The sequence below is a fragment of the Rhinoraja longicauda genome, chromosome 18 (assembly GCF_053455715.1).
Source record: "Rhinoraja longicauda isolate Sanriku21f chromosome 18, sRhiLon1.1, whole genome shotgun sequence".
Taxonomy (NCBI): domain Eukaryota; kingdom Metazoa; phylum Chordata; class Chondrichthyes; order Rajiformes; family Arhynchobatidae; genus Rhinoraja; species Rhinoraja longicauda.
In genome coordinates this window covers 544,389-615,416 of record NC_135970.1, presented here as the reverse complement: position 1 = coordinate 615,416, position 71,028 = coordinate 544,389, and the positions used below count along the sequence as shown (strand labels likewise).

The 71,028-nt window shown below is 48.8% G+C and overlaps 2 protein-coding genes across 4 annotated transcripts; both read left to right on the top strand.

Annotated features, from left to right (window-relative positions):
• The first annotated feature begins 7,011 nt into the window (after nucleotides 1-7,011).
• LOC144602038 (uncharacterized) lies at nucleotides 7,012-16,633 on the top strand. The gene is made up of 7 exons (XM_078414703.1): nucleotides 7,012-7,195; nucleotides 9,001-9,125; nucleotides 9,932-9,998; nucleotides 11,148-11,301; nucleotides 12,819-12,964; nucleotides 14,779-14,889; nucleotides 16,295-16,633. The coding sequence occupies exons 1-7, from the start codon at nucleotides 7,043-7,045 to the stop codon at nucleotides 16,484-16,486; spliced, it is 948 nt and encodes a 315-aa protein (XP_078270829.1). The 5' UTR covers nucleotides 7,012-7,042; the 3' UTR covers nucleotides 16,487-16,633.
• A 20,442-nt stretch (nucleotides 16,634-37,075) lies between these two features.
• Nucleotides 37,076-53,744, top strand: LOC144602037 (uncharacterized). 3 transcript variants are annotated; one of them, XM_078414699.1, is made up of 9 exons: nucleotides 37,076-37,186; nucleotides 37,559-37,708; nucleotides 45,030-45,216; nucleotides 46,175-46,299; nucleotides 46,711-46,777; nucleotides 47,449-47,602; nucleotides 48,320-48,465; nucleotides 50,759-50,869; nucleotides 53,394-53,744. In XM_078414699.1, the coding sequence occupies exons 3-9, from the start codon at nucleotides 45,064-45,066 to the stop codon at nucleotides 53,589-53,591; spliced, it is 954 nt and encodes a 317-aa protein (XP_078270825.1). In that variant the 5' UTR covers nucleotides 37,076-37,186; nucleotides 37,559-37,708; nucleotides 45,030-45,063; the 3' UTR covers nucleotides 53,592-53,744. The 3 variants fall into 3 exon arrangements, with proteins under 3 accessions (XP_078270825.1, XP_078270826.1, XP_078270827.1); XM_078414700.1 differs by having other exon boundaries at nucleotides 50,759-50,873; XM_078414701.1 differs by lacking the exon at nucleotides 50,759-50,869.
• Nucleotides 53,745-71,028: the final 17,284 nt, after the last annotated feature.

The window sequence follows — 71,028 nt, the reverse complement described above, 5'->3', positions numbered from 1 at the left end:
GTCCCTTGCAGTCGGAAACAGGTGAATTGATCATAGGGAACAAGGAGATGGCAGACCAATTGAACAACTACTTTGGTTCTGTCTTCACTAAGGAAGACATAAACAGTCTGCCGGAAATAGCGGGGGACCGGGGGTCTAAAGAGATGGAGGAACTGAGGGAAATCCAGGTTAGTCGGGAAGTGGTGTTAGGTAAATTAAATGGATTAAAGGCAGATAAATCCCCAGGGCCAGATAGGCTGCATCCCAGAGTGCTTAAGGAAGTAGCCTCAGAAATAGTGGATGCATTAGTGATAATTTTTCAAAACTCTTTAGATTCTGGAGTAATTCCTGAGGATTGGAGGGTAGCTAATGTAATCCCACTTTTTAAAAAGGGAGGGAGAGAGAAAACGGGGAATTATAGACCAGTTAGCCTAACATCGGTAGTGGGGAAAATGCTAGAGTCAGTTATTAAAGATGTGATAGCATTACATTTGGAAAGTGGAGAAATCATCGGACAAAGTCAGCATGGATTTACCAAAGGCAAATCATTTCTGACGAATCTTATAGAATTTTTCGAGGATGTAACTAGTAGAGTGGATAAGGGAGAACCAGTCGATGTGTTATATCTGGACTTTCAGAAGGCCTTCGACAAGGTCCCACATAGGAGATTGGTGTACAAACTTAAAGCACACGGTATTGAGGGTTCAGTGTTGAGGTGGATAGAAAATTGGTTGGCGGACAGGAAGCAAAGAGTAGGAATAAACGGGTCCTTTTCGGAATGGCAGGCAGTGACTAGTGGGGTACCGCAAGGCTCAGTGCTGGGACCCCAGTTATTTACAGTGTATATTAATGATTTGGACGAGGGAATTGAATGCAACATCTCTAAGTTTGCGGATGACACGAAGCTGGGTGGCAGTGTTAGCTGCGAGGAAGATGCTAGGAGGCTGCAGAGTGACTTGGGTAGATTAGGCGAGTGGGCAAATGCATGGCAGATGCAATATAATGTGGATAAATGTGAGGTTATCCACTTTGGCGGCAAGAACAGGAAAGCAGAGTATTACCTGAATGGTGACCGATTGGGAGAAGGGGAGATGCAACGTGACCTGGGTGTCATGGTGCACCAGTCCTTGAAAGCAAGCATGCAGGTGCAGCAGGCAGTGAAGAAAGCGAATGGTATGTTGGCATTCATAGCAAGAGGATTTGAGTTTAGGAGCAGGGAGGTTCTGCTGCAGTTGTACAGGGCCTTGGTGAGACCGCACCTGGAGTATTGTGTGCAGTTTTGGTCTCCTAACCTGAGGAAAGACGTTCTTGCCTTAGAGGGAGTACAGAGAAGGTTCACCAGATTGATCCCTGGGATGGCGGGACTTACATATGAGGAAAGACTAGATAGACTGGGCTTGTACTCGCTGGAATTTAGAAGACTGAGGGGGGATCTTATAGAAACATATAAAATTCTTAAGGGGTTGGAGAGGCTAGATGCGGGAAAATTGTTCCCGATGTTGGGGGAGTCCAGAACCAGGGGTCACAGCTTAAGGATAAGGGGGAAGTCTTTTAGGACCGAGATGTGAAAACATTTCTTCACACAGAGAGTGGTGAGTCTGTGGAATTCTCTGCCACAGAAGGTAGTTGAGGCCAGTTCATTGGCTATATTTAAGAGGGAGTTAGATGTGGCCCTTTTTGCTAAAGGGATCAGGGGGTATGGAGAGAAGGCAGGTACAGGCTACTGAGCTGAATGATCAGCCATGATCATATTGAATGGCGGTGCAGGCTCGAAGGGCCGAATGGCCTACTCCTGCACCTATTTTCTATGTTTCTATGTTTCTATGTTTCTATGGGTTCGATGTGGTGTATCATGCGTTTGTGCTGAATAAAGTTTTGAAAGAAAAAAGAAAAAAAAATTTAAATGAAAAAGAGAGAGAGAGAGAGAGAGAGAGAGAGAGAGAGAGAGAGAGAGAGAGAGAGAGAGAGAGAGAGAGAGAGAGAGAGAGAGAGAGAGCATTTCAGACATTGACTGGAGATAAGGTGCAGTGGATTGCACAAGAATGCATGGTTTTATTCTGAGATCAATGATGGACTGACGTGGCCTTTATCAGATGTTTCTGTTTGCAAAGTTGAGAAGTCTACACTAAGAAGCCAAATGACTGGTGGAATGTTGTGACCTTTGATACAAGGGATTACATATTAGACAAGTGAACAAGTAGTCCTGGGCTTTGGATATAAGAACATGATTCCAGGGTGGGATTCATCTGGTTGGAGAAGGCAGGCACGGGTTACTGATTGTGGATGATCAGCCATGATCACAATGAATGGCGGTGCTGGCTCGAAGGGCCGAATGGCCTCCTCCTGCACCTATTTTCTATGTTTCTATGTTTCTATTTGAGTGCAGGAGCGTGGAGGTCCTACTGCAGTTGTACAGGGCCCTGGTGAGACTGCACCTGGAGTACTGTGTGCAGCTGTACAGGGCCCTGGTGAGACTGTACCTGGAGTACTGTGAGCAGTTTTGGTCTCCTAATTTGCGGAAGGACATTCTTGCTATTGAGGGAGTGCAGTGTAGGTTCACAGGTTAATTCTGGAGATGGGGGGACCGACAAATAATGAACGAATGGGTCGACTGGATTTATAATCACTGGAATTGAGAAGGATGTGATGGGATCTTATTGAAACATATAAAATCCTTAAGGGATTCGACAGGCTAGATGCAGGAAAAATGTTCCCCATGTTGGAGGAGTCTAGAACCAGGGGTCACAGTTTAAGAATAAGGGGTAGGCCATTTAGGACTGAGATGAGGAAAAACTTTTTCAGCCAAAGAATTGTGAACCTGTGGAATTCTCTGCCACAGAAGGCAGTGGAGGCCAATTCACTGGATGAATGCAAGAGAGAGTTAGATATAGCTCTTCGGGCTAATGGAATCAAGGGATTGTGGAGAAAGCAAGAACAGGGTACTGATTCTGGATGATCAGCCATGATCATATTGAATGGCGGTGCAGGCTCGAAGGGCCGAATGGCCTTCTCCTGCACCTATTTTCTCTGTTTCTATGTTTCTATGAATGACTTTTAACTTAGTTTGGAGATACAGCGTGTAAACAGGCCCTTCGGCCCACTGAGTCCGCACAACCAGTGACCCCCTCACACTACAGCTATCCTACACACACTAGGAACAATTTCTTTTACATTTATACCAAGCCAATTAACCTACAAATCTGCATGTCTTTGGTGTGTGGGAGGAAACCAAAGCTCTTGGAAAAAAACAATGTAGGTCACGGGGAAAACGTACAAACTCCGTACAGACAGCACCTGTAGTCAGGATCGAACTCATGTCTCTGGCGCTGTAAGGCAGTAGCTCTACCGCTGTGCCACTGTGCCACCGTGACTCTATGATTCTATATTCTTATTTCCAATTCTTAAAGATCTGTGCTTCAAGTATGTCAAACTAAAACACAAAAAAATGAAAGCATTAGATAAAGCCATTTGTCAAGTGGAGGTAGGCATCATTAATGTGCAGGTAGACACAAAATGCTGGAGTAACTCAACGGGTCAGGCAGCATCTCTGAGATAGACACAAAATGCTGGAGTAACTCAGCAGGTCAGGCAGCATTCCTGGAGAGAAGGAATGGGTGACGTTTCGGGTCGGGACAGAGATAGAATATAGTCAGAGACAGGAAGACTAGTGGGAGAACTGGGAAGGGGGAGGGGAAAGAGAGGGAAAGCAAGGGCTATCTGAAGTTAGAGAAGTCAATGTTCATAGCGCTGGGGTGTAAACTACCCAAGGAAAATATGAGGTGCTGTTCCTCCAATTTGTGCTGGGCCTCACTCTGACAGAAAGGTCAGATTGGGAATGGGAGGGGGAGTTGAAGTGCTGAGCCACCGGGAGATCAGGTAGGTTAAGACAGACTGAGCAGAGGTGTTGAGCGAAACGATCGCCGAGCCTGCGCTTGGTCTCGCCGATGTACAGAAGCCGACGCCTGGAACGGCGGATCATTAATGTGGCTTTATTTGGCTTATTTTTGGCCTTATGTTTTGGTCTTATGTTTTGTTTAAGGAACAAGTGAATGATTCACCCTTCAATATGTTTACATGTGACTGGTGTTTCATTGTGACATGCATCACCTTATCACTACAAGATAAGCAGCTTTATAACAGAGAATCGGAGCGGTAAGTTCATTTTCAAGAGAAGTGCGAAGGAATAGTTTTGAGGACCAAGCGTGAGTATTATATATAAAACTTAATTGGTCAAATGTTTTGGAACTTTCTCATTAAAAAATTATTTGGCTTTGGAGTTTAATTGTTTCCAATGTGATTTATAGTTTATTGTTTTTACTTATTTAAAAATTCTCTCAATTAAAACGGAACTATCCAACAAAAAAGGATGGGCACTGAGGCCCTTTGCAAATCTTGGATGTTGTCGTAAAATAATTTTAATGATCTGAGATTTTATCATCAAATTAGAAGTATATGAATTTAGCAGTTGTAGCAATTGGAAAAGTAGGAAAAGCAATGGGCAGCATAATGGTGTCATGGTAGAGTTGCTGCCTTACAGTGCCAGAGAACAAGGTTTATGGGTGTTGGCTGTACGGAGTTTGTCCATTCTCCCTGTGACAGCGAGGGTTTCCTCCAGGTGCTCCGGTTCCCTCCCATATGCCAACGATGTACAGGTTTGTAGGTTAAGTTGTTTCTGTAAATTGTCTCTAGTGTGTAGGATAGAACTAGTGTATGGGTTGTTTGCTGGTTGGCGTGGACTCGGTGGGCTTCTTCTTCTTCTTGCGTTTGAGGCAGCAGAAGTTATGTAACGGCCTCCAGGCGCTGTAGCCAGTGCAATGTGCTGTTGTCGAGGGCCGTGAGGTCTACCCCTCCACCAGGGGGACGGAGGACAGTGCAGACGGACATGCTGCACTGTTTGCTGGTCTGCTCCACACACGCAGGCAGCTGATGGACGCAACCCCCAACGATGCACGTTGGCGTTGAACCGGCCGACCCCTGTGTGGAGCCGGTTCAGGGCGACCCACTCTTTGCGGGGCATGTCCGAGCCGGGTGGGGCTGTGGTGTTCGGTGCGACAGTGAATTGAGGAGGTGGTGTTCCCAGCTGGTTCTCCATGCTCCTAGTATGTTGAAACCGGAGCCACAGAGGCTGTTGAGGTCCCAGTTGCTGTGAATCCTGGGCAAGGTGGTGCAAAGGATGTTTAGTGTCCGATGGGGCCTTGCACACCAGCCCATGAGTGAAGAACTCTCTGCGAAACTTGGCGGGTGCGATACCTGCGAGCACCAGCAGGAGATCCGTCGGAGTTGGGCGTAGGCAGCCAGTGATGATCCGCATGGTGTCGTTGAGGGTGGCGTCTAGCTTGCTGGTATGAGCACTGCGGCACCGTGCTGGGGCGGCGTACTCAGCGGCGCTGTACACGAGCGCAAGAGCACTGGTTCGAAGAGTAGATGTCCTGGCGCCCCATGACGATCCGGCCAAGCAACGCAGGAGGTTGTTCCGTGCCGAGACTTTACCACGGAGAGCTACAAGGTGTTGCTTGCTACAAGGTGTCAGCTGCCGATCTAGTTTCACCCCGATGTATGTAGGAAATGGGTTGTAGGGTAGGGGTGACCCATTGAGGGTGACGGTTAGCTGGCGTTGAGCTAACTCGGTGGCCAAAGGGCCTGTTTCCATACTGTATCTCTAAGCTAAACTAAACAAGGCAAATATGACAATAGATTATAAGAGGCTGTTAGATTGGTACATGGATGGACAGGCAGTGGAGATTAGTTTAACTTGGCATTATGCTTGGCATAGACATTGTTGGCCAATGGACCTAGTTATCCCAAAGATGTGCTGAAAGGCTAATTTCAATGGTCAATTATTCTTATTGTAGGCATAACATGTACTAAGACATACAGTAGTAGAGCACAGAACAGGCCCTTCGGCCCACAATGTCCATACCGAACATGATACCAAGTTAAACTCATCTCCTCTGCCTGCATGTGACCCATATCCTTTCATTCCCATGTGCCTGTCTAAAAGCATTTTAAATACCACTATGGTATCTGCCTCCACCACCACCCCTAGCAGCACGTTCCAGGCACCCACCACCCTCTGTGTGTAAAAAATTATCTTCACAGTACCCTTTGAATTTGACCACATTGACCTCCAGAGGATCAATAAAGAGAACTGTTTTGAACATTGTTAGTGCCAGGTAGAAACAGGTTCAATAATTCAATTAAATCAACTGAATGAACTGTTGTTTCTCATTACCGTCCAGTAACAAATAATCTGTTGCTTTCTCCGGGTGTTCCGGTTTAATCCCGCACTCCAAAGACATGCGAGTTTGTAGGTTATAGAGTCATAGAGTTGTACAGTGTGGAAACATGCCCTTTGGACCAACTTGCCCACAACGCCCAACATGTCCCAGCTACACTAGTCCCACCTGACCTATGTCTGGTTCTCGATTCACCTTCTCTGGGCAAGAGACTATGTACATCTACCCAATCTATTCCTCTCATGGTTTTATACATCTCAATAAGATCACCCCTCAGCCTCCTGTGGCCTAAGGAATAGAGTCCCAGCCTACCAAACCTCTCCCTCGAGCTCAGACCCTCGAGTCCTGGCAACATCCTCGTAAATCTTCTCTGAACCATAGAAACATAGAAACATAGAAAATAGGTGCAGGAGAAGGCCATTCGGCCCTTCGACCCTTTCCAGCTTGACAACACCTTTCCTCTAACATGGTGCCCAGAACTGAACACAATGCTCTTAATGCGGCCTCACCAACGTCTTATACAACTGCAACATGACCTCCCAACTTCTATACTCAATACTCTGACTGATGAAGATTAATTGCCTTTGGTAAGTTGTGAATTGTTCCTAGTGTGCAGGATAGTGTTAGTGTACGGATGTTCACTGGTCGGTGCGGACACGGTGGGACGGAGGTCCTGTTTCCACGCTGTATCTCTAAAGTCTAAAAGTGTAAAGATAAATAGAGAGAACTGTCTTTGACTATGTTGGTGCCAGGTGGAATCAGGTTGAATAATTCACGCGGCCCTGATTTATAGGACGTCCTTACGAGGCCAGAATCGTTGGAAGAAGATGAGTGTGGCTGTGGTTGACTTTGGCTCATTTGCCTTGGGTGAAGCTGAACCTTCAGCCCATGAAATGAAACGATTATCCACAGAGATCGGACGGGCATTCAGTGAACTTGGATTTGTGTACCTCAAAAACACCGGCATCAAAGATGAGCAAGTAAGCATGCACTTTAATATCCCATTATATTGTGCCGTGCTACTGTGTAAGGAGGATGGTGGCAAAGTGTGGACACTCTGGTCTCAAAAGACAATCTATCATCATCTGATACGATCAATCTGCTCTTTCACATCTCTTTGTGAAGCTGGAGGAAGGAAGAAAAGGGGAGGAGAGAAATAGATGCATGTCCAGATGGGGCACATGGTGGGGGGGGGGGGGGGTGTGGGGGGAGAGGGGTTATTGTGAGGGAAGAAGGGAAAGGGGAGGTTTACGTAGTTACCTAAAGTGGGAAAATTCAATGTTCATACCGTTGGGGTGTAAAGTGTCCAAGCTGAATATGAGGTGCTGTTCCTCCAGTTTGTGTGTGAAACATAGAAACATAGAAAAGAGGTGCCTCTCTTCCTTCTAAATTCCAGCAAATACAAGCCCTGTCGACCCATTCTTTCATCATATATCAGTCCCGCCATCCCGGGAATTAACCAGGTGAACCTACGCTGCACTCCCTCAGTAGCAATACTCAGGAGGAGCCAGCGCTGCCGTCGCAGCTGCGGCTTGCCTGCAGTCCGTCTGTCTTTTGTGTTTGTTGTTGTTTTTGTATGAATTGTAGTTTTAATATGATGTAGTGTTTGTATGTTATGTGGGGGGGGGGAGGGAACGGGAACTGTAGAAATTCTCTCTCTCGAACGGAGACGCGACCTTTGTTTCTGTGTGGTGTCTCCGTTCCCGCTGCGGCCTACCACCGGCCATGCACCTGGGACCACCTGGGGCTCTGGTTCGCAGAGCCCGCGGCCCGGACTCACCACCTGCGGCGCTGGCTGCCTGCGGATGCTGCGGGAGCGGCTGTGACTCGTCTCCGGAGGCTTCGGCGCGGGCCGCGTGGATGTCGGAAGCCCGCAGGCCCCTGGGTGGGGGCCGACATCGGGACCTCCGGCAGCGGCAGCGTCTTCACCCGCCCCGAATCGCGAGGCTTGGGTCGGCCCGCCGCGGACCTTTCACCGTCCGGCGCGACCTTTCACCGCCCGGCGGGGGCTTCAATGTCGGGAGCCCCGACCGCCCCGACGTGGCAACTCCAACAGCCTGACCACGGGAGAAGATGGCAGGGAAGAGAAAAAGACTTTCTGGCCTTCCATCACAGTGAGGACGGACTGGAGGAGACTCACTGTGATGGATGTTTCTTTTTGTTTGGTGTTAGTTTATGATTGTATGTGTTATTGCATTTTTATTGATTATTCTTATTGGTCTTATTGTTGAACTGTGGGTAATGTTTCATTTCACTACACATTTATGTGTATGTGACAAATAAACGACTATTGACTATTGACTATTGACAATAATGCCCTTCCTCAGATTAGGAGACCAAAATTACACACAATACTCCAGATGCAGTCTCATCAGGGCCCTATACAACTGCAGTAGGATCTCATTGCTCCTAAACTCAAAATCCTCTCACAATGAAGGCCAACATGCCATTGGCTTTCTTCACCTGCTGTACCTGCATGTTTACTTTCAGTGACTGGTGTACAAGGACACCCAGGTCTTGTTACACCTCCCGTTCTCCTAATCTGACACCATGCAGAAAGGTCAGCGTGGGAATGGGGAGGTGAGTTTAAATAGTTAGCGACCAGGAGATCCAGCAGGCCTTGGTGTAGCGAGCGTAGAAATGTAGAAGTCAGTTGCATTTGGAAAGAGGAGATTTATTAATAATCTTCTGTCCCACCCTTTGACAATCGTGAACAATGAACATGAGCCTTAGTGTTCCTATTCCAGTCATACACCACACTTAATCTTGGACCATTGCTCCACAGGTGTTTGAAGCAATGGACATCTGCAGGAAGTTCTTTCTACTTCCCAAGGACATTAAACAGCAATATGCTCGTTCCAAGGACACAGATATTCCATGTCACGGCTGGATAGATTTTCAGACTGAGAGGTAAGGTTCCCCCGAGATTTCCCTTTCTTGCATCCATGCTGCAAAAAGGAAATATTCTGAAATATTATGAAGCACATAACAGGAAGATTATTTAGTGAATGCGGAAACTCTAAGATTTGACATCACGGCACGGTGGTGCAGTGGGTAGAGCTGCTGCCTTACAGCACCAGAGACCCGGGATCAATCCTGACTATGGGTGTTGTTTGTACGGAGTTTTTACGTTCTCGCCGCGACCTTGTGGGTTTCTTCTGGGCGCTCTGGTTTCCTCCCACATCCCAAAGACGTGCGGGTTTGCAGATTAATTGGCTTCTGTAAATTTGTTCTACATGTCTGTGGAAGTGTCTGGACAAATGACTGAGTAATATTTAAGCACGGATCTTTAAATCATATAGAAACTTACAAAATTCTTAAGGGTTGGACAGGCTAGATGCAGGAAGATTGTTCCCGATGTTGGGGAAGTCCAGAACAAGGGGTCACAGTTTAAGGATAAGGGGGAAGTCTTTTAGGACCAAGATGAGAACGTTTTTTTTTCACACAGAGAGTGGTGAATCTGTAGAATTCTCTGCCACAGAAGGTAGTTGAGGCCAGTTCATTGGCTATATTTAAGAGGGAGTTAGATGTGGCCCTTGTGGCTAAAGAGATCAGGGGGTATGGAGAGAAGGCAGGTACAGGATATTGAGTTGGATGATCAGTCATGATCATATTGAATGGCGGTGCAGGCTCGAAGGGCCGAATGGCCTACTCCTGCACCTATTTTCTATGTTTCTATGTTTCTAAATAAACTAGTGTAAATATTCTCTTCACAGCTTAAACCCAACGGAACTCAATGACCTGAAAGAAGCCTTTAACGTGACATCATTGTCTTCCACTGACGTAAGATCTCAGAATTCACACAGATTGGTTTGCAATCCATGTCATTGTCCACATGCCAGGAACGCAGCAGTCTGCCTGTTGTGTCACTGGGGAAATGTTACTCAAAAACACAGAACATGGAAGATAGTCAAAAAAAGCTGGAGTAACTCAACGGGACAGGCTGTATCTCTAGAGAGAAGGAATGGGTGATGTTTTGGGTCGACCCTTCTTCAGACTGAGAGTCAGGGGAGAGGGAGACACAGAGATATGGAAGGGTAAAGTGTGAAAACGAGTCATCAAAGGGGTTGTAGTTCAAGGAAAATGTAGAATAGATCATTGTTGGCTATGAGATGGTGATAACGAAGCATACATAGATAAAATGTAATCAGAAGGACAGTCAAACTGGTTGGAGAACTGGGATGGGGGAGGGATGGAGAGACTGGGAAGCAAGGGTTACTTGGTCTCCCCTGTCTCTCAGTCTGAGGAGGATCTTGACCTGAAACATCGCCCATTCCTTCTATCCAGAGATGTTGCCTGTCCTGCTGAGATACCCCAGCATTTTGTGTCCATCTTTGGTGTAAACCATCATCTGCAGTTCCTTCCTACACACAGAACATAGAACATAGAACAGCACAGTGCAGGAACAGGCCCTTTGGCCCACAATGTCCGTGCTGAGCTTGATGCTATTAAATAAATCTCCTCTCCCTGCACATGACCTATATCCCTCCATTTCCTGCATATCCATGTGCCCATCCAAAATCCATTTAAATGCCACTGTTGAATCTGCCTCCACCATCATCCCTGGCAGTGCGGAGTCTGTGTGGAGTTTGCATGTTCTCCCTGTGACCGCTTGTGTTTACTCCTGGTGCTCTGGTTTCCTCCCACATCCTCAACGTGCGGGATTGTTGGTTAATTGCCCCTCTGTAAATTTCCCCCAGTGTGTAAAGAAAGGATGAGGATTTGGGGAAACATAGAACTAGTGCGATGGTCGGTGTGGACTCGGTGGGCCGAAGCGCCCAGTTTCTAAACTCTAAACATCAGTTTTGACTTCAAAAATATTCTCCAGCTCCTCTTCTAATTTAGTGCATGTTTAGCATGTTTAGTTATTTTGCCTATTTCAGTACAAAAGTAAGAAAGAATTCAAAGTAATTTTATTTTCGTATGTATTAGACATGGCCTGTCAAAGAGCTACCTGAGTTTTCAAGTTGTGTGGAGTCATTCTTCAGAACATTTAAGGACCTGTCGATGCGGGTTATGAAAGTCATTGAACTGAGTCTGGGAGTTGAGACTGATTTCTTTGTCAGCAAGCATCAAAAGATCGGCAGTAAGTCTCCATTTCAATGTCATGAAACCTGCTGATTTGCGTCATTGTTGATTAACCTGCCCGTTGTCCATTACACATGTGTCCACATCACTCACCCATGATCCCATTGTTAGCTGGTATTTACAGAGCAAGGTCTAGAGAGGACAAACAGCGTGGGGAGATATAGGGAAGGGTAGAGAGGTGAAATGAATGAATATGGTCAGACCACAAAATGAGTACACAATTAGAAACTTCACCTATAACCAACAAAAATAAAACAGCTGGAGTTATTCTTAAGTCATAAGGAACTGCAGGTGCTGGAATCTTGAACAGAATACAAAGTATCTGGGCAACACGGTGGTGCAGCGGTAGAGTTGCTGCCTCACAGCGCCCGAGACCCGGGTTTGATCCTGACTACGGGTGCTGGCTTTATGTTCTCCCCGTGACCGCATGGGTTTTCTCCAGGTTCTCCAGTTTCCTCTCACGTTCGAAAAATGCACCAGTTTGTAGGTTACTGGCTTCGGTAAAAATTGTAAATTGTCCCTCGTGTGTAAAATAGTGGCAGTGTATCGGGGATCTTCTGGTCGGTGTGGACTCAGAGGGCCAAAGGGCCTGTTTCAATGCTGTATCTCTAAACTAATCTAAATGAAACTAAACTACAGTGCTGGAGGAACTCGGTGCGTCAGGCAGCATCTGTGGAGGGAATGGTCAGGTGACGTTTCAGGTCAGAGCCTTTCTTCAGACTGGAGGGGTGGGGAGGAAACTGGAAAATAGTGATGAGGTGTAACAAAGCCTAGCATGCGATAGGTTGATATGGGTGAGGGGGAATGGTTGGCAGCTGGGTGGAGCAAGTGACAATCGCTACAGGTGAAAGGGAGACAAAAGGTTGTCAGATAAGGAGACGAGGAGGAATGAAATGTAAAGCCAGAGGGAGGGATATGGGTGGGGGGGAGGGATATGGGTGGGGTGGGGGGAGGGATATGGGTGGGGGGGAGGGATATGGGTGGGTGGGAGGGATATGGGTGGGGTGGGGGGGGAGGGATATGGGTGGGGGGGAGGGATATGGGTGGGGTGGGGGGAGGGATATGGATGGGGTGGGGAGGGATATGGGTGGGGTGGGGGGGGGGAGGGATATGGGTGGGGGGGAGGGATATGGGTGGGGTGGGGAGGGAAATGGGTGGGGGGGAAGGGATATGGGTGGGGTGGGGGGAGGGATATGGGTGGGGTGGGGGGGAGGGATATGGGTGGGGTGGGGGAGGGATATGGGTGGGGGGAGGGATATGGGTGGGGTGGGGGGGGAGGGATATGGGTGGGGGGGGAGGGATATGGGTGGGGTGGGGGGGTTAGGGATATGGGTGGGGGGGTTAGGGATATGGGTGGGGGGGGAGGGATATGGGTGGGATGGGGGGGGGTTAGGGATATGGGTGGGGGGGAGGGATATGGGTGGGGGAGGTTATTATCATCTGTTTTCCACATTTGTTACAATATATATTATTTTTCAGATAAATTACCAATCTCTATTATATAATCTCTTAAAGGTGACGGAAATATTTCAACCCTGAGACCTGTGTATTACCCAGCAGTACAGAAATCAAGTGTGAAAGGAAAGCAGACCCGGTGTGGGGAACATTCTGACTACGGGACGTTCACTTTCGTGTTCCAGGACAGGAACGCAGGACTGGAGGTGATTCTCATCCTTCAGTTTCCACTGTCTCCATATTTACAACAAGTGACGAGATTAAATATGGCATCTTTTAATCCGCTCCTCAAAAATAAACGCAATGACCATTCATCTCATAGTTCCCAGCATTTTCCCTGCAGCCCTTCTTGAATAGAGGCACAACATTTGCCACCTTCCAGTCTTCGGGCACCTCTTCTGTATTTAAAGACGACTCGTAAATTTCAACCAGGGCTCCCGCAATTTCCTCCCTAGTTCCCCACAATGTCCGTGGATTTATCTGATCAGGCCCTGGAGATTTGTCTACCTTCATACACGACAGTACCTTCAGCACCTCTGGCCGTAACACTGACTGCTCTCAAGACACTTCCAGTGACTGCCCCAAGTTCCTCCATCCTCCTGTCTTTCTCCTCAGTAAATACAGCGGAGAAATACTCATTGAGGACCTTGCCCATCTCCTGTGGCTCCACACAGGGGTGAGGGCTTTGATTCCTGAGGGGCCCAACTCTCTCTAGTTAACCTTTTCCCATTTTATGTATTTATATAATCTCATGCGATTGTCCTTAATGCTATCGGCCAGAGCTATCTCCTGGTCCCTTTTTGCGCCTTCTGATCTCCTTTTTTCCTTAGTTCCCAAAACCTCCTCCAGGGATGCACTTGATCCCAGCTGCCTACACCTGTCCCATGTGTCCTTCTTATTCTTGACCAATGCCTCAATTTCCCTCGTCAGCCAAGCTTCCTTACGTTTGCCTGCCTTGCCCTTCATTCTAACGGACTTGCATATCCTGAGCTTTTGTCAGCACACCTTTAAAAACATCCCACTTGGCTGATGTTCCTTTCCACTCAAACAACCTGCTCCAATCAACTTGAGCGAGATTTTCTCTCATACCCTCAAAGTTGGCGTTACCCCAGTTGAGCATGTTAACACGTGGACCCTCTCTGTCTCTATGCGTTACAAAGAAAGCAGCAACAATGACCACACTCCAGTCCTCTGGGACCTCAATCATGGCTAGAGAGGATACAATCATCTTCCTCAATATCCCGGCAATCTCTTCTCTTGCCTCCCTTAATAACCTGAGACAGATCCCATCACACCCTGGGGATTTATCCACTCAATGCTTTCCAAAGGAACCAACACCATGTCTTTCTTAATCTCACTGGGCCATTGATGTTCATTCAGAGCAGTGGATTCAATAGACAATAGACAATAGACAATAGGTGCAGGAGTAGGCCATTCGGCCCTTCGAGCCAGCACCGCCATTCAATGTGATCATGGCTGATCATTCTCAATCAGTACCCCGTTCCTGCTTTCTCCCTATACCCCCTGACTCCGCTATCCTTAAGAGCTCTATCTAACTCTCTCTTGAATGTATTCAGAGAATTGGCCTCCACTGCCCTCTGAGGCAGAGAATTCCACAGATTCACAACTCTCTGACTAAAAAAGTTTTTCCTCATCTCTGTTCTAAACGGCCTACCCCTTATTCTTAAACTCAGCCACTGAACTCTCAGCTTGGAGATGGGCCAATTTGTCAGGTGCATGGAAGTGCGGTTCAATCATCTCCTTTGGAAAGGTTGGAAAGTTCAGACTCACACAGAGTTGAGTTTGGCCGGGATGATCTCGACAGAGGATGGGGAGGAAATTGGGAGAAGATGATGAATTAAGTCGGAACAGGTAAAGGTGATAAAAGTGTAAAATACTGGAGCTCCAGCAGGTGTGGAGAGAGGAGCAGAGTTAGTATTTGGATCTGTCACCAGAACTGGAGCAGATCAATGCTGCTGCTGCTGCTGCTGTTTAACCACTTTAAACACCTGTGTTTCAGGTAATGTCCAGGTGTGGTCAGTACATCGCTGCCCCCTACATTCCAAATGCGGTTCTTCTCAACATAGGTGACCTTCTGCAGAGATGGACATCTGACAGATGGACTTCCGCAGTGAGTGAGGCACCAATCAGTTTGATAACAAGTCGTTGGATTAAAATCAAATGTATTAAAACCAATTTCTGTGGCAATCTGAGATGTCACCATTCCTATTTAACCAAGAAATGTTTCTCTATTAAATTATCCAAAACCTTTTTGAGCCTTTGTCGCTTACTCCACCCAACTGGCATCAACCCTTCTCCCCCTCACCTGTATCCACCTATCACTTGCCAGGCTTTGTCCTGCCCCACCTTGTTCTACCTTTCTCCCCCCTACTATAATTCCTGACCTGAAACGTCATCCATCCACGTTCTCCAGAGAAGCTGTCAGTACTACAGTTACTCTGGTACTTTGTGTCTTTTTTTTTATAAACCGCCATCTACAGTTCCTAGTTCCTTCACCTTTTACTTGCCAGGCTTTGTTCTGTCCCCACCCCTCTTTTCCAGCTTTCTTTCCTGACCACAATCAGTCTGAAGAAGAGTCCCGACCCAAAACATCGCCAATCCATTCCCTCCAGAGATGCTGCCTGACCCGCTGAGTTCCTCCAGCACTTTGTTTTTAGTGCAATCTAATTAATGGTAAAGTCCTTTAACTCATTTGGCATCACCAATCAGAAGTATTCCCTCTGTTCTCCCTTTCCCACTTTCTCTGGTACAGAAAAATAAAGTTTTGTTTCTCTTTCCTGAAGCTAGCGAGAAGCCTTGGACCTAAAACGCTCACTGTTTCTCTTTCCGCAGATGCTGCCTGACCTGCTGAGAGTTTCCGGCTCTTTTAGTTCTGATTTCAGATTTGCAGCATGTATAATATTTGTGTGTTTGATACCATTTTGGGAAACTTCCTCTGTATCCCCTTTAAAGATATTTAACATTTATCTGATAATCTTGCAATTAACGGCCTCAAACTCATTCCTTGAAATGGTTTCAATGTCTTGGTTTCAAGCACACTTCCACTTGTTCCACTGAAGATCATTCTGCATGTGAACAAACGCAGTGGTGCAGTGGGAGTGTTGCTGTCTTACAGCACCAGAGACCCGGGTTCAATCCTGACTACGGGTGCTGTCTGTATGGAGTTTCCACGTACTCACTGTGACCGTCTGGGTTTTATCCGGGTGCTCCGGTTTCCTCCCACATCCCAAAGATGTTAGTCAAATTACCCCTAATGTGTGGGAGTGGATGAGAAAGTGGAATAACACAGAACTGGTGTGAACCGGTGATCGATGGTTGGCATGGACTCGGTGGGCTGAAGGGCCTGCCTCCATGCTGAATCTCTAAACTAAACTCTAAGCTAAATAACACACAGGTTTAATCAAATGATCACTAAAGAAACTATTGAAGTTCGCAGTATTTGTCAAGTATTAATGTACATTTAGTTACAATAACAGGCCGTATTTACACTGATTTAAATTCTTTCTTTTGCTCAGAAACACCGAGTGCGAATCCCGCAGACAGAAGATGCATTGAACAGGAGCCGACAATCACTGAACTTCTTTGTCCAACCAGATCACGACGCCACTATTGCCTGTTGTGATGGTTTAGACAAACACCCCCCCATCACCTCCATCCAGTACCTCATGGATAATCACCCTGACTTGGTAACGTCTCTCTGTCCATAAAGTGATGGAGCAGGAAGGTGGCATCTGGAGGATCAAGATTCAAGAGTCAAGAGTCTAGAGTGTTTTATTGTCATCTGTCCCGAAAAGAACAGTGACTTTCTCACCTGCAGCAGTGCACCAGATATGTACACACACAGTACTCTGTAAAACCCGTAATAAAATAAAACAAAGTGCAGTATTTACGCATTTGCACTATTATTGTTGGTTTATTTGTCTCTTCATTATATATATATATATATATATATATATTTAAATATATACACACATTTTTAAATATATATGCCACTGCTACATGGGTGGGTTTAAACTAAATAGTGGGGGGGAGGGGGGGGGGGGACAAATTGGAAAGACAAGGGAAAGAGAGTATAGGAAAAGTTAAGAAAGACCCCAGAATTAACAGAACAGAAAGCTCACGAAGGGATAGGAGAGAATGGCCAAGTGAAATAGGAATCGATGTGAAAGGTGAGGTGAGTATTGGATTAAAAATATTATATATGAATGCGCGAAGTATAAGAAGCAAAGTGGATGAGCTTGAGGCTCAGTTAGAGGTTGGTAGATATGACATTCTGGGGATTACAGAGACGTGGCTGCAGAATCGGGTCTGGGAACTGAATATTCAGGGTTATATTTCCTATAGAAAGGACAGGCAGGTGGGCAGAGGAGGTGGGGTAGCTCTGTTGGTGAGGGATGGAATTCAGTCCCTTGTGAGGGGTGACATAGGGACTGACGATGTAGAGTCACGGTGAATAGAGTTGAGGAATTGTAAAGGTAAGAAGACACTAATGGGAGTTATCTACAGACCCCCAAACAGTAGCCTGGATATAAGGTGTAAGTTGCAGCAGGAATTAAAATTGGTATGTAACAAAGGTAATGCCACTGGTTATGGGAGATTTCAATATGCAGGTAGACTGTGAAAATCAGGTTGGTTCTGGACCCCAAGAAAGAGAGTTTGTAGAGTGCCTCCGAGATGGATTCTTAGAGCAGCTTGTGGACAATGACATGGATTGTAAACTAATTTCAATGTGAATTGTGAGATCTTATTTCAGTGGAAGACAACAATGTCACGATAAAGACTTCTTTCAGGTCATTGGGTTCCGTTAGGTTTAAGCTGTGAAGAGAAGAATATTTACATTTGTTTATTTAAAGTTCCATGCTTAACCGTTGCTCTATCACTTCCGCTGGGACTGCCACAGACAACAGAAACATAGAAACATAGGAAATAGGTGCAGGAGGAGGCCGTTTGGCCCTTCGAGCCAGCACCGCCATTCATTGTCATCATGGCTGATCATCCACAATCAGTAATCTGTGCCTGTGGATTGGAGGGTAGCTAATGTTATCCCACTTTTCAAGAAAGGAGTGAGAGAGAAAATGGGGAATTATAGACCAGTTACCCTGACATCGGTGGTGGGGAAGCTGCTGGAGTCAATTGTTGAAGAAGTAATAACAGTGCATTTAGATAGCAGTAAAAGGATTGGTCCAAGTCAGCATGGATTTATGAAAGGGAAATTATGCTTGACTAATCTTCTGGAATTTTTTGAGGATGTGACAAGTAAAATGGATGAAGGAGAGCCAGTGGATGTAGTGTATCTAGACTTTCAGAAAACCGTTGTTAAGGTCCCACATAGGAGATTAGCGGGCAAAATTAGAGCACATTGTGTTCGGGGTAGAGTATTGACATGGATAGAGAATTTTGTTGGCAGACAGGAAGCAAAGAGAAGGAATCAACGGGTCTTTTTCAGAATGGCAGGCTGTGGCGGGTGGAGTGCCGCAAGGCTCAATGCTGAGGCTGCAACTATTTACAATATATATTCATGATTTGGATGATGGAATTAAAGGCAACACTAGCAAATTTGCAGATGACACAAAGCTGGGTGACAGTGTGAACTCCGAAGAGGATGTTAGGAGGTTGCAGGGTGACCTGGGCAGGTTGAGTGAGTGGGCTGATGCATGGCAGATGCAGTATAATGTAAATAATTGTGAAGTTATCCTCTTTGGCGGCAAAAACAAGGAGGCAGATTTTTATCTCAATGGTGTCAGATTAAGGAAAAGGGAGTTTCAACGAGATCTGGGTGTCCTTGTACACCAGTCACTGAAAGTAAACATGCGGGACTGTCATATGTGGAAAGATTGGAAAGATTGGGCCTGCATTCACTGGAGTTTAGAAGGATGAGAGGGGATCTGATAGAGACGTTTAGAATTATAAAAAGGACTGGACAAGCTAGATGCAGAAAAAATGTTCCCAATGTTGGGGGAGTCCAGAACCAAGGGCCACAGTCTAAGAATTAAAGGGAGGCCATTTAAAACTGAGATGAGAAAAATCTTTTTCACCCAGAGAGTTGTGAATTTGTGGAATTCTCTGCCACAGAAGGCAGTGGAGGCCAATTCAGTGGATGAATTAAAAACAGAGTTAGAGTTCAAGGGTCAGTGGAATCAAGGGATATGGGGAGAAGGCAGGCATGGGTTACTGATTGTGGATGATCAGCTATGATCACAATGATTGGCGGTGCTGGCTCGAAGGTGCAAATGGCCTCCTCCATGTTTCTATGTTTCTATGTTTCTATATGCTAATATTGTTGGTTTATCTGTCCCTTTTATATATATATATATTATATATGTATATATATATAAAAGTCAAAAGAACTTTGTACTTTGGAGCCTATTTGTGGTGTTAATAGCCTAATGGGAAGAAGCTGTTCCTGAACCTGGACGTTACAGTGTTCAGGCTCCTATACCTTCCTCCTGAAGGCAGGAGTGAAATGAGAGGGAGGTCAGGGTGATGTGGGTCTCTGATGATGCTGGCTGCCTTTTTGAGGCAGCGACTCCTGTAGATCCCTTCGATGGTGGGGAGGTCAGTACCCGTGATGGAGTGGGCAGTGTGTGGTGGGGAGGGCAGTGTGTGGTGGGGAGGTCAGTACCCGTGATGGAGTGGGCAGTGTGTGGTGGGAGGGCAGTGCCCGTGATGGAGCGGGCAGTGTGCGGTGGGGAGGGCAGTACCCGTGATGGAGTGAGCAGTGTGTGGTGGGGTGGGCAGTGCCCGTGATGGAGTGGGCAGTGTGTGGTGGGGAGGGCAGTGCCCGTGATGGAGTGGGCAGTGTGTGGTGGGGAGAGGGGTCAGTGCCCGTGATGGAGTGGGCAGTGTGTGGTGGGGTGGGCAGTGCCCGTGATGGAGTGGGCAGTGTGTGGTGGGGAGGGCAGTGCCCGTGATGGAGTGGGCAGTGTGTGGTGTGGTGGGCAGTACCCGTGATGGAGTGGGCAGTGTGTGGTGGGGAGGGCAGTACCCGTGATGGGGTGGGCAGTGTGCGGTGGGGAGGGCAGTGTGTGGTGGGGAGGGCAGTGCCCGTGATGGAGTGGGCAGTGTGTGGTGTGGTGGGCAGTACCCGTGATGGAGTGGGCAGTGTGTGGTGGGGAGGGCAGTACACGTGATGGAGTGGGCAGTGTGCGGTGGGGAGGGCAGTGTGTGGTGGGGAGGGCAGTGTGTGGTGGGGAGGGCAGTTTGTGGTGGGGAGGGCAGTGTGTGGTGGGGAGGGCAGTGTGTGGTGGGGAGGGCAGTGTGTGGTGGGGAGGGCAGTGTGTGGTGGGGAGAGGGGTCAGTGCCCGTGATGGAGTGGGCAGTGTGTGGTGGGGAGGTCAGTATCCGTGATGGAGTGGGCAGTGTGTGGTGGGGAGGTCAGTGCCCGTGATGGAGTGGGCAGTGTGTGGTGGGGTGGGCAGTGTGTGGTGGGGTGGGCAGTGTGTGGTGGGGTGGGCAGTGTGTGGAGGGGAGGTCAGTACCCGTGATGGAGTGGGCAGTGTGTGGTGGGGAGGGCAGTGTGTGGTGGGGAGGTCAGTACCCGTGATGGAGTGGGCAGTGTGTGGTGGGAGGGCAGTGCCCGTGATGGAGCGGGCAGTGTGCGGTGGGGAGGGCAGTACCCGTGATGGAGTGAGCAGTGTGTGGTGGGGTGGGCAGTGCCCGTGATGGAGTGGGCAGTGTGTGGTGGGGAGGGCAGTGCCCGTGATGGAGTGGGCAGTGTGTGGTGGGGAGAGGGGTCAGTGCCCGTGATGGAGTGGGCAGTGTGTGGTGGGGTGGGCAGTGCCCGTGATGGAGTGGGCAGTGTGTGGTGGGGAGGGCAGTGCCCGTGATGGAGTGGGCAGTGTGTGGTGTGGTGGGCAGTACCCGTGATGGAGTGGGCAGTGTGTGGTGGGGAGGGCAGTACCCGTGATGGGGTGGGCAGTGTGCGGTGGGGAGGGCAGTGTGTGGTGGGGAGGGCAGTGCCCGTGATGGAGTGGGCAGTGTGTGGTGTGGTGGGCAGTACCCGTGATGGAGTGGGCAGTGTGTGGTGGGGAGGGCAGTACACGTGATGGAGTGGGCAGTGTGCGGTGGGGAGGGCAGTGTGTGGTGGGGAGGGCAGTGTGTGGTGGGGAGGGCAGTTTGTGGTGGGGAGGGCAGTGTGTGGTGGGGAGGGCAGTGTGTGGTGGGGAGGGCAGTGTGTGGTGGGGAGGGCAGTGTGTGGTGGGGAGAGGGGTCAGTGCCCGTGATGGAGTGGGCAGTGTGTGGTGGGGAGGTCAGTATCCGTGATGGAGTGGGCAGTGTGTGGTGGGGAGGTCAGTGCCCGTGATGGAGTGGGCAGTGTGTGGTGGGGTGGGCAGTGTGTGGTGGGGTGGGCAGTGTGTGGTGGGGTGGGCAGTGTGTGGAGGGGAGGTCAGTACCCGTGATGGAGTGGGCAGTGTGTGGTGGGGAGGGCAGTGTGTGGTGGGGAGGTCAGTACCCGTGATGGAGTGGGCAGTGTGTGGTGGGAGGGCAGTGCCCGTGATGGAGCGGGCAGTGTGCGGTGGGGAGGGCAGTACCCGTGATGGAGTGAGCAGTGTGTGGTGGGGTGGGCAGTGCCCGTGATGGAGTGGGCAGTGTGCGGTGGGGAGGGCAGTACCCGTGATGGAGTGGGCAGTATGTGGTGGGGAGAGGGGTCAGTGCCCGTGATGGAGTGGGCAGTGTGTGGTGGGGAGGGCAGTGCCCGTGATGGAGTGGGCAGTGTGTGGTGGGGAGGGCAGTACCCGTGATGGAGTGGGCAGTGTGTGGTGGGGAGGGCAGTGCCCGTGATGGAGTGGGCAGTGTGTGGTGTGGTGGGCAGTACCCGTGATGGAGTGGGCAGTGTGTGGTGGGGAGGGCAGTACACGTGATGGAGTGGGCAGTGTGCGGTGGGGAGGGCAGTGTGTGGTGGGGAGGGCAGTGTGTGGTGGGGAGGGCAGTGTGTGGTGGGGAGGGCAGTGTGCGGTGGGGAGGGCAGTGTGGGGTGGGGAGGGCAGTGTGCGGTGGGGAGGGCAGTGTGTGGTGGGGAGGGCAGTGTGTGGTGGGGAGGGCAGTGTGTGGTGGGGAGGGCAGTGTGTGGTGGGGAGGGCAGTGTGTGGTGGGGAGGGCAGTGTGTGGTGGGGAGGGCAGTGTGTGGTGGGGAGGGCAGTGTGTGGTGGGGAGGGCAGTGTGTGGTGGGGAGGGCAGTGTGTGGTGGGGAGGGCAGTTTGTAGTGGGGAGGGCAGTGTGTGGTGGGGAGGGCAGTGTGTGGTGGGGAGGGCAGTGTGTGGTGGGGAGGGCAGTGTGTGGTGGGGAGAGGGGTCAGTGCCCGTGATGGAGTGGGCAGTGTGTGGTGGGGAGGTCAGTATCCGTGATGGAGTGGGCAGTGTGTGGTGGGGAGGTCAGTGCCCGTGATGGAGTGGGCAGTGTGTGGTGGGGTGGGCAGTGTGTGGTGGGGTGGGCAGTGTGTGGTGGGGTGGGCAGTGTGTGGAGGGGAGGTCAGTACCCGTGATGGAGTGGGCAGTGTGTGGTGGGGAGGGCAGTGTGTGGTGGGGAGGTCAGTACCCGTGATGGAGTGGGCAGTGTGTGGTGGGAGGGCAGTGCCCGTGATGGAGCGGGCAGTGTGCGGTGGGGAGGGCAGTACCCGTGATGGAGTGAGCAGTGTGTGGTGGGGTGGGCAGTGCCCGTGATGGAGTGGGCAGTGTGTGGTGGGGAGGGCAGTGCCCGTGATGGAGTGGGCAGTATGTGGTGGGGAGAGGGGTCAGTGCCCGTGATGGAGTGGGCAGTGTGTGGTGGGGAGGGCAGTGCCCGTGATGGAGTGGGCAGTGTGTGGTGTGGTGGGCAGTACCCGTGATGGAGTGGGCAGTGTGTGGTGGGGAGGGCAGTACACGTGATGGAGTGGGCAGTGTGCGGTGGGGAGGGCAGTGTGCGGTGGGGAGGGCAGTGTGCGGTGGGGAGGGCAGTGTGCGGTGGGGAGGGCAGTGTGCGGTGGGGAGGGCAGTGTGCGGTGGGGAGGGCAGTGTGCGGTGGGGAGGGCAGTGTGTGGTGGGGAGGGCAGTGTGTGGTGGGGAGGGCAGTGTGTGGTGGGGAGGGCAGTGTGTGGTGGGGAGGGCAGTGTGTGGTGGGGAGGGCAGTGTGTGGTGGGGAGGGCAGTGTGTGGTGGGGAGGGCAGTGTGTGGTGGGGAGGGCAGTGTGTGGTGGGGAGGGCAGTGTGTGGTGGGGAGGGCAGTGTGTGGTGGGGAGGGCAGTGTGTGGTGGGGAGGGCAGTGTGTGGTGGGGAGGGCAGTGTGTGGTGGGGAGAGGGGTCAGTGCCCGTGATGGAGTGGGCAGTGTGTGGTGGGGAGGTCAGTATCCGTGATGGAGTGGGCAGTGTGTGGTGGGGAGGTCAGTGCCCGTGATGGAGTGGGCAGTGTGTGGTGGGGTGGGCAGTGTGTGGTGGGGTGGGCAGTGTGTGGTGGGGAGGGCAGTGTGTGGTGGGGAGGGCAGTGCCCGTGATGGAGTGGGCAGTGTGTGGTGGGGAGGGCAGTGTGTGGTGGGGAGGGCAGTGTGTGGTGGGGAGGGCAGTGCCCGTGATGGAGTGGGCAGTGTGTGGTGGGGAGGGCAGTGTGTGGTGGGGAGGGCAGTGCCCGTGATGGAGTGGGCAGTGTGTGGTGGGGAGGGCAGTGTGTGGTGGGGAGGGCAGTGCCCGTGATGGAGTGGGCTGTGTTCACCACTTCTTGCAATCTTCTTTGTTTGAGTTGCTGAACCAGGCTATGATGCAAGTAGTTAATATGATCTCCACTGTACACCTGTAGAAGTTCAAGAAAGTATTCGTTGGCATACTGAATCTCTTCAATCTTCTAAGGAAGTAAAGGCGTTATCATGAGGCTTTAGACTGCGGTGAATTAAGTAGAATGAATTGTTACTGAACATTAAATGCAGAAAGCTATTGGACCAGATTATTTGGGGAGAAGATTTACGCATTTGGGAGAGAATGGGATGATGAGGGAAAGTTAGTTTTGCTCGATGTGTCGCAAGTTATGTCTTACTAATTTATGGAAATTTTTAAGGAATTTTGAAATGTGGCACAGTGGCACAGTGGCACAGTGGCACAGTGGTACAGTGGCACAGTGGCACAGTGGTACAGTGGCACAGTGGCACAGTGGTACAGTGGCACAGTGGCACAGTGGCACAGTGGCACAGTGGCACAGTGGTAGAGTTACTTACTGCCTTACAGTGCTTGCAGTGCCGGAGACCAGAGCTCGATCCCGACTACGGGTGCTGTTTGCATGGAGTTTATACGCTCTACCTGTGACCACCTGAGATTTCTCCGAGGTCTTCAGTTTCCTCCCACACCCTAAAGATGTACATGTTTCTATGTTAATTGGCTAGGTATAAGTGTAAATAGTCCATCGTGTGTGAAGGATAGTGTTAATGTGCGGGGATCGCTGGTCTGTGCAGAGTCGATGAACTGAAGGGCACCTTTCCATGCTGTATCTCCAAACTAAACTAAAACTAAATTGACAAGCGTATTTGATGAGGATAGGGCTGAGCATGTTGTCTGCATGGATTTTAGAAACATGTTTAATAAAGTCCTTCATGTTCAGTTGATCCAGAAGATTAAGATGCTTGGGATCTATGGTGAAATTATTCTTTGGGATTCACAATTGACTGACTCATAGAGGACAGAGGGATGTGGTGGGAGCATGTTACTCTGGCTGGAGGTCTTTGACCAGTGGAGATTGGTTTAGATTTGGGATACAGTGTGGAAACAGGGCCTTAGGCCCACCGAGCCTGCGCCTGACAGTGATCTCCCCGTAGACTAGGTCTATCCTACACAGGGACAATTTACAGAAGACAATTAACCTGCAAACCTGCAAGTCTTTGGAGTGTGGGAACACCTGGAGGAAACCCATGCAGTCACAGGGAGAACGTACAAACTACGTACAGACAGCACCTGAGGTAAGGATCGAACCAGGGTCTTTTGCGCTGTAAGGCAGCAACTCTACCGCTGCGCCACTGTGCCACAGGAATCTGTGCTGGGATTCTGTTGTTTGTAGTGTAGTCTATAAACGACTTGGACATAAATGTACGTGGGTTAGTCAGTGAGATGCACTCGATTCATGGAGTCAGAACTGGCTTACCCATAGAAAGAGGGTGGCGGTGGAATGGGTGTTATTCTGGCTGGATACTTGTGGAATGTAAAAGTTAAACAACTTTTCCCAGCTATGGTGTGGTCTGCTAACTCACCACATGTCAAATAGGCAGACGCGCTCAGTAAAACAATCTGGTGCTTGGGAAAATGCTTGGGCCCCTTTAGAAGATTCAGAACCATGGGGACAACTCCAAGAATGCCTGGAAGTAAGTGAAGATAAACTTTTCTTTCTCAGAGGCATCTGAGACTGGTGGCACTGCTGTATTGAACGAGTGCTTGTTTTCAGTACTGAGAAGAACAAGGGAGCACAGTGGTACAGCGATAGAGTTCCTTTTAGAGCAACTTACAGTGCCAGAGACCTGGGTCCGATGCTGACTATGGGTGCTGTCTGTGTGGAGTTTGCACGTTCTCCCTGTGATCGCGTGCGTTATCTCCAGGTGCCCCGGTTTCCTCCCACATCCCAAAGACGTGCGCGTTTGTATGTTAATTGACTTCTGTAAATTGTCCATAGTGTGTAGGTGCTGGTTAATGGTGTGATCGTTAGTCGGTACCACTTCCGTGGGCAAAGGGTCTGTTTCTCCTCTATATCTCAAAGGTAAACTAAACTAAACGGTTAGTTTTACAAACATCGTCAATTGTTGTCTGTCGATGATGGTAGACGCACGGGTTTATTGATGATATAAACGCATTCTTCCACCAAGTCAAGTCAAGTTTATTTGTCACATGCACATACACGATGTGCAGTGAAATGAAAGTGGCAATGCCTGCGGATTGTGCAAAAAAAAAGAAAACAAAACCAAAAATAAAACCAACGCCTGTCTACAGGGAGAGTTAGAAACGTCAGCTTGAACGAGGATCTGGACCAGGCAAAGACCCTGGAATTGTCCAGACCATCCATGGCAAGCCGGCGTGTCTGCTGGGCAGAAGGCCCTGAGATATCGGTGAAGACACAGCAGAAGGGTGTGAGGTTTGAGGCATTATTAATGCCTTTTACTGCATTTTACTCCAATAAAAATAGTTGTTTTCACCCTGAAATATTCCTCCATTCATCGATCCAAAATCCTCAAAGCCTGTTCATATTTCATTATCATCCATGATCTATGGAGTTATGGGGTTCCCCAGGGATCTGTGCTGGGACCTCTGTTGTTTGTGGTAAAGGTGTCTGAAAACTGTGATCTCCAGGCTCAGAAACAGCTTCTTCCCAACTACCATCAGGCCCTCGAACACTACAATCACCAACTAAACTATGAAATACAAACTGTCCGGATTGCATGAGGAACTTTAAGCTATAGTTTTGTACCAATAATGGATTTTACTTTTGTTGTTTATGTGTTATCTATGAATATTGTGTTTATAAACGTGTTTGTGCTGCTGCAAGTAAGAATTTTAATTTTTTATTTATTTTTTATTTAAATAGGTGCAGGCGGACCCATTTGGCCCTTCGAGCCAGCAATTCATTGTGATCATGGCTGATTATCTACAATCAGTAACCCGTGCCTGCCTTCGCCCCATACTCCTTGATTCCACTAGCCCCTAGAGCTCTATCTAACTCTCTTTTAAATTCATCTAGTGAATTGGCCTCCACTGCGTTCTGGGACAGAGAATTCCACAAATTCACAACTCTCTGGGTGAAAAAGTTTCTTCTCACCTTAATTTTAAATGGCCTCCCCTTTATTCTTAGACTGTGTCCCCTGGTTCTGGACTCACCCAACATTGGGAACATTTTTCCTGCATCTAGCTTGTCTAGTCCTTTTATAATTTTATACGTCTCTATAAGATCCCCTCTCATCCTTCTAAACTCCAGTGAATACAAGCTTAGTCTTTCCAATCTTTCCTCATATGACAGTCCCGCCATCCCAGGGATCAACCCTGTGAACCTACGTTGCACTGCCATAATAACAAGGACGTCCTTCCTCAAATTAGGAGACCAAAACTGCACACAATACTCCAGATGTGGTCTCACCAGGACCCTATACAACTGCAGAAGGACTTCTTTACTCCTGTACTCAAATCCTCTCGTAATGAAGGTCAACATGCCCGGTACAGCCGCGGGATTTTCAGCGCTGGGTGCGGCTCGGCCGCGGGGCCTTCCATCGCCCGGCGCGGCTCGGCCGCGGAACGGTTCAGCGCCCGGCGCGGCCGCGGGGCCTTCCTTCGCCCGGCGCGGCTCGGCCGCTGGACTTAACATCGCCGGCGCGGCTCGACCGCGGGACTTGGCAGCACCCGGTGCGGCTCACCCGCGGGGCCTTCCATCTCCTTGCGGGGGCTGTGCGTGTCGGTCGCCTCGGTAGGGGTCGAGCTGCCTGTCCGTGGGCGGGGGGGGAAGAGAGTGGAAGTTTTGTTGCCTTCCATCACAGTGAGGGGGTGTTTGGAGTCACTGTGATGGATGTTTGTGTTGGGGTCGTGTGTCCTGTGTTCTTTTCTGTTTTGTTGTGTTCTGTGACTGCTGTAATTTCGTTCGGTATTTGTACCGATTGACAATAAAGTTCTGTTATCTGTACTCACCACACTGACATCAGCAAAAATCCACATTCATGACTCTGCACATAATCAAAACTAAATATTTACATGTCTGTCCAGTTTTTTCAGTTCAAAGTTTTATTTGTTAACACAGTGAATCGAATTTTGGCAATAATAATTAAATTAATTTTAAACAGTCTTAATGTTTCAAGGTTTCAAGGTCAGTTTATTGCCACATGTACCAATGTACAGTGAAATTCGATTTGCCATACTGAAAAAAAAGGAACAAGACACACAACTACATAAAGTTAACTTAAACAGCCACCAGGCTGTGAGGATTCACTACATTCCTCACTGTGATGGAAGGCAATAGTCTACTTCCTCTTTATTCTCCCATGGTCGGGGCAGTCGAACCATCCGCAGTCGTGGCTCCCAAAACTCCTGCAGCCGGTGGTCGAAGCCCCCTCATCGGGGCGATTGAAGCTCTCACATCGGGGCGCTCGAAGCTCCTGCAGCTTGAAGCTCCCGATGTCTGTCTCTAACCAGGGGCCGCAAGCTCCATGATGTTAAAGTCCACAGGTTCCCGCAGTTGGAGCTCCAAAATCAATCCCCGACAGGGACCGTCAGCTCCATGATGTTATGTCCACAGGCTCCCTTGGTTGAAGCTCCTGAAGTCAGTCTCCAGCAAAAGCCACCAACTCCTCGATGTTAGACCGCAGTGCGGACGGTTACAATACGGGAAAAAATCCTGCAACCCCATCCCCCACATAAAACAAGCTAAAGAACACTAAAACATACATTTAACACATACTAAAGAAACAACTGAGAAGGCAGGGACAGACAGACTGTTGGCGAGGCAACCTGATTGGATTCCATGGTTCATATATCTATGTACAGGTGAGCTGCTTGGATTACCAGCTGCCTGCCACTGGAGCCGATTCTTCCTTGGAGATGGGCCTCAGGAATAGACCTCCACAGGGACATTGCTTCCCATGTGCTAGGCAAGGGCCTGCCCAGGGCAGGGCTGCCCAGGGCAGGGCTGCCCAGGGCAGGGCTGCCCAGGGCAGGGCTGCCCAAGTGAGACAACCAAACTCTGTCCCCAAACAAGGACAGGTAGAGATTGGGACCATTTGCAGCTTTGCCAAGGCAGACAGCAACTTCTCCCTCAATGTCAGCTCGATGAAGGAACTAATGATTGACTTCAGGAAGCACGGTGGAGTAAATGCCCCCATCAGTGATGCCAAAGTGAATGTTGTTGAGAGCTTCAGGTTCCTTGGCCTTAATATTACCAATGATGTGTCGTGGATTAACCACAACAAAGGCCAAGAAGGCCCAGCAACACCTCGACATTCCCCGGAGACTGAGGAAATTGCGCATGTCTCCAATGACTTTTACAAACTTCACAGATGTAAACTGTTGGGTTGCATCACAGCTTGGTTTGGAAACAGTTTTGCCCAAGAGCGCAAGAAGGGGGCGGCACGGTTGCGCAGCGGTAGAGTTGCTGCCTTACAGCGAATGCAGCGCCGGAGACTCAGGTTCGATCCTGACTACGGGCGCCGTCTGTACGGAGTTTGTACGTTCTGCCCGTGACCTGCATGGGTTTTCTCCGAGGTCTTCCGTTTCCTCCCACACTCCAAAGACGTACAGGTATGTAGGTTAATTGACTGGGTAATATGTAAAAATTGTCCCTAGTGTGTGTAGGATACTGTTAGTGTGTGGGGATCACCGGGCGGCGCGGAATCGGTGGGCCGAAGGGCCTGTTTCCACGCTGTATCTCTAAATCTAAAGAAGTTGCAGAGTTGTGGATGTAGCCCAGTCCATCACACAACATTGACTCCATCTACACCACGCTGGCTCGGAAATACAGTCAACACAATCAAAGACGTCCCACCCTGGTCATTCCTTCATCTCTTGGCTCCTGTTAGGCTGAAGATACAGAAGCTTAAAAGTGCACACCACCAGACTCAGGAACAACTTCTCCCCCTCTGTTATTCGGCTTTGAATGGTCCTTCAAGTACAATAGGTCGAGCAAAGGGGGAGATACAGAGTGCAGAATATAGTTCTCAGCATTGTAGCGCATCAGTGCCAGAGACAAAGTCCAATGTCCATAACTGTGCAGAAGTGAATTAGATAGTGCCCGAGCTTATGGAATGACCATTCAGAAACTTGATAACAGAGGGGAAGAAGCTGGTCCCAAGTCAAGTTAATGGGCCAATTAACCTTCAACCCGCACATATTTGGGATGAGAGAGGATATCCTAGCATCCAGAGGAAACCCACACAGTCACAGGGAGAACGTGCAAACTCCATGCAGACAGCACCCGAGGCCAGGATTGAACCCGGGTCCCTGGTGCCGTGAGGCAGTGTCTCTACCCGCTGTGCCACTGTGCGGCCCTGTGCTGAGTCAGCGATGTTCCCACTGCACCATCACTAACAAAGCCTGTCTCTCGCTGGGCTTCAGGGAGGTGGAATCTCCCAGTGGGGATACTGCTCAATGGGGAGATGCCTCAAACTGAGAGAAATTCAGGCCTCATCAAGAAGCAGCAGGTCCATCTCGTGTCCAGAGTGGGCGTGAGTGGGTGATTTAATGAGCATTGTCTATGGCATTCTTTGCTTCAAATACCAGCAAACAAGGCTGAGATACTTTGGGGCAAACAGATAAATGGAGGCAGAAGCTGTTCCTGAATCTTTTAATATTTGAAAATAATTTGGATATTGGAGGTGATGGATTTGGAAACCCTGGTGATGTTTCTCACCTCTGAAGATACTTTGGGTTTAGGCAGATATGAGACCACTCCCTCTCTCTACAGACACCCAGCTGAGATGTGACCATGGGTCTGGTCACGGGTACACGTGAGGGCTGGTCATGTCAATGCCCAGTGGTGTGGGTGGCACTGACCGAGACAATGCCCAGTGGTGTGGGTGGTACTGACCCAGTCAATGCCCAGTGGTGTGCGTGGCATTGACCCAGTCAATGCCCAGTGGTGTGGGTGGCACTGACCCAGTCAATGCCCAGTGGTGTGGGTGGCACTGACCCAGTCAATGCCCAGTGGTGTGGGTGGTACTGACCCAGTCAATGCCCAGTGGTGTGCGTGGCATTGACCCAGTCAATGCCCAGTGGTGTGGGTGGCACTGACCCAGTCAATGCCCAGTGGTGTGGGTGGTATTGACCCAGTCAATGCCCAGTGGTGTGGGTGGCACTGACCCAGTCAATGCCCAGTTGTGTGGGTGGCACTGACCCAGTCAATGCCCAGTGGTGTGGGTGGCACTGACCCAGTCAATGCCCAGTGGTGTGGGTGGCACTGACCCAGTCAAGGCCCAGTGGTATGGGTGGCACTGACCCAGTCAATACCCAGTGGTGTGGGTGGCACTGACCCAGTCAAGGCCCAGTGGTGTGGGTGGCACTGACCCAGTCAATACCCAGTGGTGTGGGTGGCACTGACCCAGTCAAGGCCCAGTGGTGTGGGTGGCACTGACCTAGTCAATGCCCAGTGGTGTGGGTGGCACTGACCGAGTCAATGCCCAGTGGTGTGGGTGGCACTGACCCAGTCAATGCCCAGTGGTGTGGGTGGCACTGACCGAGTCAATGCCCAGTGGTGTGGGTGGCACTGACCCAGTCAATGCCCAGTGGTGTGGGTGGCACTGACCCAGTCAATGCCCAGTGGTGTGGGTGGCACTGACCCAGTCAATGCCCAGTGGTGTGGGTGGCACTGACCGAGTCAATGCCCAGTGGTGTGGGTGGCACTGACCCAGTCAATGCCCAGTGGTGTGGGTGGCACTGACCGAGTCAATGCCCAGTGGTGTGGGTGGCACTGACCCAGTCAATGCCCAGTGGTGTGGGTGGCACTGACCCAGTCAATGCCCAGTGGTGTGGGTGGCACTGACCCAGTCAATGCCCAGTGGTGTGGGTGGCACTGACCCAGTCAAGGCCCAGTGGTGTGGGTGGCACTGACCCAGTCAATGCCCAGTGGTGTGGGTGGCACTGACCCAGTCAATGCCCAGTGGTGTGGGTGGCACTGACCCAGTCAATGCCCAGTGGTGTGGGTGGCACTGACCCAGTCAATGCCCAGTGGTGTGGGTGGCACTGACCCAGTCAATGCCCAGTGGTGTGGGTGGCACTGACCCAGTCAATGTCCAGTGGTGTGGGTGGCACTGACCCAGTCAATGCCCAGTGTTGAACTTGATCGCCACTTTGGCAATTTCTTCAAAGGATCTGAGCGGTTCGTGTTGTGGCCACAACATATCAGGAAATTGGACAGATCTCAGGAAAGTTTTAGAGGGATTTGGGGCAAATGCAGGCAAATGGGACTGGCCCAGAATGGCAACTTGGTTGGCATGGACAAGGTGGGCCAAATGGCATGTTTCCATGATGTGTAGCTCTAAATAAAGGACCTACCTTTACAAAGAAGGTGAGGGGGAACTTCTTTAGTCAGAGGGTGGTGAATCTGTGGAATTCATTGCTGTGGAGGCCAAGTCATTGGGCGGAGATTGACTGATGTTTGATTAGTATGGGTATCAGGGTTTATGGGGCAAACACAAGAGAATGGGGTTGAGAAGGAAAGATAGACCAGCCATGGAGGAGTAGACTCGATGGGCTGAATGGCCTAATTCTGCTCCCTATGACTTATGAAATGGTGTCAGGGTGAACAACAACTTGACCCTTCATCTCCTGTAACTAAGATGGCAACCTTCTCTCAATAGCAGGTAAATACATGATAAACGTCTAAACTAAACGTGGGTGATATCTACCCTCAATCCAACTGCAGGCAAATCAGTTCCCCTGTCTCGTGCTAATTGATGTTTTTTTAAAATCAAAATGAAATTTATTCAAGTAAAAAATACATATAAGACAGGAACTGTGCAAAAACTATTCCGACATTCTCGGAGGCTAAATGTCCATTCAATACTGTTTACACAAACAATACAATTTCACCCCCACACTTGCCACCCATGTCCCCCCCCTGGGGTGATACCCCTTCCCTTGTTTGAGGGGTGTCTCCACCACACTCTGCCCCCAAATGTCCAGCAGCGGAAGGCCCCTGGGCTGTGGTCCTCCCCCACAGAGCCTTGGCGTTGGCTGCTCCGAGCTTCAGTGCGTCCCTCAGCACGTACTCCTGCAGTCTGGAACGCGCCAGTCGGCAACATTCCCCGACGGACAGCTCACCCCACTGGGAGGTCAACAAAACTTGGGCAGATCAAAGAGCGTTTTGAAGACCTTCCAGCAGCACTCGATGTCCATCTCTGAATGTGTCCCTGGGAACAGTCCGTAGATCACAGAGTCCTCTGTGATGGAGCTGCTTGGACTAAACTGTGACAGGGACCCTTGCAAACCTCTCCAGACTCTCTTTGCAAATCCACACTCTGTGAAGAGGTGGGCCACCGTCTCCTCTCTGTAGCAGCCGTCCCGAGGGCAGCATGCGCTGGTAATGAGGTTCCGGCGGTGCAGGAAGGATCTGACTGAGAGGGCTCCCCTCATCGCCAGCCAAGCCAGGTCTTGGTGCTTGTTGCTGAGTTCTGGCGATGAGGAATTTTGCCAGACAAGCTGGGCAGTCTGCTCTGGGAACCACGCCACAGGATCCATGGAGTCATTCCCTGCAGTGCCTGCAGGACGTCCGTGCTGACCACTGCCCGATGGACTTGTGGTCAAAGGTGCTGGTCGGCAAGAACCTTTCCACAAACTGTTTATGGAGTTTGGTTTAGTTAAGTTTAGTTTAACTTAGTTTATTGTACTGTACAGTGAAAAGCTTTTGTTGCATACGAATCAGTCAGCAGAAAGACAAAACATGATTACTATCGATTTATTCACAAAATGCTGGAGTAACTCAGCAGGTCAGGCAGCATCTCGGGAGAGAAGGAATGGGTGACGTTTCGGGTCGAGACCCTTCTTCAGTCTGAGATTCCTTCTCTCCCGAGATGCTGCCTGACCTGCTGAGTTACTCCAGCATTTTGTGAATAAATCGATTTGTACCAGCATCTGCAGTTATTTTCTTATATATATGATTACTATCGATCCATTTACAGTGTGTGGATACATGATGAGGCAATAACGCTTTGTGTAAGGTAAAGCCAGCAATGTCCGATCAAGGATAGTGCGACAGTCATCAGAGGTAGATTGTAGTTCAACAAGTGGTAGGATGATTCAGCTGCCTGATAACAGCTGGGAAGAAACTGTCCTCTGAATCTGGTGAAGTATGTTTTCACACTTCCATACCTTTGCTTGATGGGAGAGGGGAGAAGAGGGAGTGACTGGTCCTTGATTATGTTGCTGGCCTTGCCGAGCAGCGTGAGGTATAGATGGAGTCAATAGAAGTGTAGCAGGCAGCTTTAGTCCTTCCTTATAACGTCCTTAAGCTTACCGTTTGACGAAGGAGTGGTTCTTGGCTCAAATAACAACAACAAAGAAATCTTCATGACGTGTCTGTTAGTTAGACAATAGACAATAGACAATGGACAATAGGTGCAGGAGTAGGCCATTCGGCCATTCAAACCATTCAATGTGATCATAGCTGATCATTCACAATCAGTACCCCGTTCCTGCCTTCTCCCCATACCCCCTGACTCCGCTATCTTTAAGAGCTCTATCTAGCTCTCTCTTGAAAGTATTTAGAGAATTGGCTTCCACTGCCTTCTGAGGCAGAGAATTCCACAGATTTACAACTCTGCGTGAAAAAGTTTTTCCTCATCTCCGTTCTAAATGGCCTACCCCTTATTCTTAAACTGTGGCCCCTGGTTCTGGACTCCCCCAACATTGGGAACATGTTTCCTGCCTCGAGCGTGACCAATCCTTTAACAATCTTATATGTTTCAATAAGATCCCCTCTCATCCTTCTAAATTCCAGCGTATACAAGCCTAGTCGCTCCAGTCTTTCAACATATGACAGTCCCGCCATTCCGGGAATTAACCTAGTGAACCTACGCTGCACGCCCTCAATATTAAGAATATCCTTCCTCAAATTTGGAGACCAAAACTGCACACAGTACTCCAGGTGCGGTCTCACTAGAGCCCTGTATAACTGCAGAAGGACCTCTTTGCTCCTATACTCAACTCCTCTTGTCATGAAGGCGGCACGGTAGCGCAGCGGTAGAGTTGCTGCTTTACAGCGAATGCAGCGCCGGAGACACAGGTTCGATCCTGACTACGGGTGCTGCACTGTAAGGAGTTTGTACGTTCTCCCCGTGACCTGCGTGGGTTTTCTCCGAGATCTTCGGTTTCCTCCCACACTCCAAAGACGTACAGGTATGTAGGTTAATTGGCTGGGTAAATGTAAAAATTGTCCCTAGTGGGTGTAGGATAGTGTTAATGTACGGGGATCACTGGGCGGCACGGACTTGGAGGGCCGAAAAGGCCTGTTTCCGGCTGTAGATATATGATATGATATGATAACATGCCATTAGTTTTCTTCACTGCCTGCTGTACCTGGATGCTAACTTTAAGTGACTGATGCACTAGGACACCCAGATCTCTTTGGACTTCCCCTTTTCCTAACCTGACACCATTCAGATAATAATCTGCCTTCCTGTTCTTTCCAAAAAAGTGGATAACCTCACATTTATCAACATTAAACTGCATCTGCCATGTATCCGCCCACTCACACAACTTGTCCAAGTCACCCTGCAACCTCATAGCATCTTCCTCACAGTTCACACTACCACCCAACTTTGTGTCATCCGTAAATTTGCTAATGTTACTTTTAATCCCTTCATCCAAGTCATTAATTTATATTGTAAATAGCTGCGGTCCCAGCACCGAGCCTTGCGGTACCCCACTAGTCACTGCCTCCCATTCTAAAAGGGACGCATTAATCCCTACTCTTTGTTTCCTGTCTGCCAACCAATATTCTATCCATGTCAGCCCCCTACCCACAATACCATGTGCTCTAATTTTGCCTACTAATCTCCTATGGGGGACCTTGTTGAAGGCTTTCTGAAAGTCCAGGTACACTACATCCACTGGCTCTTCCTTTGTCCATTTCCTAGTTACATCCTCAAAAACTTCCAGAAGATTAGTCAAGCACGATTTCCCCTTCGTAAATCCATACTGATTCCGAACGATCCTGTTACTACTATCCAAATGATCCGCAATTTTTTCTTTTATAATTGACTCCAGCATCTTCCCCACCACCGATATCAGGCTAACTGGTCTATAATTTCCCGTTTTCTCTGTCCCTCTTTTCTTAAAAAATGGGATAACATTAGCTACCCTCCAATCCACAGGAACTGATCCTGAATCTATAGAACATTGGAAAATGATCACCAATGCGTCCATGATTTCTAGAGCCACTTCCTTAAGTACCCTGGGATGCAGACCATCAGGCCCTGGGGATTTATCAGCCTTCAGTCCCATCAGTCTACCCAAAACCATTTCCTGCCTAATGTGAATTTCCTTCAGTTCCTCCATCACCCTCGGACCTCTGTCCAATAGTACATCTGGGAGATTGTTGGTGTCTTCCTTTGTGAAGACAGATCCAAAGTATCTGTTCAACTCATCTGCCATTTCCTTGTTCCCCATAATAAATTCACCTGCTTCTGTCTGTCACCTGCAACTGGATCCTCGACTTCGTCATTCACAGACCACAGTCTGTTCGAATTGGCAGACATACTTCTTCCTCATTAACAATCACTACGGGAGCACCTCAAGGCTGCGTGCTCAGCCCCTTGCTCTAGATTTTTAGATTTAGAGATACAGTGCGGAAACAGGCCTTTTCAGCCCACCGAGTCCGCACCGCCCAGTGATCCCCGCACATTAACACTATCCTACACACACTAGGGACAATTTTTACATTTACCCAGTCAATTAACCTACATACCTGTACGTCTTTGGAGTGTGGGAAGAAACCGAAGATCTCGGAGAAAACCCACGCAGGTCACGGGGAGAACGTAAAAACTCCGTACAGACCGCACCCGTAGTCGGGATCGAACCTGAGTCTCCGGCGCTGCATTTGCTGTAAAGCAGCAACTCTACCGCTGCGCCACCGTGCCGCCCAGTGGCTCTACTCACCAATATGAGGAAGGGTCTCGACCCGAAACGTCACCCTTTCCTTCTCTCCAGAGATGCTGCCTGTCCCGCTGAGTTACTCCAGCTTTTTGTGTCTATCTTCGGTTTAAACCACCATCTGCAGTTGTTTCTTACACATTTCCCCTGCTCTACTCACTCTATAGTCTTGACTGTGTAGCCAGACACAGTGCCAACTCCATCCTCAAGTTTGCCAACGACACCACCGTTGTTGGATGAATTACAGATGGTGATGAGTCTAATGGGTCTTTGTCCCAAACATTATGGAGGGCACTGTACCTCTTTGGTGACCCTTGGACTATCCTTGCACCAAACATTATTCCATTATTATGTATCTGCACAATGTAAATGGCTGGATTATAATTATGCATTTTCTTTCCGATGACTTGATAAAAGCTTTTTACTGTGCCCTCGGTACATATGATAATAAACTAACCTAAACTGAACCGAACTGAGTTGTCAGGAGTGGAGTGGGAAAGTAGGTTAAAGCAAAGGTCATTCAAGGAAGAGGGACAAATATTTAAGCTGGAATTGATCCCAGCTGGAAATGACTCAATGGGAAAGATGAACCATTTGTGGTTGGCAAAGGAGGTTGATTAGATATGAATAAAAAAAACAGTCTTGTGTTAAGTTCAGTGCTCTCGGATGGTAAACACATATCATCACAGTTGGTGGGAAGAAGCTGTTCCTGAACCTGGACGTTACAGTTTTCAGGCTCCTGTACCTCCACCCTGAAGGCAGGGGTGAAATGAGAGCTTGGCCAGGGTGGTGTGGTTCTCTGACGATGCTGGCTGCCTTTTTGAGGCAGCGACTCATGTAGATGCCTTTGAAGGTGGGATCAAACAGCAGAGAACGCCTGAATAAAGATTAATAAGGAAGCAAGCATTCGAATATGAGATAAAACCAGAAATGTAAAACAATGATGAGAATATCTGTAAATTTTCAAACCCAAAAGAGTTAAAACGTGAACTAAACTTGCCGAAGCATGATTTGTAATTCAGGAAGTGAACTTTAAGAATCTAAGGCTTCAGTGTCTGCCTTGACTTTGTTGGACAATAATTGTGTAATCCTACCTGTTTCGTACAGAATAAACTGCACTAAAGAATAAGATACTGGTGAAGATTCAGTTTCACTAAATTATAGGAGGCGTTGGAATATATTGTTGTACAACCAAAAGAATGTGAACTTTCTGGTTTGTCAACAGAGTAGCAAGTGAATTGCAGCCAGTCCTGGAGCAGGGGCTTTACAAAGCCAGTCCGTGGGCAGATCTGAGCCACTGGATTGAAGGTCGGGGAACAGGCACAGCAGCTTGGAGCAGCAAACACGGTGATTCATTGCTGCAAGTGAACTTCAGGTTGGTGGTGAGGTGGAAGTTGGTACGGATGGTGATGGGAGATCGTTTAGTGGACAGAATAGGCAGGAGAAAGGCAGGGAGCGAGGAAGGACAGTGTAGGAAGGAACTCCAGATGCTGGTTTAAAACAAAAGTTTGCAAAAAAAGTAATGATGATGAAGGAAGCAGTCCATTGTGAGCTGTGAGCTGGGTGAAAACTCGTATAACTTATACAACAAGGGCTATAACTCGTTTTCACCTTGACCACAGCTAACCATGCACTTGCTTAGTCTGAAGAAGGGTCTCGACCCGAAACGTCACCCATTCCTTTCCTCCAGAGAGGCTGCCTGTCCTGCTGAGTTATAGTTTCTATCTTCTACAACAATAAAAGGCTTGGTGGAACAGTGTTTGAATGTGACAGAGAAAATAAACAAAGGTACGAATCCAGAGAGGTAAAATCTCATCAAATCATACAGAACAGAAACAGGAATGAATCCAATCAATATGCAGATTGATGATCATTTCGGGACAAGACCCTTCTCCAGACTGCTTACGGATAAGGGAAACAAGAGATATAGACGATGATGTGGAGGGATAAAGAACAATGAATGAAAGATCTGCAAAAAAGTAACGACGATAAAGGAAACAGGCCGTTGTAAACTGTTTGTTGGGTAGAAACGAGAAGCTAGTGCGACTTGGGTGGGGGAGGGATAGAGAGAGAGGGAATGCCAGGGTTACCTGAAGTTAACGCATCAATTTCTGATACGGAACAGTCAGTCCTCAGCAGAGACCTCACCTTTGTTCCCCTCCGACCCCACCTCAACGAGATCTGGGTCTGCCACGACTTAGAGCTCTTCTTCCGTCGCCACTGCCTCGTGCCTTTTTCTATGGGAAGGAGTCCTCACCTCCCAGCGATGACCCACTCACCTTACTTTAACCTCACCCCCTCTGAACGTATAACCCTCCACTCACTCTGCAGCAACCCCGACTTGGGGTCTGTTGGTCAGGAAGTCGAGGATCCAGTTGCAGAGATGAGGTGCCGCGATAGTCTGGCGTGCTGACCCCTGGCTGAGGGCCAGGCGACAACTCTCAGACACCTCCTCCTACTTATCCTTGGACCATGACCCCACAGACGAGCACCAGACCTTAATATCACACACCTTTTGTGATTTCATTACTTCCGGCTCTCTGCCCTCTAAAGCCTCCAACCTTATATAAGGGCTGCACGGTGGCGAAGCGGTAGAGTTGCTGCCCTACACCAAATGCAGCGCCGGAGACCCGGGTTAGATCCCGACTACAGGCGCTGTCTGTACTGAGTTTGTACGTTCTCCCCGTGACTTGCGGGGGTTTTCTGCAAGATCTTCGGTTTCCTTCCACACTCCAAAGACGTACAGGTATGTAGGTTAATTGGCTTGGTAAATGTAAAAATTGTCCTTAGTGGGTGTAGGATAGTGTTAGTGTGCGGGGATCGCTGGGCGGCACGGACCCGGTGGGCCGAAAGGGCCTGTTTCCGCACTGTATCTCTAAACTAAACTAAACTAAACTTATCATTCCCCAGCCCTGCAAGATTTTATCTTCTCCCCAAAATCCACAAAAAGAACTGTCCTGGCAGACCCATTGTTTCTGCGTGTTCATGTCCCACCAAATTAATTTCCACCTACCTCAACTCCATCCTATCCCCCCCTGGTCCAATCCCTCCCCACCTATGTCCAAGACACCTCACATGCTGTTCCTCACCTTCTCCATCACAGGAGACAGACTATTGACCGACATTTACAACAAACCTGCTGACTCCCATAGCTATCTAGACTACACTTCCTCCCACCCTGCTTTCTGTAATGGCTCTATCCCCCACTCCCAATTCCTCCATCTACGCTGCATCTGCGCCCAGGTTGGGGTTTTCCATATTAGATCATCAGAGATGCCCTCATTCTTTAGGAAACGGGGGTTCCCCTCTTCCATTATAGATGAGGCTCTCACTAGAGCCTCCTTGATATCCCGCAGCTCCGCTCTTGCTCCCCCTCCCCCCATTCGCAACAAAGACAGAGTCCCCCTTGTCCTCACCTTCCACCCCATCAGCCGTCACATACAGCATATAATCCTCCAACACTTTCACCATTTCCAACGGGACCCCACTACTGGCCACATCTTCCCATCCCCTCCCCTTTCTGCTTTCCGTAGAGACCGTTCCCTCTGTAACTCCCTGGTCAACTCGTCCCTTCCCATACAAACCACCCCATCCCCAGGTACTTTCCCCTGCAACCGCAGGAGATGCAACACCTGTCCCTTTACCTCCCCCCTCGACTCCATCCAAGGACCCTGTCAGACTTTTCAGGTGAGGCACAGGTTCACTTGCACCTCCTCCAACCTCATCTATTGTATCCGCTGTTCCAGGTGTCAACTTCAGTACATCGGCGAGACCAAGCGCAGGCTCGGTGATCGTTTCGCTGAACACCTCCACTGAGTCCGCCTTAACCAACCTCATCTCCCGGTTGCTCAGCACTTTAACTCCCTTTCCCATTCCCAATCTGATCTTTCTGTCCTGGGCCTCCTCCATTGTCAGAGTGAGGCCCAGCGCAAATTGGAGGAACAGCACCTCATATTTCGCTTGGATAGCTTACACCCCAGCGGTATGAACATTGACTTCTCTTGCTTCAAGTCTCCCTTGCTTTCCCTCTCTCTCCATCTCCTCCCCCTTCCCAGTTCTCCTTTCTATCTTTGTCCCGCCCACTCCCCTGACATCGGTCTGAAGAAGGGTCTCGACCCGAAACGTCACCCATTCCTTCTCTCCAGAGCCTGTCCCACTGAGTTACTCCACCATTTTGTGTCTCCCTTCAATATCCATACCACTGGCCTGTGAGCTGTCCAATCCAAAAATGAGATACTGGCCCTCCAATTTGCGTTTAGCCTCACTAGGACAATGGAGGACATAAAGGTCAGTGCGGGAATGGGAAGGAGAATTAAAGTGTTTAGCAACCGGGTGATCAGGCAGGTTCAGGCAGACTGAGTGAAGGTATTCAGCGAAATGATCGCCCAGTCTATGTTTGGTCTCGCTGATGGAATGAAAGGGAGGTTGGTTTGTGTGATGACCTGGGTTGCATCCACAATTCACTGCAGTTTCTTACAGTCTTGGATGGAGCTGTTCCCAAACCAAGCTGTGATGCATCCCGATGAAATGCTTTCTATGGTGCATCTGTAGTAGTTGGTGAGAGTTGTAGGGGACATGCCAAACCTATCAAGCCTTAGGGGCTAGTGGAATCGAGGGATATGGGGAGAAGGCAGGCACCATCATATGGGGACGATCAGCCACGATCACAATGAATGGCGGTGCTGGCTCGAAGGGTCGAATGGCCTCCTCCTGCACCTACTTTCTATGTTTCTATGTTTCTCAGGATGTAGAGGCGTTGTTGTGCTTTCTTGGTCATTGCATTAATATGGGTGGTCCAGGAGAAGTTGTTGGTGATATTGACTCCTAGGAATTTGTAGTTTTCAATGAGGTTTGTACTTGGCTGCACAGCCGTGAGTGTACAAGGAGTAATGAAGGGGGCTGAGAACGCATCCTTGTGGAACGCCAGTGTTGAGGATTATCGTAGAGGATGATTTGTCCGTTATCCTCACTGATTGGAGTCTGTTGGTCAGGAAGTCGAGGATCCAGTTGCAGAGATGAGTGCTGGCACCAAGTCCCGTGGGTTTGGTGATGAACTTGGATGGTCTAATGGTGATCAAGGCAGAGCTGCAGTCTATGAAAAGGAGTCAAAGTAGGTATCTCTCTTATCCAGGTGTTCCAGGGATGTGTGTAGTGCCAGGTGCATGGCCATGTCTTGCACTCACGTCTTCTTTTCCACACTATTTCTTCTATAACCCATATCATTATGCAATCAGAATGAAAGCCCATCATTTTGTTTAGAGTGATACAGTGTGGATCCAGGCCCTTTGTCCCAACTTGCCCACACCGGCCAACATGTCCAGCTATACTAGTCTCACCTGCCCGTGTTTGGTCCATATCCCTCTAAACCTGTCCTATCCTATACTTGTCTAACTACTTCTTAAATGTTGGGATAGTCCCTGCCTCAAATACCTCCTCTGGCAGTGTAGGAAAATAACTGCAAATGCTGGTACAAATCGAAGGTATTTATTCACAAAATGCTGGAGTAACTCAGCAGGTCAGGCAGCATCTCACGAGAGAAGGAATGGTTGACGTTTCGGGTCGAGACCCTTCCTCAGACCGATGTCAGGGGGGCGGGACAAAGGAAGGATATAGGTGGAGACAGGAAGAAAGAGGGAGAACTGGGAAGGGGGAGGGGAAGAGAGGGACAGAGGAACTATCTAAAGTTGGAGAAGTCAATGTTCATACCGCTGGGCTGCAAGCTGCCCAAGCGAAATAGGAGGTGCTGTTCCTCCAATTTCCGGTGGGCCTCACTGTGGCACTGGAGGAGGCCCATGACAGAAAGGTCAGACTGGGAATGGGAGGGAGGGTTGAAGTGCTCAGCCACCGGGAGATCAGGTTGGTTAAGGCGGACTGAGCGAAGGTGTTCAGCGAAGCGATCGCCGAGTCTGCGTTTGGTTTCACCGATGTAAAGAAGTTGACATCTAGAGCAGCGGATACAATAGATGAGGTTGGAGGAGGTGCAGGTGAACCTCTGTCTCACCTGGAAAGTGGGTCCATGGATGGAGTTGATGTTTGGGTCCTTGGATGGAGTTTAGGGGGGAGGTAAAGGGACAGGTGTTGCATCTCGTGCGGTTGCAGGGGAAAGTGCCCAGGGATGGGGTGGTTTGGGTAGGAAGGGACGAGTGGTCCAGGGAGTTATGGAGGGAACGGTCTCTGCGGAACGCAGAAAGGGGAGGGGATGGGAAGATGTGGCCAGTAGTGGGGTCCCATTGTAGGTGACGGAAATGTTGGAGGATGATTTGTTGGATACGCTGGCTGATGGGGTGGAAGGTGAGAACGAGGGGGATTCTGTCCTTGTTACGAATGGGGGGAGGGGGAGCAAGAGCGGAGCTGCGGGATGTAGAAGAGACCCTAGTGAGAGTCTCATCTATAATGGAAGAGGGGAAGCCCCGTTTCCTGAAGAATGAGGAAATCTCTGAAGCCCTAGCGTGAAACACCTCATTCTGGGCGCAGATGTGGCGTAGACGGAGGAATTGGGAGTAGGGGATAGACCTTTTGCAGGTGGGAAGAAGTGTAGTCCAGATAGCTGTGCGAGTCAGTGGGTTTATAGTAGATGTCAGTCACTAGTCTGTCTCCTGTGATGGAGATGGTGAGGTCCAGAAACAGGAGGGAGATGTCGGAGATAGTCCAAGTATATTTAAGAGCAGGATGGAAATTGGAAGTGAAGTGTATGAAGTCAGTGAGTTCTGCATGGGTGCAAGAGGTAGCACCAATGCAGTCGTCGATGTAGCGGAGGTAGAGTTCAGGGATGGGGCCAGTGTACGTCTGGAACAGGGATTGTTCGACGTACCCGACAAAGAGGCAGCCATAGTTAGGGCCCATGCGAGTGCCCATAGCTACGCCTCTGGTTTGGAGGAAGTGGGAGGAGTCAAAGGAGAAGTTGTTGAGGGTAAGAACCAGCTCTGCTAGGCGGAGGAGAGTGTTGGTCGATGGGGATTGGCTGGTTCTACGGTCGAGGAAGAAACGGAGGGCTTCGAGACCATCCTTGTGGGGGATGGAAGTGTAGAGTGACTGGACATCCATGGTGAAGATGAGGGAGTGGGGGCCTGGGAACTGGAATTTATCGAGGAGAAGGAGAGCGTGTGAGGTGTCTTGGACGTAGGTGGGGAGGGATTTGACCAGGAGGGATAGGATGGAGTCGAGGTAGGTGGAAATAAGTTCGATGGGACATGAGCAGGCAGAAACAATGGGTCTGCCGGGACAGTTCTGTTTATGGATTTTAGGTGGAAGGTAAAATCGGGCCGTGCGGGGCTGGGGAACGATAAGTTTGGACGCATTAGAGGGTAGAGCACCGGAAATGGTGAGGTCCGTGATGGTGTTGATGATTAAGGTCTGGTGTTCGTCAGTGGGATCATGGTCCAAGAACCTCCTCTGGCAGCTCGTTCCATACACCCACCACTCTTTGTATGAAAATGTTACCCCTCAGTTCCTATTAAATCTTTTCCCCTTCACCTTAAACCTATGTCCTCTGGTCCTCGATTCACCTACTCTGGGCAAGAGACTCTGTGCATCCACCCGATCTATTCATGATTTTTCCACCTCTATTAGATCACCTCTCATCCTCCTGTGCTCCAAGGAACAAAGTCCCAGCCGACTCAACCTCTCCCTATAGCTCAGCCACTCTTGTAACCTCTCCCTATAACTCAGCCACTCTCATCCTGGCAACATCTTCATAAATCTTCTCTGCACCCTTTCCACCTTGACAACATCTTTCCGATAAGGTCGTGCCCAGAATTGAACACAATACTCTAAATGCGGCCTCCCCAATGTGTGTACAATTGCAACTTGACCTTCCAACTTTTTTACTCAATACTCTGACTGATAGCCAATGTGCCAAAAGCCTTTTTAACCACCCAATCTACCTGCGTCTCCACCTTCAAGGAAACATGCATCAGCACTCCCAGATCCCTCTGCTCTACAACACACCCCAGAACCTTACTGTGTAGGTCCTGCCCATGTTAGACTTCTCAAAATGCAACACCTCACATTTCTCTGTATTAAATTCCATCAACCATTCCTCAGCCCACCTACAAACCCATGCTGACTATCCCTAATCAGCCCTTGTCAGTCTAAATGCCTGTATATTCTATCCCTCAGAATACTCTCCTGTAACTTTCCATCTACCATAGATGGAGCCCATAGTTCCCAGCATTTTCCCTGCAGCCCTTCTTGAATAGAGGCACAACACTTGCCACCCACCAGTCTTCCGGCACCTCTCCTGTATTTAAAGACATCTTGTAAATTTCAACCAGGGCTCCCGCAATTTCCTCCCTAGTTCCCCACAATGTCCTCGGATTTATCTGATCAGGCCCTGGAGATTTGTCTACCTTCATACACGACAGTACCTTCAGCACCTCTGGCCGTAACACTGACTGCTCTCAAGACACTTCCAGTGACTGCCCCAAGTTCCTCCATCCTCCTGTCTTTCTCCTGTCTTGATAATGAAAGGGATACGAAGTGAAGCTAGCAGAACGACTAGTGTGGGGGAGGGACAGAGAGGGAGGGACTTCAAGGGTTACTTGAAATTAGAGAAATCAATTTTCATCCCACTGGATTGTAAGCTGCCCGAGATAAATAAGAGGAGCTGTTCCTCCAATTTGCATGTGGCATGGTCTTTAACCATGTTGGTGCCAGGTGGAATCAGGTTGAATAATTCACGCGGCCCTGATTTACAGGACGTCCTTACGAGGCCAGAATCGTTGGAAGAAGATGAGTGTGGCTGTGGTTGACTTTGGCTCATTTGCCTTGGGTGAAGCTGAACCTTCAGCCCATGAAATGAAACGATTATCCACAGAGATCGGACGGGCATTCAGTGAACTTGGATTTGTGTACCTCAAAAACACCGGCATCAAAGATGAGCAAGTAAGCACGCACTTTAATATCCCATTATATTGTGCCGTACTACTGTGTAAGGAGGATGGTGGCAAAGTGTGGACACTCTGGTCTCAAAAGACAATCTATCATCATCTGATACGATCAATCTGCTCTTTCACATCTCTTTGTGAAGCTGGAGGAAGGAAGAAAAGGGGAGGAGAGAAATAGATGCATGTCCAGATGGGGCACATGGTGGGGGGGGGGGGGGTGTGGGGGGAGAGGGGTTATTGTGAGGGAAGAAGGGAAAGGGGAGGTTTACGTAGTTACCTAAAGTGGGAGAATTCAATGTTCATACTACTGGGGTGTAAAGTGTCCAAGCTGAATATGAGGTGCTGTTCCTCCAGTTTGTGTGTGGTCTCACTCTGGCAATGGGGGATGCCCAGGACAGAAGTGCGGCACGGTGGCGCAGCGGTAGAGTTGCTGCCTTACAGCGAATGCAGCGCCGGAGACTCAGGTACGATCCTGACTACGGGCGCCGTCTGTACGGAGTTTGTACGTTCTCCCCGTGACCTGCGTGGGTTTTCTCCGAGATCTTTGGTTTCCTCCCACACTCCAAAGACGTACAGGTTTGTAGGTTAATCGACTGGGTAAATGTAAAAATTGTCCCTAGTGTGTGTAGGATAGTGTTAATGTGCAGGGATCGCTGGTCGGCGCGGACCCGGTGGGCCGAAGGGCCTGTTTCCGCGCTGTATCTCTAAATCTAAATCTAAATCTAAAAGAAAGGTCAGCGTGGGAATGGGGAGGTGAGTTTAAATAGTTAGCGACCAGGAGATCCAGCAGGCCTTGGTGTAGCGAGCGTAGAAATGTAGGTCAGTTGCATTTGGAAAGAGGAGATTTATTAATAATCTTCTGTCCCACCCTTTGACAATTGTGAACAATGAACATGAGCCTTAGTGTTCCTATGCCAGTCATACACCACACTTAATCTTGGACCATTGCTCCACAGGTGTTTGAAACAATGGACATCTGCAGGAAGTTCTTTCTACTTCCCAAGGACATTAAACAGCAATATGCTCGTTCCAAGGACACAGATATTCCATGTCACGGCTGGATAGATTTTCAGACTGAGAGGTAAGGTTCCCCCGAGATTTCCCTTTCTTGCATCCATGCTGCAGAAAGGAAATATTCTGAAATATTATGAAGCACATAACAGGAAGATTATTTAGTGAATGCGGAAACTCTAAGATTTGACATCACGGCACGGTGGTGCAGTGGGTAGAGCTGCTGCCTTACAGCACCAGAGACCCGGGATCAATCCTGACTATGGGTGTTGTTTGTACGGAGTTGTACGTTCTCGCCGTGACCTTGTGGGTTTCTTCTGGGCGCTCTGGTTTCCTCCCACATCCCAAAGACGTGCGGGTTTGTAGATTAATTGGCTTCTGTAAATTTGTTCTACATGTCTGTGGAAGTGTCTGGACAAATGACTGAGTAATATTTAAGCACGGATCTTTAAATAAACAAGTGTAAATATTCTCTTCACAGCTTAAACCCAACGGAACTCAATGACCTGAAAGAAGCCTTTAACGTGACATCATTGTCTTCCACTGACGTAAGATCTCAGAATTCACACAGATCGGTTTGTAATCCATGTCATTGAACACATGCCAGGAACGTGGCAGTCTGCCTGTTGTGTCACTGGGGAAATGTTACTCACAAACACAGAACACAGAGCATAGAACAGCACCACAGGAACAGGTCCCTCGGCTCACAATGTCCGTGCTGAATGTTATGCCACGTTACATTAATCTCCTCTGCCTTCATGTGATCCATATCCCTCCATTTCCTGCATATCCATGTGCCCATCCAAAATCCATTTAAATGCCACTGTTGAATCTGCCTCCACCATCATCCCTGGCAGTGCGGAGTCTGTGTGGAGTTTGCATGTTCTCCCTGTGACCGCTTGTGTTTACTCCTGGTGCTCTGGTTTCCTCCCACATCCTCAACGTGCGGGTTTGTTGGTTAATTGCCCCTCTGTAAATTTCCCCCAGTGTGTAAAGAAAGGATGAGGATTTGGGGAAACATAGAACTAGTGCGATGGTCGGTGTGGACTCGGTGGGCCGAAGCGCCCAGTTTCTAAACTCTAAACATCAGTTTTGACTTCAAAAATATTCTCCAGCTCCTCTTCTAATTTAGTGCATGTTTAGCATGTTTAGTTATTTTGCCTATTTCAGTACAAAAGTAAGAAAGAATTCAAAGTAATTTTATTTTCGTATGTATTAGACATGGCCTGTCAAAGAGCTACCTGAGTTTTCAAGTTGTGTGGAGTCATTCTTCAGAACATTTAAGGACCTGTCGATGCGGGTTATGAAAGCCATTGAACTGAGTCTGGGAGTTGAGACTGATTTCTTTGTCAGCAAGCATCAAAAGATCGGCAGTAAGTCTCCATTTCAATGTCATGAAACCTGCTGATTTGCGTCATTGTTGATTAACCTGCCTGTTGTCCATTACACATGTGTCCACATCACTCACCCATGATCCCATTGTTAGCTGGTATTTACAGAGCAAGGTCTAGAGAGGACAAACAGTGTGGGGAGATATAGGGAAGGGTAGAGAGGTGAAATGAATGAATATGGTCAGACCACAAAATGAGTACACAATTAGAAACTTCACCAATAACCAACAAAAATAAAACAGCTGGAGTTATTATCAAGTCATAAGGAACTGCAGGTGCTGGAATCTTGAACAGAATACAAAGTGTCTGGGCAACACGATGGTGCAGCGGTAGAGTTGCTGCCTCACAGCGCCCGAGACCCGGGTTTGATCCTGACTACGGATGCTGGCTTTATGTTCTCCCCGTGACCGCATGGGTTTTCTCCAGGTTCTCCAGTTCGAAAGACAAAGAGGTTTATAGTTTAATTGGCTTCAGTAAAAATTGTTGGACAAAAAGTTGTCAGATAAGGAGAGAAGAGGAGGAATGAAATATAAAACCTAAGGGAAGGATATGGGTGGGGGGGGGGGGGGGGGAGGGATATGGGTGGGGGGGGGGGGGGATATGGGTGGGGGGGGTTATTATCATCTGTTTTCCACATTTGTTACAATATATATTATTTTTCAGATAAATTACCAATCTCTATTGTATAATCTCTTAAAGGTGACGGAAATATTTCAACCCTGAGACCTGCGTATTACCCAGCAGTACAGAAATCAAGTGTGAAAGGAAAGCAGACCCGGTGTGGGGAACATTCTGACTACGGGACGTTCACTTTCGTGTTCCAGGACAGGAACGCAGGACTGGAGGTGATTCTCATCCTTCAGTTTCCACTGTCTCCATATTTACAACAAGTTACGAGGTTGAATGTGGCATCTTTTAATCCGCTCCTCAAAAATAAACGCAATGACCATTCATCTCACAAGGGGGAGACCCGGTGGCACAGCTGGTAGAGCTGCTGCCTCACAATGTCACAATGCCACAATGCCAGAGACCTGGTATAGTCACTGTCTCACAATGCCACAATGCCACAATGCCACAATGCCAGAGACCTGCTAGAGTCACTGCCTCACAATGCTAGAGACCTGGGTTTGATCCTATTTTGCCCATACATCTCCTTTGACCCTAAAACTATGGTCTCTAGGCTTTGACAATTCCACCCTGGGGGAAAGGTTCTGAATATACGACCCTATTTATGCCTCACATAAATATATATATTTGTATCACTTCCCCTCTCAAATTCTGAAGCTCCAGAGAAAATAATCTAAATTTGTCTATCCTTTCTTTGTAGCTAACACTCTTAAATCCAGGCAGCATTCTGGCCAAGCTCTTCTGCACCCTCGCCAAAGCCTTCACATCCTTCCTGTAATTGGGTATCCAGAACTGCACACAATACTCCAAGTGCAGCTGTAATATGACGTCCCGATTTTTACACTCAATGCCTCGACCAATGTAAACATACCAGTAGTAATTGATATTTCCACCACCATCCTGGCCAACAGTAGTGTCACAGATCAAGTTGCAAAGCATTTGTCTCAACACTACGCTACTCATGTAGAGGTGGGTGCCTGGTAGTTTCTTGGTGTCTACATTGAGGCATTGGACCATTAGCACACGGTGGCCATCAAGTGTTCCTGGTGAAGGCCTGTCATTGTATCACACAGACCAGACTCCCCACTATTGACTCCATCTACACCTCACGCTGCCTTGGAAAAGCAGCCAACATCATTAAAGATGTCCTACCCTGGTCATTCCTTCTTCTCCCCGCTCCCCTCTGGCAGAAGGTACAGAAGTTTGAAAGCGCGCACCACCAGACTCAGGAACAGCTTCTTCCCCACTGTTATCAGGCTTCTGAACGGTCCTTCCATGAGCTAGGGTACTGTCCGATTCACCTCTACCCCATTGCGGACATTGGACTTTGCCTACAGAACTGACCAAGTCACTGTGGATCCCATGCATCGTATTCCACTGGATCAGCCTACCATGAGAGACCGCATCAAATACCTTTCCAAAATCCAGGTAGACAACATCCACTGCACTGCCCTCATCCAGTGACTGTCACCTCCTCACAGTGTTTAATCAGGTTAATAAGACATGACCAAAACCATGCTAACTGTCCAGAATTTCCCATTCTTTTAAGTTTACTTTTGGACTTTAGAGATACAGTGTGGGAACTGGCCCTTTGGCCCACTGAGTCTGCGCTGACTAATGATCCCACACACTAGAGACAATTTACAATTTTACCAAAGCTAATTAAGCTACTGGAGTATGCCGTTGGAGTGTGGGAGGAAACTGGAGCACCCGGAGAAAACCCACGCGGTCACAGGGAGAACGTACAACTTCATACAGACTGCAACCGTAGCCGGGATCAAATCTGGATCTCTGGTGTTGTAAGGCAGCAACTCCACCGCTGTGCCACTGTGCCACCCATAATTCTCTTCCAAATGTAAGTGAATCCTATGCCAAAGACTCCTCTCCAATTACTCGTTTGCCACTGACCTGTAGGTTTTATGATTATCTCCTCATCTTAAAGAAAGCAGCAACAATGACCTCACTCCAGTCCTCTGGTACCTCAATCATGGCTAGAGAGGATACCAACATCTTCCTCAATATCCCGGCAATCTCTTCTCTTGCCTCCCTCAATAACCTGAGACAGATCCCATCACACCCTGGGGATTTATCCACTCAATGCTTTCCAAAGGAACCAACACCATGTCTTTCTTAATCTCACTGGGCCATTGACGTTCATTCAGAGCAGTGGATTCAGCCACAGAACTCTCAGCTTGGAGATGGGCCAATTTGTCAGGTGCATGGAAGTGCGGTTCAATCATCTCCTTTGGAAAGGTTGGAAAGTTCAGACTCACACAGAGTTGAGTTTGGCCGGGATGATCTCGACAGAGGATGGGGAGGAAATTGGGAGAAGATGATGAATTAAATCGGAACAGGTAAAGGTGATAAAAGTGTAAATTACTGGAGCTCCAGCAGGTGTGGAGAGAAGAGCAGAGTTAGTATTTGGAGCTGTCACCAGAACTGGAGCAGATCAATGCTGCTGCTGCTGCTGCTGCTGCTGCTGTTTAACCACTTTAAACACCTGTGTTTCAGGTAATGTCCAGGTGTGGTCAGTACATCGCTGCCCCCTACCTTCCAAATGCGGTTCTTCTCAACATAGGTGACCTTCTGCAGAGGTGGACATCTGACAGATGGACTTCTGCAGTGAGTGAGGCACCAATCAGTTTGATAACAAGTCGTTGGAAATATTTAAAAATTAGCAATTTTTGTGCTTTAGAATTATTGACCAAACTTTTAAAAATGTTCTACACATAAAGAAATGTATTAAAATCTATTTCAGATTTGCAGCCTGTGTAATATTTTTGTGTTTGATACCATTTTGGGAAACTTCCTCTGTATCCCCTGTAAAGATATTTAACATTTATCTACACTTACATCGAACAATCCCTGTTCCGGGCGTACACCGGCCCCATCCCCGAACTCTACCTCCGCTACATCGACGACTGCATTGGTGTTACCTCTTGTACCCATGCAGAACTCACTGACTTCATACACTTCACTTCCAATTTCCATCCTGCCCTTAAATATACATGGACTATCTCCGACATCTCCCTCCCGTTTCTGGACCTCACCATCTCCATCACAGGAGACAGACTAGTGACTGACATCTACTATAAACCCACTGACTCGCACAGCTGTCTGGACTACACTTCTTCCCACCCGGTCCCCTACAAAAGGTCTATCCCCCACTCCCAATTCCTCCGTCTATGTCGCATCTGCGCCCAGGATGAGGTGTTTCACACTAGGGCTTCCGAGATGTCCTCGTTCTTCAGGAAACGGGGCTTCCCCTCCTCCATTATAGATGAGGCTCTCACTAGGGTCTCTTCTACATCCCGCAGCTCCGCTCTTGCTCCCCCTCCCCCCACACGCAACAAGGACAGGATCCCCCTCGTTCTCACCTTCCACCCCACCAGCCAGTGGATCCAACAAATCATCCGCCAACATTTCCGTCACCTACAACGGGACCCCACCACTGGCCATATCTTCCCATCCCCTCCCCTCTCTGCATTCCGCAGAGACCGTTCCCTCCGTAACTCCCTGGTCCACTCGTCCCTTCCTACCCAAACCACCCCAACCCCGGGCACTTTCCCCTGCAACCGCATGAGATGCAACACCTGTCCCTTTACCTCCCCCCTCAACTCCATCCAAGGACCCAACCAGTCTTTCCAGGTGAGACAGAGGTTCACCTGCACCTCCTCCAACCTCATCTATTGCATCCGCTGCTCTAGATGTCAACTTATTTACATCGGCGAAACAAAGCGCAGGCTCGGCAATCGCTTCGCTCAACACCTGCGCTCAGTCCGCATTAACCAAACTGATCTCCTGGTTGCCGAGCACTTCAACTCCCCCTCGCATTCCCAGTCTGTCCTTTCTGTCAGGGCCTCCTCCAGTGCCATAGTGAGGCCCACCGGAAATTGGAGGAGCAGCACCTCATATTTCGCCTGGGCAGCTTGCAGCTCAGTGGTATGAACATCGACTTCTCCAACTTTAGATAGTTCCTCTGTCCCTCTCTTCCCCTCCTCCTTCCCAGATCTCCCTGTCTCCACCTATATCCTTCCTTTGTCCCGCCCCCCTGACATCAGTCTGAAGAAGGGTCTCTACCCGAAACGTCACCCATTCCTTCTCTCCCGAGATGCTGCCTGACCTGCTGAGTTACTCCAGCATTTTGTGAATAAATACCTTTGATTTGTACCAGCATCTGCAGTTATTTTCTTATACTATTTAACATTTATCTGATAATCTTGCAATTAATGGCCTCAAACTCATTCCTTGAAATGGTTTCAATGTCTTGGTTTCAAGCACACTTCCACTTGTTCCACTGAAGATCATTCTGCATGTGAACAAACGCAGTGGTGCAGTGGGAGTGTTGCTGTCTTACAGCACCAGAGACCCGGGTTCAATCCTGACTGCGGGTGCTGTCTGTATGGAGTTTCCACGTACTGACTGTGACCGTCTGGGTTTTTTGGTCAAACTACCTCTAGTGTGTGGGGAGTGGATGAGAAAATGGAATAACACAGAACTAGTGTGGACGGGTGATCGATGGTTGGCATGGACTCGGTGGGCTGAAGGGCCTGTTTCCATGCTGAATCTCTAAACTAAGCTAAATAACACCCACGTTTACAGCGGCACAGTGACGCAGCAGTAGAGTTGCTGCCTTACGGCGCTGGAGACCTGGGTTCAATCCTGACTACGCGTGCTGTCTGTATGGAGTTTGTACGTTCTCCCCGTGACTGCATGGGTTTTCTCAGAGATCTTCAGTTTCTTCCCACACTCCAAAGACATACATATTGGTTTGGTATAAATATAAATTGTCGCTGGTATGTGTAGGATAGTGTTGGTGAACGGGGATCGCTGGTCGGTGTGGACTCGGTGGGCTGATGGGCCTGTTTCCCTGCTGTATCTTTAAACTACACTAAAATGATCACTAAAGAAACCATTGAAGTTCTCAGTATTTGACAAAGTAATGTACATTTAGTTACAATAACAGTCAGAATTTACAAGTGATTTAAATTGTTCAGTCTGAAGAAGGGTCTTGACCCGAAATGCCACCCAATTCCTTCTCTCCAGCGAATGTCCCGCTGAGTTACTCCAGCATTTTGTGTCTACCTTCGATTTAAACCAGCATCTGCAGTTCTTTCCCACATAATTTGTTCTTTCATTTCTTCAGAAACACCGGGTGCGAATCCCGCAGACGGAAGATGCTTTGAACAGGACCCGACAGTCACTGAGCTTCTTTGCAGTCCCGGATCACGACGCCACTATTGCCTGTTGTGATGGTTTAGACAAACACCCCCCCATCACCTCCATCCAGTACTTTAAGAATAATCACCCTGGGTTAGTTAACGTCTCTCTATCCGTAAAGTGATGGAGCAGGAAAGAGGATCAAGAGTCAAGAGTCAAGAGTCAAGTGTGTTTTATTGTCATCTGCACCGAAAAGAACAGTGACTTTCTCACCTGCAGCAGTGCACCAGATATACACACACAGTACTCTGTAAAACCCGTAATAAAATAAAACAAAGTGCAGTATTTACACATTTGCACTATTATTGTTGGTTTATTTGTCTCATAGAGTAACACAGTGTGGAAACAGGCCCTTCGGCACAACTTGCCCACCACGTTTTCAAGGTTCAAGGTTTCAAGGACAGTTTATTGTCACATGTACCAGTTAGGTTCAGTGAAATTTGAGTTACCGTACAGTCATATCGTGAAAAGCAACAAAACACACAACCACATAAATGTCAAGGTAAACATCCACCACAGTGGATTCCACATTCCTCACTATGATGGAAGGCAATAAAGTTCAAGCTTCTTCCTCTTTGTTCTCCCACGTTGGGGCAGTCAAACCATCCGCAGTCTGGGCAATCAAAGCTCCCGCAGCCGATGATCAAAGCCCCCATCAGGGTGATCGAAACCTCCGCGTCGGGGCGGTTGAAACTCTCTCCGCTGCATGGAGCTCCCGAGTCGGCCTCTTCTTACCAGAGACCGTGGGCTTCACGATGTTAAAGTCCGCAGGCCCCGCGGTTGGAGCTTCGATCCCCGGCAATGGAATTGCAAGCTCCGCGATGTTAAAGTCCCACAGACTCCCGCGACTTGGAGTGCCCGTCGGTCTCCAGGAAAGGCCACCAATTCCACAATGTTAGGCCGCAGTGGGGACGCAGATACGATACGGAAAAAGTCACATCTCCATAAGAGATTGAAAAAAAAAAATCCAAACTCTTCCCCCACCCCCACATAAAACAAACCAAGGAACACTAAAACATACTTTTAACACATACTAAAAATAACAAAAAGAAGAAAGGGCAGATAGACTGTTGGCGAGGCAGCCACTGCTGCTATATATATATATATATTGCAGTGCCGGAGACCAGAGTTCGATCCCGACTACAGGTGCTGTCGGTACAGAGTTTGAACATTCTCCCCGTGACCGCGTGGGTTTTTCGGTTTCCTCCCACACTCTAAAGATGTACATGTTTCTATGTTAATTGGCTAGGTATAAGTGTAAATAGTCCCTCGTGTGTGAAGGATAGTGTTAATGTGTGGGGATCGCTGGTCTGTGCAGAGTCGGTGAACTGAAGGGCACGTTTCCGTGCTGTATCTCCAAACTAAACTAAAACTAAATTGACAAGTGTATTTGATGAGGGTAGGGCTGAGCATGTTGTCTGCATGAATTTTAGAAACATGTTTAATAAAGTCCTTCATGGCCAGTTGATCCAGAAGATTAAGATGCTTGGGATCTATGGTGAAATTATTCTTTGGGATTCACAATTGACTGACTCATAGAGGACAGAGGGATGTGGTGGGAGCATGTTACTCTGGCTGGAGGTCTTTGACCAGTGGAGATTGGTTTAGATTTGGGATACAGTGTGGAAACAGGGCCTTAGGCCCACCGAGCCTGCGCCTGACAGTGATCTCCCCGTAGACTAGGTCTATCCTACACAGGGACAATTTACAGAAGACAATTAACCTGCAAACCTGCACGTCTTTGGAATGTGGGAGTCACAGGGAGAACGTACAATCTACGTACAGACAGCACCTGAGGTAAGGATCGAACCAGGGTCTCTGGCGCTATAAGGCAGCAACTCTACCGCTGTGCCACTGTGCCACAGGGATCTGTGCTGGGGTTCTGTTGTTTGTAATCTATATACTAAAACTCTCGTTTGTTTGTTTGTTTGTTCCTGAACTACAGCCAAAACGGTACACAATAGCATGACAATTTTTGGCCCACCTTACTCACCGTCATCCCTTTGGTGCTAATGGAAGAAGTTTCATTGAAATCGGTGTTATATTTTTTAAGTTATTCACATTTTAAAGTTTAAATCTATCAAGGGAGGGAGGGAAGGATGGAGGGGGCGGAAGGTGGATAAGGGGAGTTGAGGGGGGGGAGGGGAGGGGAAGGGGGGGAGGGGGAGGGGAAGGGGGGGAGGGGGAGGGGAAGAGGGAGAGGGGAGGGTAGTGGGGGTGTGGAGGGGAGGATGGGGAGGGGAGGGGCAGGGAAATGGAGAGGGAGGAGGGGTGGAGGGAGGGGAGGGGGAGGGGGGAGGGGGTAGGTGGAGGAGGGAGGGGAGGGAGATGAGAAGGAGGAGGAGATGCGCGGGGAGGGAGGGAGGAGAGGGTGCTGCACCAATGCAGGAGAGGTTTGGGGCCAACGTGTCCACTTGGTCTAGTGTAGTCTATAAACGACGGATGTAAATGTAGGTGGGTTAGTCAGTGAGATGCACTCGATTCATGGAGTCAGAACTGGCTTACCCATAGAAAGAGGGTGGTGGTGGAATGGGTGTTATTCTGGCTGGATACTTGTGGAATGTAAAAGTTAAACAGCTTTTCCCAGCTATGGGGTGGTCTGCTAACTCACCACATGTCAAATAGGCAGACGCGCTCAGTAAAACAATCTGGTGCTTGGGAAAATGCTTGGGCCCCTTTAGAAGATTCAGAACCATGGGGACAATTCCAAGGATGCCTGGAAGTAAGTGAAGATAAACTTTTCTTTCTCAGAGGCATCTGAGACAGGTGGCACTGCTGTATTGAACGAGTGCTTGTTTTCAGTACTGAGAAGAATAAGGGAGCACAGTGGTACAGCGATAGAGTTCCTTTTAGAGCAACTTACAGTGCCAGAGACCTGGGTCCGATGCTGACTACGGGTGCTGTCTGTGTGGAGTTTGCACGTTCTCCCTGTGATTGCGTGTTTTTTTCCCGAGTGCTCCGCTTTCCTCCCACATCCCAAAGATGTGGGTGTTTGTAGGTTATTAGGCTTCTGTAAATTGTCACTAGTGCATGGTGCTGTAGTATGGGGTGATCATTAGGTCGGCACCACTTCAGTGGGCCGAAGGGCCTGTTCCCAGCTGTATTTCAAAGGTAAACTAAACTAAACTGTTAGTTTTATAAACATAGTCAATTATTATTTGATGATGATGGTAGACACACGGGTTTATTGATGATATAAACGCATTCTTCATAGACAAGGTCTGTCTTCAAAGGTTCAAAGGTTCAAAAGTCTGTTTATTGTCACGCGTACCAATTAAGGTTCAGTGAAACTCGAATTACTATACAGTCATAGTAAAAAAAGCAACAAGACACACAACTACATAAAAGTTAACATAAACATCCACCACATTCCTCAGTGTTGGAAGGCAATAAAGTCTAATGCTCTTCCTCTCCAGGGGGAGAAACATCAGCTTGGACCGGGAGCTGGACCAGGCAAGGATCCTGGAGCTGGACCCCTGGAGCTGGACCGGGCAAGGACCCTGGAGCTGGACCGGGCAAGAACCCTGGAGTTGGACCGGGCAAGGACCCTGGAGTTGGACCGGGCAAGGACCCTGGAGTTGGACCAGGCAAGGACCCTGGAGTTGGACCATGCAAGGACCCTGGAGTTGGACCAGGCAAGGACCCTGGAGTTGGACCGGGCAAGGACCCTGGAGCTGGACCGGGCAAGGACCCTGGAGTTGGACCAGGCAAGGACCCTGGAGTTGGACCAGGCAAGGACCCTGGAGCTGGACCCCTGGAGCTGGACCGGGCAAGGACCCTGGAGTTGGACCAGGCAAGGACCCTGGAGCTGGACCCCTGGAGCTGGACCAGGCAAGGACCCTGGAGCTGGACCAGGCAAGGACCCTGGAGCTGGACCGGGCAAGAACCCTGGAGTTGTCCGGGCTGTAGATCAGTCACTATATTCCTAATCCAGGCTGGGTCTTCAGACTGACATCCTGTGGTATGCACTTTGCACATGTGTGGACGTGGCTTTATTGATAAAATGTTAGAACAATCGAGATGCTTGAGAACGTGGTACTCATTATTTGTGGGCTCCACTGCTTTGGGCTAATAAAGAACTTTACGTGAAATTAGCAACTTGTCGCCATTCCAACTTCTTACACAGGCCACCCATGGCAAGCCGGTGTATCCGCTGGGCAGAAGGCCCTGAGATATCGGTGAAGACAGTGAGCAGAAGAGTGAGATTTGAAGCTTTATTAATGCCTTTCACTGCATTTTTCTCCAATACAGATAGTTGTTTTCACCCTGAAATATTCCTCCATTCATCGATCCAAAATCCTCAAAGCCTGTTCATATTTCATTATCGTCCATGATCTATGGAGTTATGGGGTTCCCCAGGGATCTGTGCTGGGACCTCTGTTGTTTGTGGTAAAGGTGTCTGAAAACTGTGATCTCCAGGCTCAGGAACAGCTTCTTCCCAACTACCATCAGGCCCTCGAACACTACAATCACCAACTAAATTATGAAATACAAACTGTCCGGATTGCATGAGGATCTTTAAGCTTTGGTTTTGTACCAATAATGGATTTTACTTTTGTTGTTTATGTGTTATCTATGAATATTGTGTTGTGCTGCTGCAAGTAAGAATTTAATTGTTTCATTTTTGGTACAAATAACAATCGAAACATTCTTGACTCTTGATTCAATACAAATGACTTGGACGTCCATGTAGATTGTAAATTCTTGGTTAGTAGGTTTGTAGATAACACTACAAATTGATGGAGTTGAAGACAGTGAGGAAGGATATCAAACAATAAAGTGTGATTTAAATCATTTATAGATACAGCTGTCGAAATGCTAGAATGTAATGTGAGCAAGTGTGAGTCGTTGCACTTTGGGTAGTCTATAACGTGTCCAACCCCTTAATAACCTTATATGTTTCGATAAGATCCCCTCTCATCCTTCAAAATTCCAGTGTATACAAGCCTAGTCGCTCCAGACTTTCAACATACGACAGTCCTGCCATTCCGGGAATTAACCTAATAAACCTAAGCTGCACCCCCTCAATAGCAAGAATATGCTTCCTCAAATTTGGAGACCAAAACTGCACACAGTACTCCAGGTGCGGTCTCACTAGGGCCCTGTACAACTGTACAAACCTTTCATAGTTACTCACCAAACTGACATCAGCAAAAATCCACATTCATGACTCTGCACATAATCAAAACTAAATATTTACATGTCCGTCCAGTTCTTTCAGTTCAAAGTTTTATTTGTTAACACAGTGAATCGAATTTTGGCAATAAATTAGATAAATAGAAAATAATTCAATTAATTTTAAACAGTCTTAATTTTGACTATTGGTGGAAAATTTCAACATGATTTTCAAACATTGATTGAGATATTTTATTAGTTAGTAGCTATCTGTTATGGTCTTCATCTACATCTGATTCACACCTGGTTGGATGAGGATTCCCAACTCAAAACATCATTTGTCCCTTTCCTCCTCAGCTGAAGAAGGGTCCTGACCCGAAACGTTGCCTATCCATGTTCTCCTCAGATGCTGCCTGGCCCGCTGAGTTACTGCAACACCTGGTGTTTTGCTCCCTAATCTTATCTGCTGGTATTCATTCCCTCACCCTCCCCTCTCGTTTCCATCTCCACTCACCATTTGATTCAAGGTTTCAAGGTTTCAAGGTCAGTTTATTTTTACATGTACAGTGAAATTTGATTTACCTTGCAGCCAAACTAAAACAAAAGCAACAAGACACACAACTGCATAAAGTTAACATAAACGCCCACCACAACTGATTCCCCACATCCCTCACTGTGATGGAAGGCAATAAACCTCTTCCTCTTTATTCTTCCCCTTTCGGGGCAGTCAAACAGTGTGGGCGATCAAAGGATCCGCAGCCAGCGGTTGAAGCTCCCACATCAGGGCGGTTGAAGCTCCTACGTCAGGGCGGTTGAAGCTCCTATGTCAGGGTGGTTGAAGCCCCCACATCAGGGCGGTTGAAGCCCCCACATCAGGGCGGTTGAAGCCCCCACATCAGGGCGGTTAAAGCTCCCACATCAGGGCGGTTAAAGCTCCCACATCAGGGCGGTTGAAGTTCCCGCATCGGGGCAGTTGAAACTCCTGTGGCTTGGAGGTCCCAAGTCAGTCTCTAACCAGGGACCGCGAGCATGGTGTGGGTGGCACTGATCCAGTCAATGCCCAGTGGTGTGGGTGGCACTGACCCAGTCAATGCCCAGTGGTGTGGGTGGCACTGACCCAGTCAATGCCCAATGGTGTGGGTGGCATTGACCGCACCCTCTGTTGAACTTGGCCGCCACTTTGGCAATTTCTTCAAAGGATCTGTTGTGTTGCGGCCACAACGTATCAGGAGATTGGACAGATTTCAGGATAGGAAAGCTTTACAGGGATGTGGGACAAATGCAGGCAAATGGGACTGGCGTAGATTGCCAACTTGGTTGGCATGGACAAGGTGGGTCACACGGCATGTTTCCATGATGTGTAGCTCTAAATAAAGGACCTACCTTTACAAAGAAGACTAAGTGGAATTTCTTTAGTCAGAGGGTGGTGAATCTGTGGAACTCATTGTCACAGACGGCTGTGGAGGCCATAATTGGGTAGAGATGGACAGATGCTTGATGAGTACGGGTGTCGGGGTTTATGGGGAGAGGGCAGGCGAATGCAGGAAGATACGGGATCATTTCATTCCAAAGCGAAAGAAAGATTCTAAGAGGAGTAGGAGGCAACCGTGCCTGACAAGGGAAGTTAGGGATGGAATAAAACTAAAAGAATCAGATTTTGGATCGCAATAATGGACGCTGCCAGCGCTCGGCCTGTGGTTGTCACCGACCAGGCCCAACAAAACGCAGTTGCACTTAAGCTGCCGGTCTTCCAGGTGTGGTTCCAACAGGATGAAGTTTAATTCCACATCCGCAAGATTACAGACGACGACACCTGCTACTTCTATGTCGTCAGCGCGCTCGACCAGGAAACGGCCGGTCAGTTGGTGCCTTACCTGCGCGAGCCGCCAGCGGCCAACAAATACGAAGGCCTCAAGGTGCTGCTCCTCCGCACTCACTGGCTCAGGAGCGAGTGGAGCGGCACGGATCCTCCACATGGGTGGGCTTGGTGACCGTAAGCTCACGCTCATGGACGAGCTGTGGCTGGCCAGGCGGCAGGGCGGAGGTTCGCCCGACCGTGTGTCGACAGCACCTTCGAGGGCACAGCGATCTAGGGACGCGCCCACCGGGAGCTCAGCTGAGTCTCTGGCTCCGGGAGAAGCTGGTATGAACAATAAGAAGAAGTGGTGCTTCTACCACCAACGCTGGGGTTCCACAGCCCGACAATGCCGCTCGCCCTGTTCGTCCAGGAAATGCCGGGGCCGGCCGCCAGTAATCACCTCGGCGGTCGGCCAGATACACCGCTTATACGCATGGGACCGGCGCTCGGGACAACGATTCCTGGTGGACACAGGGGCCGAAGTCAGCGTTTTGCTCCCATCGGGGGTGGACACTCGTTCTGAGAAGTGGGGGCCCTTGTTGACTGCCGCGAATGGCAGCACCATACGAACTTACGGCATCCGCACCATTCCGCTTATCTTTGGCTTTTGCCACTTCACCTGGCCTTTCACCATTGCAGACGTGTCCCAGCCATTGCTAGTCGCTGACTTCCTGCGGGGGCAATCATTTTAGTTGACAGGAGAGGGCAAGGCCTCGTTCATCTTCCCGTTCGGTTCCGTGCCTCTGGTTCTGTGAGTGTGGTTTCTGTGGCGGTCCGCGGTGGTGAGCCACACGTGGGGCGAACCCTCGGCTCGGGGGGTGGGGTCACGGAACTTGGAATGGGGAGGAGTGGCAGTCGGTAGTGGAGTTCCAGAAGGAGTTGAACTGGTTGGGGGTCTGGGGAGCTGTATGGTGCTTGAGGAATAAAGAAAACTTCGCTTGACACGTGTCCCGCTTCATTGGCTTTGTTTGACACTCGTGTCCCACCTCACTACTGTCTTTCTCCTCAGTAAATACAGAGGAGAAATACTCATTGAGGACCTTGCCCCATCTCCTATGGCTCCACACAGAGTTGACCACTGATTCGTGAGGGGCCCAACTCTCTCCAATTACCTTTTTCCCCTTTATGTATTTATAAAATCTCATGGGATTGTTCTTAATGCTATCGGTGAGAGCTATCTCCTGGGGTCTTTTTGCGCCTTCTGATCTTTTTCAGTTACATAGAAACATAGAAAATAGGTGCAGGAGGAGGCCAATCGGCCCTACGAGCCAGCATCGTCATTCATTGTGATCATGGCTGATCATCCACAATCAATAACCCGTGCCTACCTTCTCCCCATATACACTGACTCCACTAGCCCCCAGAGCTCTATCTAACTATCTCAAATCCATCCAGTGATTTGGCTTCCACTTCCCTCTGTGGCAGAGAATTCCACAAATTCACAACTCTCTGGGTGAAAAAGTTCCTTCTCAGCTTAGTTTTAAATGGCCTCCCCTTTATTCTAAGGCTGTGGCCCCTGGTTCTGGACTCGCCCAACATTGGGAACATTTTTCCTGCATCTAGCTTGTCCAGGCCTTTTACTCCTTTGTTTACTCCTTTGTTCCCGAAACTCCTCCAGGGATCCCAGCTGCCTACACCTGTCCCATGCGTCCTTCTTATTCTTGACCAATGCCTCAATTTCCCTCATCAGCCAAGCTTCCTTACGTTTGCCTGCCTTACCCTTCATTCTAACGGACTTGCATATCCTGAGCTTTTGTCAGCACACCTTTAAAAACATCCCACTTGACAGATGTTCCTTTCCCCTCAAACATCCTGCTCCAATCAACTTCAGCGAGACTTTCTCTCATACCCTCAAAGTTGGCCTTACCCCAGTTGAGCATTTTAGAAACATAGAAACATAGAAAATAGGTGCAGAGGAGGCCATTCGACCCTTCAAGCCAGCACCGCCATTCATTGTGATTATGGCTGATTGTCCACAATCAATAACCCGTGCCTGCCTTCTCCCCACATCCCTTGATTCCACTAGCCCCTAGAGCTCTATCACAATCACAATCAGAATCAGAATCAGAATAACTTTTATTGTCACCCAAAAAAACAAGTCTTTTGGACGTAATTCCATTACCCACAGTCCAACAATAAGAGCAATAAAAATAAGCAATAACACACACAATCACAACCAACATAAAACAAAAAACAGAAACATCCATCACAGTGAGTCTCCTCCAATCCCCTCCTCACTGTGATGGAAGGCCAGAATGTCTTTTCTCTTCCCCTGCCGTCTTCTCCCGCGGTCAGGCTGTTGAAGTTGCCACGTTCCAGGCCGTGCCGGACGGTGAAAGGTCCGCGGTGGGCCGACCCAAGCCCCACAATTCGGGGCGGGCGAACACGCTGCCGCTGCACGTCTAACTCTCTCTTAAATCCATCCAGCGATTTGGCTTCCACTTCCCTCTGTGGCAGGGAATTCCACAAATTCACACCCCTCTGGATGAAAAAGTTCCTTCTCACCTCAGTTTTAAATGGCCTCCCCTTTATTCTAAGACTGTGGCCCCTGGTTCTGGACTCGCCCAACATTGGGAACATTTTTCCTGCATCTAGCTTGTCCAGTCCTTTTATAATTTTATATGTCTCTATAAGATCCCCTCTCATCCTTCTAAACTCCAGTGAATACAAGCCTAGTCTTTTCAATCTTTCCTCATATGTCAGTCCCGCCATCCCAGGGATCAATCTCGTGAACCTACGCTGCACTGCCTCAATTACAAGGATGTCCTTCCTCAAATTAGGAGACCAAAACTGTACACAATACTCCAGATGTGGTCTTACCAGGGCCCTATACAACTGCAGAAGAACCTCTTCTCTTGCCTCGCTCAATAACCTGAGACAGATCCCATTACACCCTGGGGATCTATCCACTCAATGCTTTCCAAAGGAACCAACACCATGTCTTTCTTAATCTCACTGTGCCATTGATGTTCATTCAGAGCAGTGGATTCAGCCACTGAACTCTCAGCTTGGAGATGGGCCAATTTGTCAGGTGCATGGAAGTGCGGTTCAATCATCTTCTTTGGAAAGGTTGGAAAGTTCAGACTCACACAGAGTTGAGTTTGGCCGGGATGATCTCGACAGAGGATGGGGAGGAAATTGGGAAAAGATGATGAATTAAGTCGGAATAGGTAAAGGTGATAAAAGTGTAAAATACTGGAGCTCCAGCAGGTGTGGAGAGAGGAGCAGAGTTAGTATTTGGAGCTGTCACCAGAACTGGAGCAGATCAATGCTGCTGCTGCTGCTGCTGCTGCTGCTGCTGTTTAACCACTTTAAACACCTGTGTTTCAGGTAATGTCCAGGTGTGGTCAGTACATCGCTGCCCCCTACATTCCAAATGTGGTTCTTCTCAACATAGGTGACCTTCTGCAGAGATGGACATCTGACAGATGGACTTCCGCAGTGAGTGAGGCACCAATCAGTTTGATAACAAGTCGTTGGATTAAAACCAATTTCTGTGGCAATCTGAGATGTCACCATTCCTATTTAACCAAGAAATGTTTCTTTATTAAATTATCCAAAACCTTTTGAGCCTTTGTCGCTTACTCCACCCAACTGGCATCAACCCTTCTCCCCCTCACCTGTATCCACCTATCACTTGCCAGGCTTTGTCCTGCCCCACCTTGTTCTAGCTTTCTCCCCCCTACTATAATTCCTGACCTGAAACGTCACCCATCCACATTCTCTTGAGAAGCTGCCAGCTACCAGTTACTCTGGTACTTTGTGTCTTTTTTTTTATAAACCGTCATCTACAGTTCCTAGTTCCTTCACCTTTTACTTGCCAGGCTTTGTTCTGTCCCCACCCCTCTTTTCCAGCTTTCTTTCCTGACCACAATCAGTCTGAAGAAGAGTCCCGACCCAAAACATCGCCAATCCATTCCCTCCAGAGATGCTGCCTGACCCGCTGAGTTCCTTCAGCACTTTATTTTTAGTGCAAATTAATTAATCTAATTAATGGTAAAGTCCTCTAACTCATTTGGCATCACCAATCAGAAGTATTCCATCTGTTCTCCCTTTCCCACTTTCTCTGGTACAGAAAAATAAAGTTTTGTTTCTCTTTCCTGAAGCTAGCGAGAAGCCTTGGACCTAAAACGCTCACTGTTTCTCTTTCCGCAGATGCTGCCTGACCTGCTGAGAGTTTCCGGCTCTTTTAGTTCTGATTTCAGATTTGCAACAAGTATAATATTTGTGTGTTTGATACCATTTTGGGAAACTTCCTCTGTATCCCCTTAAAGATATTTAACATTTATCTCCTAATCTTGCAATTAACGGCCTCAAACTCATTCCTTGAAATGGTTTCAATGTCTTGGTTTCAAGCACACTTCCACTTGTTCCACTGAAGATCATTCTGCATGTGAACAAACGCAGTGGTGCCGTGGGAGTGTTGCTGTCTTACAGCACCAGAGACCCGGGTTCAATCCTGACTACGGTGCTGTCTGTATGGAGTTTCCACGTACTCACTGTGACCGACTGGGTTTTATCCGGGTGCTCCGGTTTCCTCCCACATCTCAAAGACGTGCGGGTTTGTTAGTCAAATTACCCCTAATGTGTAGGGAGTGGATGAGAAAGTGGAATAACACAGAACTGGTGTGAACCGGCGATCGATGGTTGGCGTGGACTCAGTGGGCTGAAGGTCCTATCCCTTGATAACAAGTCGTTGAAAATTAAAACAAACTTAGCAAATCATTGTTCATTTTAGCATTATTGACTGACTGCACCAAACACAATGCCGAGTTACACTATCCCATCTGTCTGCACATGATCCACATCCCTCCATCCCCAGCACTTCCATCTGCCTATCTAAAAGCCTCTTAAACACAACTATCGTATCTGCCTCCACCACCACCCCTAGCAATCTAACCCAAGCCCCCAACACTCTGTGTAAAACTCTTGCTCCACACAACTCCATTAAACTTCCCTCCTCTTATCTTACAGCTAGCCCCTCTAGTTTTGGACATTTCTACACTGGGAATATGGTTCTGACTGTCTACCCTATCTATGCTTTTCATAATTTTCAATACTTCTATCATGCCTCCCCTCAATCTCTGATATTTCAGACAAAACAATCCAAGTCTGTCTGACCTCTCCCTCCAACTGAAACCCTGTAATCCGGGCAGCATTCTGGCAAATCTCCTCTGCACCATCTCCAAAGCCTCCACATTTTTCCCGTAAAGGGGCAACCAGAACTGCACACAGTAACTCCAAGAGCAGCCTAACCAAAGTCCTCTAGAGGAGCATCATGACTTCCTGACTCTTACATGCAATGCCCCGAGCAATGAAGGCAAGCATACCATACACCTTCTTTACCAGCCCATCCCCTGTGCTGCCACCTTCAGTGAGCTATGAACTCAGACTCCAAGATCCCTCTGCACAACATTGCTGTTAAGGGTCTTGCCATTAACTGTATACTCTCTCCTCCCATTCAACCTCCCAAAGTGCAACACCTCACACTTACTCGGGTTAAACTCCATCTGCCATTTCTCTGCCCTTTCCTTTAGCTGATCTGTATCCCACTCTATCTTCTGACAGCCTTCCTCACAGTTCACAACTCCTCCAATGTTGGTGACATCAGCAAACGTACTCACCAACCTTTATGTCCAGGTCATTTATCTACACCACAAACAGCACAGGTCCCAGCACAGATCCCTGTGGAACTACTGGTCACAGACTCCAGCCTGAACATCCACCTTCCACCACAACCCTCTGTCTTCAATGAACATGTCTGTTCTGAATCCACACGACCAAGTCGTGGTGAATCTAGTACTTTGGCATTTTAAACTATGAAAGTTCCCCTTGGTTGACAAAGTAATGTTCGTTTAGTTACAATAACAGGTGGAATTTGCAAATCATGACAATTGTTCTTTCTTTTCCACAGAAACATCGAGTGTGAATCCCACAGACAGAAGATGCTTTGAACAGGAGCCGACAATCACTGATTTTCTTCACCCACCCAGATGACGATGCAATGGTTGCCTGTGGTGATGGTTTGGACAAACATCCACCTATCACCTGCATCCTGTACTTGAAGGATAAACACCCTGATTTGGTTAACTTGTCTCTCTGTCCGTAAAGTGATGGAGCAGGAAGGTGGCAGCTGGAGAATCGTGAGGCTTTAGACATTGTGGTGAATTAAATAACACTGTTTCTTACCGAACATCAATTTGCTTCTCAGCCCTTTGGCGAAGATCAAGTGTAGTATCTGTTCTACGAGGTCGGGGATGAGGATTGAAGATCGAGGATCGAGGACTGGTGTAAATCGGGGGTGACGTCGGTGACCAGGAGTCTTCCAGTTGCTGGCTTAGAGGTGGATCTGTGCTGGTTGGATAACCAACCTAACACCTCTATCCAGTCAGGATGATGGCAGTAGGTGGAGCAGGAGGACAGGGTGTCTGCAACACCCTGCGAGTGATGGTGAAGGATCTCAGCGAGGGGACTCCCTCCTCAAGAGACCTCTTCAATAGACAATAGGTGCAGGAGGAGGCCATTCGGCCCTTCGGCCCTTCGAGCCAGCACCGCCATTCAATGTGATCATGGCTGATCATTCTCAATCAGTACCCCGTTCCTGCCTTCTCCCCATACCCCCTGACTCCGCTATCCTTAAGAACTCTATCTAGCTCTCTCTTCAATGCATTCAGAGAATTGGCCTCCACTGCCTTCTGAGGCAGAGAATTCCACAGGTTCACAACTCTCTGACTGAAAAAGTTATTCCTCATCTCAGTTCTAAATGGCCTACCCCTTATTCTTAAACTGTGGCCCCTTGTTCTGGACTCCCCCAACATTGGGTACCCCACTAGTTATTGCCTGCCATTCTGAAGGGGACCCATTTATCCCCACTCTTTGCTTTCTGTCTGTCAACCAACTTTCTATCCATGTCAGTACCCTACCTCCAATACTCTGTGCTCTAATTTTGCCCACTAATCTCCTATGTGGAACCTTGTCAAAGGCTTTCTGAAAGTCAAGGTACACCACATCCACCGGCTCTCCCGTCAATTTGCCTAGTTACATATCATATCATATCATCATATCATATATATACAGCCGGAAACAGGCCTTTTCGGCCCTCCAAGTCCGTGCCGCCCAGCGATCCCCGCACAGTAGCACTATCCTACACCCACTAGGGACAATTTTTACATTTACCCAGCCGATTAACCTACATACCTGTACGTCACAGAATTCCAGAAGATTAGTCAAGCATGATTTCCCCTTCGTAAATCCATGCTGACTCGGAACAATCCTGTTAGTACTATCCAAATGCTCCGCAATTTCGTCTTTTATAATTGACTCCAGCATCTTCCCCACCACTGATGTCAGACTAACTGGTCTATAATTTCCCGTTTTCTCCCTCCCTCCTTTCTTAAAAAGTGGGACAACATTAGCTACCCTCCAATCCACAGGAACTGATCCTGAATCTATAGAACATTGGAAAATGATCACCAATGCGTCCACAATTTCTAGCGCCACCTCCTTAAGTACTCTGGGATGCAGACCATCAGGCCCTAGGGATTTATCAGCCTTCAATCCCATCAGTCTACCCAACACCATTTCCTGCCTAATGTGGATTTCCTTCAGTTCCTCCGTCACCCTAGGATCTCTGGCCGCTAGAACATCTGGGAGATTGCTTCTATCTTCCTTAGTGAAGACAGATCGAAAGTACCGGTTCAACTCGTCTGCCATTTCCTTGTTCCCCATAATAAATGTCCCCGCTTCTGTCTTCAAGGGACCCACATTTGCCTTGACTATTTATTTCCTCTTTACATACCTAAAAAAGCTTTTACTATCCTCCTTTATATTATTGGCTAGTTTACCCTCGTACCTCATCTTTTCTCCCTGTATTGCCTTTTTAGTCATCTTCTGTTGCTCTTTAAAAGAGTCCCAATCCTCTGGCTTCCCACTCTTCTTTGCTATGTTATACTTCTTCCCTTTTATTTTTATGCTGTCCTTGACTTCCCTTGTCAGCCACGGGTGCCTCTTACTCCCCTTGGAATCTTTCCTCCTCTTTGGGATGAATTGATCCTGCAACCTCTGCATTATTCCCAGGAATACCTGCCATTTCTGTTCCACCGTCTTCCCTGCTAGGGCCTCCTTCCAGTCAATTCTGGCCAGCTCCTGCCTCATGCCTCTGTAATCCCCTTTGCTATACTGTAATAATGACATTTCCGATTTTCCCTTCTCCTCTCAATTTGTAGAATAAAACTTATCATATTGTGATCACTGCATCCTAATGGCACTTTTACCTCAAGTCCCCTTATCAGATCAGGTTCATTACACAACACTAAATCCAGAATTGCCTTCTCCCTAGTAGGCTCCAGTACCTGCTGTTCTAAGAATCCATCTCGGAGACACTACACAAACTCTTTTCCTGGGGTCCATTACCAACCTGATTTTCCCAGTCTACCTGCATGTTGAAATCTCCCATAACCACCGTAGCATTACATTGGCGACATGCCAATTTTAGCTCCTGATTCAACTTGCACCCTATGTCGAGGCTACTGTTTGGGGTCCTGTAGATAACTCCCATTAGGGTCTTTTTACCCTTACAATTCCTCATTTCTATCCATACTGATTCTACATCTCCTGATTCTGTGTCACCCCTTGCAAGGGAGTGAATATCATTCCTCACCAACAGAGCAACCCCACCCCCTCTGCCCACCTGTCTGTCTTTTCGATATGTTGTATACCCCTGAATATTCAGTTCCCAGCCCTGGTCCTCTTGTAGCCATGTCTCAGTAATTCCCACAACATCATACTTGCCAATGTCTAACTGAGCCTCAAGCTCATCCACTTTATTTTTTATACTTCACGCATTTAAATACAACACTTTAACTTCGGTATTCACCTCCCCTCTCACACCGGTCACCATTGGGCCTGACCTTACACTCTTATCCCATCTAGAACTTTCCTTCCCATTCATTCGAGAGTCCTTTGCAATTTTGCCAGTATTCGCTTCCCCTTTAACTCCATCTTCATATTCCCAATTTGTCAACCCCTCCCCCCACTACTTAGTTCAAACCCACGCTTGTAGCACTAGCAAACCTACCTGCCAGAATGTTGGCCCCTTGCTGTTAAGGTGTAACCCGTCCCTTTTGTACAGGTCACCCCTACCCCAGAAGAGATCCCAGTGGTCTAGAAATCTAAATCCCTGCTCCCTGCACCAGCCCCGCAGCCATACATTCATATCCCCGATCTCCCTGTTCCTGCCCTCACTAGCATGAGGTACAGGAAGCAATCCAGAGATAACCACCCTCGACATCCTCCTTCTCAGTCTTCTTCCTAACTCTCTAAACTCACGTTGCAGTATTGCCTTCCTCTTCCTCCCGATGTCGTTCGTGCCCACGTGCACAACTACTTCCAATTGATCGCCTTCCCTCGCTAGGATGTTCTGAAGCCGGTCCGTGATGTCTTGAACCCTGGCACCAGGGAGGCAACAGACCATCCTCAAGTCCCGCCTGCCGTCACAGAATCTACTGTCTGTACCTCAGACAATGGAGTCACCCACTACTATGGCTCTTCCCGACTTCAGTCTCCCCGATCGAGTCTCCTTGCCTGGATTAGAGCCACCGACCTGTCCGCCGCTCGGACTGGAAGTGTCTTCTGCCCCGACAGCTCCCAAGAGGGTGTACCTGTTTGCAATAGGGGTCTCCTGGAGTCCATGTTTACTCCTCTTTAAAACAGTCTCCCACCTTCGCTCGACCTGGACCCTTGGCGTGACAGCCTCACAGTAGGTCCTGTCCAGGAAACTCTCGCATTCCCGGATGGCCCTGAGGTTATCCAGTTGCTTCTCCAAATCCACCACACGTCCATTCAGGAGCTGCACCTGGACACAGTTTTTGCAGGTGTAGCTCCCAGAAGCTCCAGCGGTGTCCCTACCTTCCCACATCCTGCAGGAAACACACTGTACCAACTTGTCTGCCATTACTTTAGTGTCAAAAAAACAAATCAGGCTCAAAAACAAGTGTAACCTCCTCGTCTCAGCCTCCTCACCTCAGCCTCCTCACCTCAGCCTCCTCACCTCAGCCTCCTCACCTCAGCCTCCTCACCTCAGCCTCCTCACCTCAGCCTCCTCACCTCAGCCTCCTCACCTCAGCCTCCTCACCTCAGCCTCCTCACCTCAGCCTCCTCACCTCAGCCTCCTCACCTCAGCCTCCTCACCTCAGCCTCCTCACCTCAGCCTCCTCACCTCAGCCTCCTCACCTCAGCCTCCTCACCTCAGCCTCCTCACCTCAGCCTCCTCACCTCAGCCTCCGCACCTCAGCCTCCGCACCTCAGCCTCCGCACCTCAGCCTCCGCACCTCAGCCTCCTCAGCCTCCTCACCTCAGCCTCCGCACCTCAGCCTCCTCACCTCAGCCTCCTCACCTCAGCCTCCTCACCTCAGCCTCCTCAGCCTCCTCACCTCAGCACCTCAGCACCTCAGCCTCCTCGCCGAAGCCTCGCAGCTAAAGACTCGCACTTTTCTCACAGGGCACTTCCCTCCACAGGGCTGCACCCCTTGTGCAAGCCTTGTTTACATCAGTCACTAAATTGGCTAATTGGCCAATTTACCAAACTTCT

Excerpts from the sequence above, each read along its gene's own strand:
- LOC144602037 (XM_078414699.1), top strand. The coding sequence starts at position 45,064 with ATGAGTGTGGCTGTGGTTGACTTTGGCTCATTTGCCTTGGGTGAAGCT. Across the intron at positions 47,603-48,319 it reads CAAGCATCAAAAGATCGGCA|GTGACGGAAATATTTCAACC; the intron begins GTAAGTCTCCAT and ends AATCTCTTAAAG. Across the intron at positions 50,870-53,393 it reads CTGACAGATGGACTTCTGCA|AAACACCGGGTGCGAATCCC; the intron begins GTGAGTGAGGCA and ends TCATTTCTTCAG.
- LOC144602038 (XM_078414703.1), top strand. The coding sequence starts at position 7,043 with ATGAGTGTGGCTGTGGTTGACTTTGGCTCATTTGCCTTGGGTGAAGCT. Across the intron at positions 11,302-12,818 it reads CAAGCATCAAAAGATCGGCA|GTGACGGAAATATTTCAACC; the intron begins GTAAGTCTCCAT and ends AATCTCTTAAAG. Across the intron at positions 12,965-14,778 it reads ACAGGAACGCAGGACTGGAG|GTAATGTCCAGGTGTGGTCA; the intron begins GTGATTCTCATC and ends CCTGTGTTTCAG.